The 72,089-nt window shown below is 42.9% G+C and overlaps 2 protein-coding genes across 3 annotated transcripts in view; one reads left to right on the forward strand and one right to left on the reverse strand.

The window, feature by feature from the left end:
• Positions 1-327: 327 nt before the first annotated feature.
• LOC127186962 (uncharacterized protein C6orf201 homolog) lies at positions 328-29,107 on the forward strand. The gene is made up of 4 exons (XM_051143230.1): positions 328-508; positions 7,791-7,989; positions 20,768-20,990; positions 29,069-29,107. The coding sequence occupies exons 1-4, from the start codon at positions 328-330 to the stop codon at positions 29,105-29,107; spliced, it is 642 nt and encodes a 213-aa protein (XP_050999187.1).
• A 37,083-nt stretch (positions 29,108-66,190) lies between these two features.
• Positions 66,191-72,089, reverse strand: part of Eci2 (enoyl-CoA delta isomerase 2) — a 16,223-nt gene continuing 10,324 nt past the window's right edge. For both annotated transcript variants that reach the window (XM_051169986.1, XM_051169995.1), the window contains exons 8-10: positions 68,554-68,643; positions 66,979-67,122; positions 66,191-66,375 (exon numbers count right to left, since the gene is read on the reverse strand). In XM_051169986.1, coding sequence (XP_051025943.1) covers positions 66,220-66,375; positions 66,979-67,122; positions 68,554-68,643 — 390 coding nt within the window. In that variant the 3' untranslated portion in view covers positions 66,191-66,219. The remainder of the gene's footprint in view (positions 66,376-66,978; positions 67,123-68,553; positions 68,644-72,089) is intronic.

Below are 72,089 nucleotides of genomic sequence, written 5' to 3' on the forward strand. Positions count from 1 at the left end.
AACTCGTTCTTTCTCCTCAGAACTCATTCATATCCAGACAGGAAATTGGGGGTTCTGGGGGGAAAATTCTCTGAATTATTTGGCTGGATACCTTCCATGGGAGGCTTTTCTCTACTTTGAAAGTGCAGACCAAGTCCTTGGGGTTCCAAGCCAACACCTGGGCCATTGTGACACTCAGAATGCAAAGCAGTCAGAGGCCAGAAAGCAGGTTCCACCATCTCCTTCTGGAGGTGGCAGCAAGCTGAGATGAAGAACAGTTTAGTTGCATGAGATGCTGCACATTTCATATGCTCTACTTGCTTTTCTCTGCAACCCAACCAGGCCGTCATGGGAACAGCCAACAACACTCCTTCAGACATACAACTCTTTGGTAAAGAGAAGTTAAGAAGTTACTCCCAGCTTGACATGTGTCACACATTTGACCTTCTCTCAAACCTTCACAAGTTGCTCCCAAATCATATGGTGGAAGTGCTTCATTCGTACAGAAGTGAAGAGGACAAAACCAAATGTATGTGGGTACAGGGAGAATGAGAGTGCTGTTTTTGCATGCTGGTATGAACCCTCTTCTGTATGTGAGTGCTAACTTCTTGACATTACAGGTGCCATCAGATGAGCTCCTTGCCACATGAAAGCTTGATAGGCCCGTGTTCTCAGAGTGAACCATGGAATTTGCCGATGGGTAGAGGTCATTGTCTCTTCATAGTCTCTCATGAGCCAAAATAACTTGCTATTTATCTCTAGGCAAAGCACATCTATGGAAAGATGAAAATGAGTCACACACTAATGTACTCAAGTTACAAATTAAGATGTATGCTTGATTTTGACTTTGGTGAGAGAACTTTCAAGTTAAGGACCAGATGAGAAACTCCATTCCTTTGTTCAACCTCTATTACCTTTTCCTTTTGCTAGGAAAAAAATTGGTTATTTTCTCTGAAAGTAATTTGAAATATTTTTTTTTACTGTTTAATTTTATTACTTTGTGAGTGAGTCTTGATAGGTTGTCTGGAATTTCTGGGCTCAAGCCATCCTCTGGCTTCAGCATCCTGTGTCCTGATCCACAGTCAGGTGCTGCTTCTCACAGCGAGTAATCTTTAGCTTTAGCAGTTTGGAGTGGCCTGATAGTTTAGAATTGGGTCAAGATGGATCGTTTGGGAATTTGATTTGTAGAACTTAACGGACCCCGACCTTGAATTAGTTGCAATTAACTGGTAGAGGACTGCTGCCTATACCCATAAACTTAGAAGACAAAAATAGAAGCTTCCATACTGATTAAAACAAAGGTAGGGGCTCATACATTGTCATTAAACTGTTGGGGCAAAATTGGTCACTTGTATTTAAGCTAATCTCTACTTCCTAATCCAGAGTGTAAATAAATCCATCTATCCAGGTTATATCACATATTGCATAAAGAACACACACACATTATAAGTAGCTTAATAAAATAATTGCGTGGACAAGTAATTCACAGGATGAGCTGCAGGTATCATAAAAATTAAATCAAGAAGTACTAGGCTACCACACAGGCTCAATTAAAAACTACCAGAGATGATGCGAAGCAGGTGAACTCACACCTACGCACTGTGAATAGCATGCTGCCTCAGGCATGTAGAGGGTGACTTGAGGGGTTTTATTAGGTTATGTTTGATAATTTAATAAAGCGTATGTTATTAGCTTAAGTAAACTGAACTTGAAAGAGAGAAGCAGTAAATAACTTTCTACTTTCTAACAGCTGTCCCTTTCTATCTCCCTATTTTTATCAATTCTTTGTGATCTCACACAATGTATTTTGACCATATTAACACACCCCACCCCGACCCCTGGCTCCCTCCAGACCCACTCCACCCCTGATTTAGCTTTTCCTCTTGATCCATTCGACTGACTTTCTTTTCCCAACTTTAGGTGGAATTACAGGCAGGTTGTTTAGCTTTGGGGGGTCGTATTGGTAATGTGATACCAATTCTAATATAAGCACCCTAAATTCACTCAGCACACTTAAGTTCTTTCCTCTCCCCTCTGCTCTGGTGTGATGAAACTTAGAAGGCAAGGGAAGGCATGGTAGTATGCTGAGTTTCTGTCTTCTCTGTCTCAGCTTTTCCCTCGTGGCTTCTGTTCCACTGACAAGAGTGTGGGAGTGAGGAAAGGAGGCCAAGGACTGAAAAACCTCTTCTCTCATGGTACAATGTCAGGCTGTGATGTGACATCCATATTCTCTGGCAGAATCTCAGCAAACTTTCTCTCCAGCCCCACTGTGGGAATCTTTTGAGAGCTCTCCTCTCCTCTCCTCTCCTCTCCTCTCCTCTCCTCTCCTCTCCTCTCCTCTCCTCTCCTCTTCTCTCCTCTTCTCTCCTCTCTTCTCCTCTTCTCTCCTCTCCTCTCCTTTCCTCTCCTCTCCCCTCCCCTCCCTTCCCTTCCTCTCCTCCTCTCCTCCTCTCCTCTCTCCTCCCCTCCCTTCCTTTCCTCTCCTCCCCTCCCCTCCTCTCTGCTCCCCTCTCCTCCCCTCCCCTCCTCTCCTTATCCTCTTGTCAATATTGTCCTTTCCCTATCCACCCAAAATACTACACACTGGGCTGGTTCATAAACAACAGAACTTTGTTTCTCCCATTCTAGAGCTCTTGAAGGTTTAAGATCAAAATAGAGCCAGTGTCTTTTGAGGACTTTCTGACTCACAGAGGGCAATCCCTTCCATCTTTTTCTGTACTCCCACGATGACAGAGGCAAAGGCTCTCACAGCTGTTTATGAGGGCACTCTTTATTTTTAAAGAGATTTATTTATTTTTCCCTTTATGCGTATGAGTGTTTCGCCTATGTGTATGTAAGTGTACTGTGTGTGTGTGTGATGAGTTACAGAGATTGGAAGAGGGCACTAGATCCCCAGGAATTAGAGTTAAAGATAGCTGTGAACTGCCTTGTGGGTGCTGGGAATTCAACCAGGGTGCTCTGCAAGAGCAGCAAGCACTTTTAACCGTTGAACCATCATTCTGGCACCAAGAAATGAATTTTAAAAGAAACACCTACTCAAATAACAGCATAACCCTTCCCAGCTTTTGTACAGAACTCTTCCATCCTATTGCAAGTCAGCTTGCCTTATCCTATACCAAATACCTCTTGAGAGTGTACTCAATATGGCTTAAACCCATTACTTTCTAGAGGGGTTAGTTAACCTCGTGGAAAATCTGAACCCTTGCTCCCTACACCTCCAGCAGTTTATATAACACAACTGGCTTCCAGAGTTGCCATCTTCGATCCATGCCTAGAGGCAGCTATGGTTCCTGTCATTCATCATGCATGCTCCCAAGTGTTAAGAGTTGAATTGTGTCCCTCTCCAAAGATATATTGAAGTGTCAACTCTAGCACCTCATATAGCAGCCGCATTGGATTTTGTGTACACAAGGGACCCTGGTGCCTACTAGACTTTCCTCAGATGTTTAGGCCATAGTACAAAACTTTACAAATTAGCTGCTTTGTCACTGTAGCAAAATACCTGGGAGATATAACTAAAAGAAGGGAGGATTATTTTGGCACGTGGTTTAGAGGATCACTGGATCCCATATGCTTGAGCAGAATATCATGACTATGGGAACAAGTGACATAAGAGAGCCCTTTCATAGCTGACCAGGAAAGCAGAAAGTACAAAGGAAGGTGGTGATGATGTGTCCCCCAAGGGCCTGCCCACAGTGAGATACTTCCTCTAGTTTGATTCCACTTCCTAAGTCTCTGGACTTAGGACCACCACTTGAGACCACGCATTCAAATTATCCACCTATGGAAGACTTTATATCCTCAGACCATAACACTGACACAACAGAAAAATCTTAAATATGCCTGCCCTTCACATTAGCAATTCTAATTCCATTTACCTTAGAGGTGCACCAACCGTTGTGTGGCGCGGGATTATTTATAATGGTGAGAATGTGAACAGCCCCTGCCATTCAGTAGCATAATGAGTAAATGACTAGTGGATGTCCCATTAAAAAGATAGTTGGCTTTCCATCACAGATAACCAGCAGATCCCTGAGATAAAGCAACTTTAAGGCTTATATGGCTTCAAGAGATTTTAGTTCACAGTTAGTTGGCTCCACTGTGTTTGGACCTGCGGTGAAGAAGAGCATCATGGTGAGAGTGTTTAATAGAGCAAGGCTGGTGACTGGGAAACAGAAACAGAAACAAATAGAAAAGGTGCCAGAATCTCAGTATCTCCGTCAAGAGCACTAATTCACTTCCCTTGTGCCCATCCCACAAGTCTCCTTTCCAAATAGCACCTCAGGCTAGGAAAGCAAGCCTCTAGTATGAGGTCTTTTGGAGGACATTTAAGATTCAGTCCATAAAAATAGGTTTAACATACAAATATCTAGAAGACACAATGTTTTAATGGACAAATTGCAAAAGGAGACACATAGTAAGATTCAATTTATACCCAAAGACAATTGTGCATTTCGACATACGAAGATGAGTGTGTATATATGAGAGGCATCAAATAGAGGCTAAGAGGAGGGACTGTAAACTTTTCGGAATTGCTTAACTTTATCCCAGTGGAAAACTTTTCATCTATTTTTGCTATGAAAACAGAACTTTAAATCTGAAGGCATAGTACATGATTGAGGTTGGAAGAGCAGGCTTTAATTTTGGAGAGATATTCTGCTTATTATATGGTACTGTATCCTCCCATGATGGATGCGGCTTGACACCGACACACTGGTGCCTCTTGTCCAGAAGCTGTCATGTGTAGCACTTAGGTGCTTTGTTTCAGAAGTGTCCGGATAGAGTACACTTCCCTGCAGGGGACGGTGGGGAATCCCATTTAAAGAAGTGGCACAGGCAGGAGGCACCGAGTTCGAATCTGGGCATGGTGTTGAGTTGCAGTAACCCAAGCCCTGAGGGAACAATCACCTCAGGGAAGATCCCTGAAACTCACTGGCAAGCCATCCTAGTTGAATCAGAGACTTCCTGCATTGGCTCAGTTCTGGTGAGGGCGGTTTGGTGCATCATAGAAACTATGCATAGGAGCAAGTGAGAAAGAACATCTCCGACCACAGCACAGAGTGGCAGGAAGAGACCAGGGTTCTACATTCTTCTTCAAGGGCACATCATCGACCTAAGGATCTGCCCTAGATCCCATTTCTTAAAGATACAGCACCTCCTAATAGCATCACCATAGGGACCAACTCTTTATTTACTGATGTTTAGGGGATGCTCATTCAAACCACTGTATGTAAGAAACCACTTTTATAAACAATTCACTTGAGGCAAAAGACCAACAACAACAAAACCAGGTGCAACCCAGTACCTGAACGCAGCAAATTCAACTAAGTGTAAAGCTCAACTTTGAAATTTTGGTATCCAAAACAGAGCTAACAATCAGGCAGTCTGTCTCCTGGGATAGGCAGATAGACAGGGGGAGGAAGATTAATGTCCCTTTCACTTAACATCTAGGATATCTGACCTGATTCCCTGATTCTGCTCCCTACCTTTCCTGGGAAGACAGGGAAGCCTTTCTATGGCAGGAACCAATTAGACCATGCTAGCCCAAATTAGCCAATTTTGAGGGAGGAAAGAAAATCACTGCAGCTTCAAACATATAAATCCTGGACCCCTGGGCAGACTCAGACACCAGTTCTGGTGTGTTCTTCAGTTCTGTGCCCCCCTCGGTGTGTGTGTGGGGGGGTGCAGGACAAAGGAGGATTGCTTCGTGGTCACTGAGATAATGACCACTGAGGGCAAAGTTAGTGGCAGATTCATCACAATTTATAGTTCTGTTATTGAGACAGTTTTGAAATAGATTTGAGACCCTTAGGGTAGACATATTCATTGTCTTATAACATTTAGTCAAATTGCCCAGCAAAGGTCCTTTTGAGAAAATTCTTGATATTTTAGGAGTCCCTTTACTTCCATATTATGAGAAGAACCATCAGTTGTTCATTCTGAAATGATGGGCATCTGAGCCAATTTATACCTAATGGTCCTACCCTGAACCTTCATGTGGTCCATCCAGCATTAAGTGGATGACAGATGTTTCACCTTCTAATACATCCAAATGGGTTATGGAGCTACTCAAGGAATGACCTGCAAACTTGCTTTTTGTTCTTAAACTGTTACCAATTGAAGAAGTCTTAGAACTATATGGTCTTACAATACAGGATATCTATGTCACAAGTAAGCACTAGGTAGTTCAGCTTGCTGGCTTTTCCTTCTACCTTCTCCCCTTTTCTTTCCTTCTTCCCTTCCTCTCAGCTCTCTTTGACCTGCTGTTCACTTCCTGTGGCGAGAGCACCTCACTGTAGGAAGGGTATTATTCCATTCTGATACTAATTTCATGTCTCATGGCAGAAAATGAATTTTGTTAGGGGCCAATTGGCTCAATGTGAACCAGTCAATGGCTATGATATGAATGCAGAATGCAACGAACACATCTGAAGATTGAGAATGATTTTGCAAAGCAGGATTAAGTGTGGCTTGGTAAGAGTGAATCTGGGAATGCAGAGTCCTGCCTTCGCCAGGTGCCGCCTGCCAAAAGTCTTTCTTCTGCCTGGATTTCAGCATGTCCATCCCACAGTCTGGAGGATGGGCTACTAGCTGTGGTGTGCAGAGCTCTGCTTCTAGTTCCTTTCTGGAGTGTCTTCTCAACTCTCAGAGTGACTTTGTAGATCCCTTTGTCCTATAAGAGTAGTAGCCTGGAAGGCAGCTTCACAGGGAGCCTGGACACCACTTTCTTACTCATTTGAGTCCAGAATGACAGGACAACCCCTGCCCCACATGAGCCATACAAAGCAGGTTTATTATTCACAGACAGGCAGTAAGGAACAGCAGAAGCCAGGATACATAAGGAACAGCAGAAGCCAGGATGCATGGAGAGCTGGTTCCCCAGGCCATGGAAGCTTCTCAGGACCATGGAGGTATTGACTGTGTGTGTCCTTCTGGCACCATGGCCAAGGGATTCTGGAAAGCAGCCCATTCTTGTTTTTACACCCTGGGGTCATTTGTGTTATAGAGATAGGGCATTGAACAACACCGTGTTTCTAACTAACTAGGAGGCTGGCCAAGAACCTGGGTTGTCTAAGGTTAGCGCAGAACCTGGCTTGTCTAGCCGGCTCGCCTTTACCTCAAAATAAAATCTGAGTACTCAGTAGTTTCCTTGAGAGCAAGTGAGAAGAGGAAAGGATCTGTGCTGGACCAAGGTCACCTGGAGAAATAACCAGCAGTTTCTACCTCCTCTGGAGCTGTTGTCTGGCCATTCCAGTTTTGCTGACAAGGTGTAAACCTCTGCAATTGATTCCCTCTCAAGGCAGTTCCCCGTGTCTGTCATTCTAACTGCCGCTACCACCCAGAGAGTTCAAACAGTAAAAGACAAAGGTCTAAATCTCGAGTCTCAATTACTGGGTCTCCAAATGCAGAATAGTTCTTAGGGAAAATAACAGGATGGTGGTGTTCCAAATTAGGAGCAAGATTAATAACAACAACACCACCACCAATAATAATAACAATAACTTACTATTAATTTACAAGCTGTAGTAAGGAACCAACAATATTTACAGTAGTTCTATCATACCTAATACAGGCATTTATAGCCAATGCATCTCTTAGACTAAGATGAAAGAAATATTGCTGGGATAAAGGGATGGCAAAGCTGAGAAGGAATTACTATATTGCAGAAAGCCAGCTGTGGGTGCACCTAGCACATGGGAGGCCCTGAGTTCCATCCTCAGCACCATGAGCATACACAAAGACATTTCAAATCTTGTTGTGCAGAGGTGGAAGTGAACACTGAATTCTGTTAATACTTATTCTACCACCAGGTGAGAATTCTGAATTCTCTGGCTTGGAAAAGATCTTAGCAAGACATCAGTTGCCAAAGGAGGTTAGTCTGACTCCAAAGCCAAGCAAAGTACCCTTGTGGAGAAGAAAAATCATCAACAATATAAGTGGCAACTGGAAGAAATATCATATGTGGAAGAAAAACACATATGAGCCTCCCATGTGCACCATCGTCATCAGGTAGGTTCCTGGATTTTTGTCCCTTGTTCATGTGAAAAGAAACACAGAATGATCACAAACAGAAATCCTTCACTCTCCTCCTTCCCCCAAAAGGATTTAATATGGTCTTTGTGAAACGTGGAGGACATAAAAACAACCATTGCTTTATATGAGAGCACACACAGCCTCTCAAGTCACTGAAGAAGCCCTCGGTGCAAGACAACTCCTGGAGATGGCAAGAGGGGTGTTGCAGAGTACTTGAGCCTGGATAACTCATAAAGAAAACAATTCCATTTAGGCTGATGGTTCCAGATATTAGAAAGTCCAAGATAAGGTCCTTACCTTTGGTAAGAGCCTGGCATTGCTTTAAAACATGGCAGAAGTTGGGAGACCAAGTAGGGACATGTGGCAGAGAGGGATAAAGCTAATGGGTAGCCTTTTTTTGTGACAACATCCTATTTGTGTGTGTGCATGTGTGTGTAGACCAGGGGCCAACGTCAGATGTCTTCCTCACTCACTATCTTATTTTTGAGATAAAGTCTCTCACAGACCTGTAACTCACTAAATCAGCTAGATTAGCTGGCCAGTGAGCCCATGGACCAGCCTGTCTCCACCTCCCCAGCACTGGGACTATAGGTGTTTGCCACAGCCAGATTGTATGTGGGTGCTGGGGATTAAACTTGAGTCTCTATTCTTTCACAGCAAACACTTTATTGATGGAGACATATTCCAACCTTTCTTATTAGGATGAGAGTTAACATAGTCCCACCAGATGGGCATTAATGCATCTTATTAAAGGTTCTACCATTATGGCATGTAGAATCAAGGTTCTAACTTAATGCCATTCTGGAGAACACAGTCAAGTCATAGCACATAGTAACAGTAGTCATAGGGTCAGACCCTACAGCTCACTGGCTTTTGACAAAAATTATTCCATTCTGTTATATAAATAAATGAGTAGTTCCCAAAGCTATGCCATGCTGAAAAACAGATTTTTTCCAAGCATCTAGAGTCACAGATGGTGTTACATTATCCTTGTTGGAGAACTTGGCAGGATGTCAGACCCCACTTTTTATAATATTGTAAATCCTTTCTGGAAACTGCATATACATTATAATTACTTGTAAACAGCATTTATTGGTTCAATATGTCAAATTTATGAGCTCTGGGGCTCATTTTTCTTTTCCCTTTTAAAGGGTGACAAAGGGGCCTTGAACAGATGATGGCTGAACCACACAGGGACTTTAGAATTTTAGATTCTCAGACGTTTGTATTTTAAAAATGCAGTAGTAACCAGAGACAGGGGCCTGGGAGTAGTCAGCAGAATTGATTCAGCTCTCCCTCTTCTGTAGACATTTGTAGTTGAACTTTGCATGATGCCAGTCCTAGAGAGGCAATGGGCATCACATCCACCTTTACCATACATATTGTGTTGTACTCTATGAGAATGAGTGATTGCTACCCCGACCTGAGCTTGCCACCTGATGGCTGGGCAGGTATTCAGGAAAGTATTTATGTTGGTTACTACAAATGGACTCAAGACAAATAAAACATAAGAGTGACAACATGTAGCCAAACAAGAGGCTCCCAGGTGTTTTTGCTTCTCCTTTTTAAGAGTTGTCCCTCAAAATGAGGCAGGATCCATAGGCATTCAGAGCTGCGAAAGCTCTGGGCAGAACCCTGGGTCCGGGAGAGTGTCTTCCAGGGATTCCACTGATCTAGCAGAGCCAGGACTAGAGTCACACCAGGTCAGGTTGTGATTATCATCTACTTGATTCCTCAGTGCTGATTCATCAAGGTCCCTGAGCTCATCTACACAAGGAAACCTCACTATCAGTCTACATGCAGGCTGTTAGCTAGTTGAGATACAGTCTTACTATGCTGTCCAGGCTGGCCTCAAGCTCTTGGCATTCCAAGTGAGGTTATAGGATACTGCAGTCAGGTTACATGATGATTAAATATACATGTCAGCTTGGCACGTCTGTGGTACCAGCTGTTTGTTTCAACACCTGTACAGGTATTGCTATGAAGTATCTCAGATGAGATTCACAATTAGATTAGTAGTCATTGAGTAAAAGAGATGGCTTTTGATGCCATGGTAGGCTTATCATTCAGTCAGTTTAAAACATTAATAGAAAAGGTAAAGACCCCATAAAGAGGTGGAACTCTAGCCTCAGATTAACCTTGTTTCTAGACTGTAAGGTGAACTCCCACTGGATTTTCCAATATGCTCACTAACACCACAAATGTACAACTTGTCAGCCCCAATAATCTCCCAAACAAGTTCCACAAGCGTGTGTGTGTGTGTGTGTGTGTGTGTGTGTGTGTGTGAGCATTCTGTCCTCATTTATGGTCATCTGATGTTAAACCCACAGACACATTCTGAAAAATCCCCTCGGTTACAGGCAATACATCTCATCATTGGGAAAAGACAACAGTTGGACAAACGTAGACTGTCAACCACGTAGACCATATGTGGTCTCTTGATGCAATTAAAGAGGTGGTAACAAATGAGTCAAAGTCAGCCTCCTACACACTCATGTTTTACACATAATATTCATAGTAACCATGTGCCCAGCACCGGATGAATGTGTGGAAGTTTGTTGATTATATACAATGGACTTTTTGTTGGGGTTATTTTTATAAAACTGTTTGCTTCTCTTAGCTTATATCTTAACCTGGCTCACATACAAATAATTGAGTCTATTTTATAATACAAGGCTTCACAACAACAATCTTGAACAGTTTAAGTCTGTTCTTAACCCTCTATGTCATTTTGTATTACTCCAAGAAAACATCCCAGTGATACTTGCACTTTCTAGCTTTCCTTAGCTCCAGCTCCTTCCTCCTGATTTTCCTTGGACCTTTCTGTCTCTGAATCCTCACTGATTCCTCCTCTTCCTCTCCTAACTCCTCCTCCCCTGGTTGGCAGGAAGTCCAGCCCTATCCTCTCCCCTGCTCATTGATTGGCTGTAGCTGCTTTATTGACATAACAGGGAAACAATTGGGGAACACAGTTTACAAAACACTTAGATAGGAAATCAGAATTTAAACTAAGCCATAACTTTATGCCTACAACTTTTACTCAGTCATAAAGACTGAAATAACGTTGTTTGCAGGAGAGTGGATGGAACTGGACATTATCATGCTAGGCAAAACAAGCACATGAATTTCATATTGTTTTGTTGCTGTGATAAAACATTCTGACCATAAGCAACTTGGGGAGGGAAGGGTTTGTTTGGCTTATATTTCCAAGTCATTATCAATCTCTGAGGAAGATTAAGGCAGAAATTCAAGGCAGGAATCTAGAGACAAAAATTATAGAGACACGTGGCTTACTATATTGCTGTCTTGTTTGCTCCCTCTCAGGCTCATGTTCAGCTACTATTCTTATATAGACTAGAACTATCTGTCTAAGGAATGATGTTGCCCACAGTGGTCTGTACCTTCCTACATCAGTTAATAAGACAATGACCACAGACACGCTACAAGCCAATCCGATCTAGGCAATTGAGGGTCTCTCTTTCCAGGTGACTCTTGGCATCAGATTGACAATAAAATTAACCAGCATATGTTTTTGTTTTATATGTGAAATTGTCCAGGAGGAGACACAAAAATAAAAAGGGGACTATAATGGGTATAAAAGAATCTAAGATAGGGAAATAAAAAGGGGAAATTAAGGAGATTAACTTTGCCAGGTGTGATGGTGCCATTTAGTCTCAGTACTTGGGAGACAGAGGCAGGTTAATCTATGAGTTTGAGGCCATCTTGGACTAAATAGCAACTTCCAGAGAATTCTGGAATAGTGGAATAGTGGAATCTTGTCACAAAAGAAAAACAAACAAACAAAAATGGTGAACATGATCAAAACGATTATATACTTATATGAAAATACTGCAAAGTAGTTAGTATATAAATGCCCTACCCAGAAAGAGGTGGGGAACACATTATTACAAGGCTCCTACTGGTGCTGCATAGCTTTCTCATAAGTAGAAGAACAATCTAGAATAGTGATAAAGTATATTATTGTAAATATATCATTGAGAGATATTATGTACTGCACATAATTTTATGTGCTATGAATCACAGGCTGTATAGTAGGGTTTGTTTGTTTGTTTGTTTGTTTGTTTTTTGACACCCACCTCAATACAAACTCATGGTGCATTGCATTACAACGTTAGAATGGCTATAATCTCACTAGGAACTTTTCAGTTCTGTTTTCATCCTACCATCACTGTACCCGTGGTCCATTATAGACTGTTATTAGGTAATCACTGTGTGTATCTATGTATAGGACCCAAGTACAGACAGATGAATGCCATTCTCTATTTCCATAGGGAGCCCTAAAACATTCTATAAGTTCAGAATTGTATAATTACATCTGTGATTAGGTGGAGTTGATTTTGTAGCCCAAGAAGAATGGTCTCACCATGGAAACTAACAGATTAAACAGAATTACCTGAATTGAGACTTGTTTAAATGGGGATGTCGGGACTTTGCTACCATGCTACCCTTCTCTCATTGGAAATAGCTGTGTTTGATGCTGGGATGGGGAGTAACTAAAGCCCTGGTAGACGGTTACAGGTGTTTGGGTCTGGGTCAGGTGTTCTGAGTTCTCGGCCTCTTATTCAGGATATTGAAATAAAGACTCACATAGATTTTTTTAAGCTGTAGAATGGGTCATAATACACTGCAGTAGAACAACAGGACACAAGATGAAGATAGTCAAAGGCCTCAGTTATTGTTTGGCAGTCTCTTCCTTAGGGCTCAAGACAAGGTGGAGTTTGGTTATTAAGGCCTGTCCTGTACAATTATGATTGATATATTGGGTCATATAGTCATTTTTCTACCTATTGTATACATCCCTTCCTATAATGCATCTTATTTTAATTATATGCATACCCAATTACACATCGGCATTGGATAATAAGTGGATTCTCTCTATAAATTCTCTTGAGGATATAGTTTTGCTTTGCTGCATATGCAACCAAAACAAATTCAGTCTGGGCCAGCCTATCCATCCTTTGTAACTAAATACACTGGGGATATATATGAATAGAAACTATCTAAGTTTAATTATTGTTAAAGGAGGTGAAACCTATTCTATTGTTTAGAGAAAAGCCTACATGTAGCCTGATGTGGGTAAGGGTCCAAGGTTGCTAGATGCATTGTTCAGAGAGGGTGTGTGTGTTCACAGTATGTGCAGCAAAGGAGCTGGGCTGCCAAATACATTAGTAGAAGAAGGGGTTTGGGCTGGGGAAATGGCTCAGTGGCTAAGAAAATGCTCTTGTGCAGGACCCAGCTTCAGTTCCTAAGAACTCACATGTTACAATCATCTAGAACTCCAGTTCCAGGGCATCCAATGCCTTCTTCTGACATCCCAAGCACACATGGGGAAAACACTCATAATCATAAAATAAAATAAATATGTCTTCAAAAAGGAGGAGGATGAAGAAGAGTTGTGCATAATCCAACCCAGGTAGAACCCCGGGTTATTAAACTATTCCTTTTGCTTGCCTGCACACCCAGTCACACCATGCCTGCTGGAGCTTCAAATCTGAGTTGACAACTTGAGTGTCATCTCAGGAGTGGGGCCCAGGTCCTGCCATTTTCAGAATGATCTCTTGGTAAGGGAGAATTTGTAGCCAGGAATGACAGCTATTGAACCCTTCTAAGTCGTGAGGTAAGACGCTGAAGCCATCTTCTTAGGATAAGTAGAATTTGCCATTTTCAGTGTTCCAAGAACAATCACATACCTTTACGAAGATGCCAGCTGCTGAAATGCAGAGAACGCAAGTCCTGAAAAAAATACCTTTCTGCTCTCAAAGTCACTGCTGAGAATAAAAGAGCACTAGAAGGCAGGGGGTGGGGGAGTAATTCAAGAAGAAAACCTAGAGCTGGAGCCTAGACCCTGAGAAAATGAACTTACAGCCAGAAGTTTCTGGGGAAAGGAAAAACACATGAGAGAAAAATAGTCTCTATACTCAGAGGAAGAGTAACAAGCTAACAGGAAGAGACCTGATAGGCTGTGACCTTATAGTGGGGGACAAGGTTCCCTTCTGTCACAGACCTAGGGGAGGGGAATAGGATGAAAGAGGGAGGGGGAATGGGAAGACACTAGTGAGGGGATAACAAATAAGATGTAATCTGAATAAATTACTTAAATGAAAAAAGAAAAAAAAATAATCTCCAAATATCAGATCTCAAGAAATGCAACTTAAATTGTGGAGTAGAAGCTATAAAACAATCTATGTCAGCAGACAGGAAAATGGTCCACATTTTGGTTTTTGTGAACAATGTCACAATACACACAGGATTAGAAAATAGAAACCAGATATGTAGAGATAACTGATTTCATTTCTTTTGGATAAATACCCATGAGTGAGATCACTGGATCATATAATTCCCTGGGAATTACCCAGGGATATTTTTATGTTTTAATTTCTAATCTTTATCCCTTTCAACCTTTACTTTATTATAAAAATTAATATTTTTCTCATTCTGAGGTGAAAAAGAAATTAATATAATATTCACTGTATGTTTTTGTAGTTCCAGAAAGTTCTGTACTGTTGTTGTCTGCATAATTGCTAATCATGACTCAATGCTGACTTTGTCTAATGCTCTCCCTCTGTTGAGTTAGTCATGATTCCCACTTTTCTTGTTCTGATTTTGTAAAGATATTTTAATTACAGTAAAATATGTAAAGCTTTAAACTTGTCTTTAAAGCATGCCTTTGAGTGTACATTTTAGTGGCATCGAGTACATTCTCAGCAATATCCAGTCAGCGATGCTGATCATCCCTTGAGTCACCCCAAACCGAAGTTCTATAATAATGATACTCTGGTTCCATATACTTATGGCATTTGGCCATCATTTTTTTTCAACCTATGAATTTGCCCATTCAACATGTCTCAAGTAAGAAGAATTATTTTTACCTTTCGGGTTTGGCTATTTCACTTCATCTTGTAACATGAGTCAGAATTTCCTTCCATTTCAATGACAATAATATTCCATTCTATGTAACTATATTTTAGCCACCATTCCTCCTGTGTTCCATGCACATGTATATCTTTAATGTTGGGGGTTACAGGCACAAGTGATCATGCCTAGCTTTTATGTGGGTGCCAGGACTTGAATGGGCTTGCACAGCAAGAGCTCATGAGTGAGCTCTCCATCACTTTATGTTTTTCTTTTCTTTTCTTTTCTTTTCTTTCTTTCTTTCTTTCTTTCTTTCTTTCTTTCTTTCTTTCTTTCTTTCTTTCTTTCTTTCTTGTGTCCTGGACACACTCTGTAGACCAAACTGGCCTACGAGCTCACAGAGATCCACTTGCCTCTGCCTTCCTGAGTGTTGGGATTACAGGCACGCCATTCTCAATGTGACTTTTTGACTGATTTTATTTGTTGCAAATGCTTGGTTTCCAAAGCTCTTATGGTACTCTTCCACTCAGTCTATGTTTATTTGAAATTTATAGTAAAATAGGAACCTATAACTTCTTGTTCATTTTGTTGTACACACACACACACACACACACACACACACACACACACACATTTATTAGTGTACAAAATAAGGTTTCCCTAACCCTTTCGCATTCTATGTCATTGCACTTTACCTTGCTCTTCATATTAACTTCTATTCCTCTATTTTCTACATTCTCTGACTCATTAGGCATCCCAGGCTGGTCTTCAAATATGGGACCCTCCTGCCTTTCCTTCTTGAATGCTGGGATTACCGGCATGTGCCCCAGTGCCAGGCTTCATTTTTTTCCCTCTATCACTTACAGTGGCCAGTGAGTACCTCCAGTCAACTTTTTTCCCCCAGAATTTTCCACTTGGCTTTATTTTAAATTTTAAAATTGAAATTTCATATGTAGTCAGGTGTGATTTTCCTGGCTTTCTGGAACAGCTAGAAGATCTGCTTTGGTCTGTGTGACAATTCCAACCTCTCGATAATCTTGGGATTGACATACTTGGTCAGATTTCACGGCTTCCTGTGCCAAATGACTTTGGACCATGTCCGGGACATTTTGACTATACCATTGCGCAAGCCTCTGGATCTTGATACACTCATTTGGAAGATTGTTTTAGCAAGTAACACAACCTGGTTTGATTCAGACAGCAAGCTCATTCTTTACTTCCTGTGATTAGTAATGACAATCCCACGTTGATTTTCCAAGCCTTTGCTACATTTGTTTGCATCTGTCCTGCTCATGAACCTGAGACTGGAGGGTTCAAGCACAGAATTAAGGAGAGTTCTTTCTTAAAGAAGAAGGAGGAAGAAGAGGAAGAGGAGCAGGAGGAGGAAGAGGAAGAGGAAGAAGAAAGAAAGAAAGAAAGAAAGAAAGAAAGAAAGAAAGAAAGAAAGAAAGAAAGAGAAAGAAAGAAGCAACACCCAGGCACGGTGGCACAGGCCTGTAATCCCACCACTTGAGGAAGCAGAGGCAGGTGGTTCTCTGAATTGGAGGCCTGCCTGTCCTACAAAGCAAGCCCAGTTCAGCCAAGGCTGCACCGAGAAATCCTGTCTCAAACAAAACAAAAACCCTCAAAAGATTCATTTTTAAAAATGTGTATGGATGTTTAGCCTGCATAAATATCTGTGTACCACATGGGTGACTGTAAAGCTGAAGTTCTAATGGGTGTGAGCTGCCATGTGTTTGCTAGGAGTTAACCTGGGTCCTCTGGAAGAGCAGCCAGTGCTCTTAATCACTGAGCCATCTCTCCAGCCCCTCATGGTTCCTTTCTAATTTAAAGATTCTCACATAGTGTCTTTTCATATTTTGTAGAGAGATCTTTGGCTGTAGTGAATAGGAGGATTGGACAGTAGTTGGTTTCTGGGGTGCGGTGGTAATGGACTCTGCTGGGCTTTTTAATGGAATGTTTGGCATTTCATAGGCATTTTACCCTAGAAAAGCTCCCCTTTCTCTTTAGGATCTCAACCTGTGAAAACAGCAATATCAAACTCATATTTTATCTCATTTATCATCATTTATTTCATTTTATCTCATTTTCAAGGGATAAAACATGATGGGCAGCAGGCACTAGTAATTCATCCCCAAACATTGATGGTTACTGTTTGCATTTCCACAAAACTGGCTAATATATAGTATATTAATATATATTTAATTATAATGGTATTATAGTAATTATAATAATATAGTATATAAAACCGACTTTTATAAAAATTGGACTAAGTTTATTGAGATAAAAATTTAAGGCAGAAAAACTTAGAGGTTTTAATATGTTAGGTACTTGGAAGCTAATTGCTGAATGAACAAAATGAATGATATTTAAAATTTTGTTAAATCTTTTTGACATAATATAATGACATCATTTTCCTATAGGCCCTATTTTTTATTATCTATTTAAATTGGGTTTCTTATGTGTCTTCCTCCCTTCTCCACTCCTTATCCCTTCTAACTCTCCAACACAGGGCAGGAGAGAAGGAAGGTAAGTGTGGCGAGGGAGGAGCGTCGTCTTTAGCTACTTCCTGCTGGTTAGAGTTGTCAGGTTCCTTGGGGACAGTCCAATTTTTGGTTCAGGATATCTCCAACTTCTTCTTCTCAAAATGCAACAACAGCAGCCAAGAGCCGGGGGTAGGGGGGGGGGGACAGCAGCCTTCTTTCTCAGAGCGCCGCCCCCTGGCATTTATTCCTTCTCCAGAGTCCTCAGAATTAAACTATCTGCAGCTAGCAAAGATCCCCTTTCAGAGCCCTCATGGGGCAAATAATTTTCTGCTGTGGAAATTCTGAATCAGTCCTATACCTCACACCAGGGACTAAAGCAAAAATGTGTTTATAACTGTGCTTTTGAAGACATCAAAACTTCTGCTACCTTTCCCTCTTCCCTTTTCCTCTGTAAGACACCCCCTTGAATCCCCTACTCTCTTTTATGTGTTTGTTTGTGTGTGTGTGTGTGTTATGTAGGAGTCTCTGTGACCACCACAGCCAGCAGTGTAACAATCTAGGGAGGTAAGAAGACAGCTCAACATGACTGGGTAGCAGGTGTTGGTTCAAACTTAAGGAATCTGATACCAGGTAGTTTATTTTAGACATATTAAACATAACAAAATATGTAAAAATAAGTTTCATGGTGATAATTAACACAATCTTATGGGCACAACAATGCTCAAAGCATGAATATGGGGTACATAGCTAAACAGAGAATTCTCAACAGAAGAATCTCTAATGGCGAGAAGCACTTAAAGAAATGTTCAATGTCCTTAGTCATCAGTGAAATGCAAATCCAAACAATTCTGAGATTCCAACCTACACCTGTCAGAATGGCTAAGATCAAAGAGTCAACTGACAGCACATGCTGGTGAGAATGTGAGCAAAGAGGACAGTCCTCCATTGCTGGTGAGAGTGCAAATTTGTACAACCACTGTGTAAATGAATGTGGCACTTTCTCAGAAAATTGGGACTAGATCTACCTCAAGACCCAGCTATACCAGTCCTGGGCATATACCCAAAAGATGCTCCACCACACAGCAAGGACACTTGCTCCACTATGTTTATAGCAGCTTTATTCATAATAGCTAGAAACAGGAACAACCTAAATGTCCTTCAACCAAAGAATGGATAAAGAAAACGTGGTCCATTTCCACAGTGGACTATTACTTAGCTATTAAAAACAAAGATATCAAGCAACTTGCAAGCAAATAGATGGAACTAGAAAATATCATCCTGAGTGAGGTAACCCAAACACAGAAAGACACACATGGTATATATTCATAGGCAGATATTAGGCATGAAGTACAGGATAACTATGCTACAGCCCACGGACCCAAAGAAGCCAAGGAGGGCCCAAGGGAGGATGCTTGATTCTAACTCAGAAGGGGAAATAAAATAGGCATCTGAAGTCAATGGAGGGAGGGAACTGTGTATGAGAGGGGGTGGGGAGGGTAATGGGGGTGGGGATCATGTGTGGGGAGAGCAGAGGTGGTAGGGTAGGGGAAGAGAGAGCAGAAATTGGTGAAGGCATCTCTGGGACAGGGGAAGCTCCTGGGAGTCTAAGGGGATGACCCTAGCTGAGACTCGTAGTAGTGGGGACATGGAGCCTGAAGTGCCCACCTCCTATAGCCAGGTGGGGCTCCCAGTGGAGGGATGGGGACACCAACCTACCCATAACACCTTTGACCCAAAATTTGTCTTGCCTATAAGAAGTGTAGGGATAAAGATGGAGCAGAGATTAAAGGAATGGCAAACCAATGGCTGGCCCAACTTGAGACCCACCCCATAGGGGAGAGCCAACCCCTGACACGATTAATGATACTCCGCTATGCTTGAAGACAGGACTTGAGCATAATTGTCTTCTGAGAGGCTTCATCCAGCAGCCGATGGAAACAAATGCAGAGACTCAGACTCAAACAATAGGCTGAGCTCTGGGAGTTTTGTGGAAGAGTGGGAGGAAAGATAGAAGGAGCCAGAGGGGTCAAGCACACCACAAGAAGACCTGAAGAGTAAACTAACCTGGGCCCAGAGGGCCTCACAGAGACTGAACCATCAATCAAAGAGTATGTCTGGACTGGTCCTAGACCCCCTACACATATGTAGCAGATGTACAGCTTGGTCATCATATGGGTCCCCTAATGATGGAAGTACGGCCTGTCTCTGACTCTGTGGCCTGCCTTTGGATCCCTCTCCCCTAGTTGGGCTGCCTTGTCTGGCCTCAGTGGGAGAGGATGTGCTTAGTCCTGCTGCAACTTGAGATGCCAAGATGGATTGGTACCCCTTGGGGGCCTCCTCTTTTCTGAGAGAAAGGAGAGAAGGGAATGGGTGGAGGGAGGGTGGGATGGTGGGACTGGGAGGAGTCGGGGGGTGTGGAGGAGTGTGCTAGGATCAGGTTGTAAAGTGATTGATTAAATAAATGAATAAATGAAAATAAGAGGGGGGTCTGGGGAGGATCTAGTGTGGCCTAGGCCACACAAATAGTTCAAGAGTTACCCGGCATTAAAGTCCCAGGCAGAAAACACATACATGTCTCCCTTTGAAGAGACAATCCTGTTTAACATTCCTAGTTCCCCTCGGGCTTACCTGTGAGCAAAAGGGCTTACATGCCTCCTACAGTGATATTTACCTGTTCCTAAATACCTAAATACAATCTCTGTCCATTCAACATTACCTTCTGCACATGTTTTCAGGGCTGACTATTTGGTATTAGATAAGGAACTGGTGTGCTCTTCCTTGGGGAAGACTCTCTCCCTCTCAGATTTCCTTAGTTGCCTGTAGTTCTCTGTCTAGGATTGAGACCTCCTAGGCTTTCCCCTTCGTGTTAGCATGTTACGTCTGGGTTGTTGTCCCTTCCTTGTTCAGTTGCTTAGGTAGCCATGTTGGTGAGACTTCATGGCTTCTGACATTTCTAGGAGGGACAATCTCACAGCAAATTCCCTGTTCCTTTGGCTTGTACAACCTTCTACCCTCTCTTTCCCAGTGACCCTTGAGTCATAGGTGAATGGCTTGTGCTGTAGATGCGTATCAGCTGGGACTGTGCTCCTCAGCACTGCATTTTTATCAGTTGAAGTTTTCTGTAATGGTCTCCACTAGACACAGTATACCACTTGCCAATTTTGTAGGCTTCAACTTTAAAGGCCTTGTCAAGTTAGCAGTTGGGCAGCGTGGAGGTGCCTCACAAAACAACACTAAAGAACAAGGAACGCAAAGCAGATGAGGAACGTCACTTTTTCAATGAAATGACCTACTGCCTTCTTCTCGCCTCTTGAGTACATTGTGCAGGGGTGTGTTGGGGGAGGGGTGACAATGAATATTCTTATTTGTTTTCCTCCCATTTTCTGCTTTGCCAGGTGGGCAAAAAAGAACATGGGACCCACGGCAGACCTCAAGTCGGTGATCCAAAGACTGTCAGAGTTTGGACCAATTACCTCAGTCACTCCGTGTGGACGACAAAGTGCTATTGTGGTGTTCAAAGATATGACCTCAGCTTGCAAGGCTGTGAATGCTTTTCACCGCATCTCAGTAGGCACAATGTTGCAGTGCTCATGGAAGCAGCGATTCATGTCAAAAACTGTAAGACTTTCTACTGCCAAAATCCTAATGGAGTTTTAAAATAATTTTTAATTTTTTTAAAATTATAATTACATAATTCCCCCTCCCTTTCTCTCTCCAACCCCTGCACTGCTTCCCATCTCTCTCAATTGATGAGCTCATTATTCTCACACACAACACACACACATATGTATATTATATATTATATATGTATATATTATATGTATGTATATGTCATATATTATATATTTATTAAATATAATGTGTGCATACACTATGTTTTATACATTTGTTATATATTATATAATGTTGGTGTATATTATGTAATATGTGTGCTGTATATTATATACTTATAATGTATATATGCATTATAATGTGTGTATATGCTATATATTATATATTTGTTATGTGCATATAATGTATGCATGTTATATATGTGTAAATGTGTATATGTTATATATAATGTATGTGTGTATAAATGCATAAATACAACCTGCTCAGTCTGTATAATGTTATTCAGATGTGTATATGCTATCAGGGCGTGACCACTCAATACTGGATAACCAACTGGGGAGGGAAGACCATTTCTCCCACTGAACATTTTGCAGGTATCTATAGTTCTGTCTAGGGTTGAGGCTCTGTAAGCATTCCCCCTTTCATTGTAGCATGTCTATTGGTGTTCATGGGTGTGGCTTCTGTCACATCTCTAGGAGACATAGTCTCATGGCAGCCTTTCACTGCCTCTGCCTTTTACAATTTTTGCCCATCCCCTCTTCTGTAATTGTCCCTGACCTTTAGATAGAGGAATTGTTTTGTGGATTTGTCATATCAGCAATAGGGGTTTACCTATTTGGTACCACATGACATCTCGTTCTCTGTATTTTGGCCAGCTGTGGTTTTCTGTGATGGTGTCTGTCTGTTGCAAAGAGATGAGGTGTGAGAGCTACACGCAAGGGTGTGTCTGTATAAGGGTGTAAGGGTAAATATTTAGAATGTACCGAGGAGTTACACTGGCTAGTGAGGTGGTTGTAGGTTCACCTCCAAGATCCAAGACTACACTAGCCCTGGGTACATGGCTAAGTTTCCGGTACCAGTCACGCCTTTTTCTCTTGTTGAGTGAGGCCTAAGTCCAATTAGAGAGCTGTTGATTACTGTCAAAGTTTGGGTACAACTATTTCCTAGTATTACAATGCCATGCTAGTCATTGTTATGATTCATAGGCTTCCCTCCCTCCCTCCCTCCCTCCCTCCCCCCTCCCTCCCTCCCTCCCTCCATCCCTCCCTCTAACTTTCAGATCAGGATATAAGCTCTTAGCTACAGCTGCAATGTTATACCTATCTATCTGCTGTCATGCTCACCACTATGATGGTCATGGACTCACCCTCCGAATCTGTAGGCAGACCCCAATTAAATGTTTTCTTTTATAAATTGCCTTGGTTATGGTATCTATCCACAGCAATAGAACAGTAACTAAGACGGGCTGTTTCCATATCCTAGCCATTGTGAATAGAGCAGCAAAGAAAATGGCTGAGTATCTGTGGAATAGGGTATCGAGCCCTGTGGGTAAATGCTGAGTCCTATGGTAGATTTATTTTTAGCCTTCTGAAGGTTCTCCACACTGATTTCCAGACTGTTTGAAATAGTTTTGTGAGGTCCCATTTATCAATTGTTAGCCTCAATTCCTGGGCAAATAGGGTCTTATTCAGAAAGCACTTTCCTGTATCATGTATCTCACTACCTCTGTTTTCTTGCAGAAGTTTCAATGTTTCAGGGTCAACATTTAGGTCTTTGGTCCATTTGAAGTTAGTTAAGGTAATAAGAATAGGTATAATTTTGTTCATATACAACTGGACATCCAGTTTTTTAAAGCTCCATTTGTTGAAGATGCTGTCTCTTCTCCAGTGTATACTTACGGTATCTTTGTCAATTATTAGATGTACTTATGTTTGATTTTGTTCCATTGACTTAGATGGACTTTTTTGGTGCCAGTGCCATATTGATTTTTTTCCTTTGGCTTTGTGGTATATTTTGAGGCTTGAAATGATCATTTCTACAGCAGTCCTCTTTTTGCTCAGGCTCATTTTGGATATACTGGGGTCTTTTGTGGATCCACGTGAGTTTTTTTAATAGTTTTCCTATTTCTATGAAGAATTAAATAGGGATTTTGACCAGACAGCATTGAATCTATAAATTGCTTTTGGTAGAATAGTCATTTTTACAATCTTCCCATTTTCTAGTGTTTTTCTCTATCTTCTCGTTCAGAGATGTAAAGTTTTCATTACATCCTGTGATAGGTTAATCCTAGCTATCCCACATACATTCTTACGGCTTATTTTATGAAAGTTTTTATTTGTCATAACTGAGGCATTCTCATCAGAGCTTCTGTGTTAGTCATGAAAAAGGCACAGAGAACTGTGTATCATTCAAGCATCAAAACCAGAACTTGCAGCGGACCCTTCCTCTGAGAAGTCTAGCTGCCATGGTGGTCTTCACAGTTTTGCCTTTCTGGACATGAAGTTCATGAGTGCATTCGTGCATTCCTCTGACGTCAGCCTTTCCTGGATTATGGTGCACTCCTCAGCATTAACAGCATATAGCTTTTGTTTCTCGTTCTTTCTCATTAACTCTTTGGAAATTCTCATCGCCTGATAAAAGAAAACCAGCAATAATGTTAAAAGTTATTCAAACAGGAGTGATGTTATGCTATTTTTTTTTGAGTCAGGTTATCACAATGTGACCTTGGCTGGTCTGGAACACACTATGTAGACCAGGCTGGCCCCAAACCATAGAAATCCACCTTCTTCTGACTGTTAAGTGTTGGGATTACAGGTGTGCATGGCTATGCCTGGCTAATCCTACTTTTTACATTGTTTATTTGTGTGCATGGGTGTTTTGTCTGCTTATATGGCTATGTCCCATGTGCATGCAGTGGTCAGATGAGAGTACTGGATCCCCTAGGGCTGGAGGTACAGCTGATGCACCACTATGTGGGTGCTGGAAATTGAACCCCGGTTCTCTGGAATAGCAGCCAGTCCTCTTGGCTGCTGAAACATCTCTCCAGCCCTTGAGATCTACTTTACTTATTGACTGCTCTGCTTTAATGGAGTGATCCAATTAAATCTTTCTAAGACATGTGCAATGCGGTAACAGTGCTTCCCAAGCCTGAGTGTGTAGAGATCACTACCATGAGTGTGAGGCAGGCTTGTTACTGTACAGTTCTAAACTGCCCCATATGGATACGAAAGCTTCTAGTTCCAGGACCATACACTCAACAGCAAGAGCATAAGAGCAATTGGCTGCTGGCTGCCACCTTCACTAAGGGAAGTGCTACAGAGAGAGGATCTTCCAAATACAGTCACCCTCCTCACCTCCCACCTGAATTCAAAAGTAAAAGAGCTGGGTGTCTACTGGTGTCCTCCTGGGGTCACATCCATGAGGGACCTTCCCTTTGCCTTTGTAGCATGGAAATGAAATGCCCATCTGGTAAGTTCTTTTAAAAAAAAAATCACAATTCCCAACATTATACTAAGTTTTAATACAAAATCTAGCTGTGGTTAAGGCCAAACTAGAGACAAACATGCCTTGTCGTCTTAGGATGTGTCTTCTAAGGCACATTTTCCCCTCAGGAAATGGTGTTCATGGTCCCCACAAGTAAAATCCAAATACTAACGTTTGGCGGGAGCTTCACATATGCTTTCAGCCTGGTCCAGACTTCTTCCTGAAAAGTGCTTTCAGGGAAAACTTCAGTGACAAGGCCTTGAGCCCAGGCCTCTCTTGCTGTGAGCTTCTTCCCAAAGAGAAGCATCTCAGTTGCCTGCAATGCAAAGCAAGACATGACCCTAGCTTAATAAAGCAAGGCCTCAGTTGACTTCAGAACAGCCTTCTTTCAGGAGACACAGACAGACTCATGGCTCTTGAGGTTGCTTTCTTTCACAGGAACGAGGAAGCTGATGGCCTCACTGGGCAAGAGTCTGCCAACAGCTGAGACCAGAACTGTTTCTGCCTCTTGAGGGGCTGGAAGGACAGCTGCTTCTGTGAGGGTCTGCACTGAAGTGGCAAGAATGGGAACTCTGGGGCAGGAATGACCTGAACCCTAATAAACACTGTAAATAATAAGTGGGGGGGCCAGGGCAGGAAAGTTGTATTCATAGGGTCAGCCTTTTGAGGCATTCGAAATTCCATCCCTTTACTTGTTGTCCTAGTGACTGAGCTCTGAACATCTGCCTCACCTGTGTAGGTACTCAAATTACTTCTGCATGAATGAACAGACATGGGGATGGCTTATATTGCAGTTCTATAAAAACCAAGAACGATGAGCAAATGTTCTTTCTACAGTTGCATTTTGTCTTCCAAAAACATGAACAAATTCTAAGTGCTTTAAGTTTGAAGAGCTGGTTTTGTTCAACTTTTCAAAGCTAAACTGATTAATAACAGTCTCATACACACACACACACACACACACACACACACACACACACACACACACACACACACATACACACACATGGAAGGCATTTAGAACAAAAAATCTAAGTCACCAAGCAGCCTCCCTACCATACTGAGAGATAGTGACCAATGCCTGCTCAGCCCTTCCCTCTATCCCCATCTCCAGTCATGTCTTAGTGTTCTTGGAGTCACTTCATGGAAGACAGACAACTGGATCTGCACAAATACAGAGCTAGATCTGAGCAGCCAGTGGGAGTCTCAAAAACACAACAGAACAGCTTGTCAAAGACAGCTGTGACTGGGAGTCACAGTGACTATGGTCAAGGGGCTGTTAGGAGCTGGTAACTGAGAGCCAGGCATCGTGGCACACACCTGTAATCCCAGCACTCGGGAGGCAGAGGCATGGGGATCACTGTGAGTTCAAGGCCAGCCTGGTGCTGGTACTCACATGGCCCAAAGGGAAGATGTCACCAAGTCATCTCAGTGGATTTTGCTCATCATGCCTGAACTGATCACATCTGTCATCAACCGTGGACTGCTCACTCCTCGAGAGGCTTTCTAGTCCTAGGCCTTCAACTGATGTCACACAGCTGTGGAGGACAAGGTCCTGTGCTGCCACCAGTGTTCCAGCTCTAGCCACTAGCCATCAGATGCTGTCCCTGCATGAGGGACTGCAGAGAGAATGTCCCGACCTTTCCCTTATGTCCTCCCTTTGCCTGGATCCTCCATGTTGCAGAACCCATTCTCATCCTCGCAGCTTTGCCCAAGGGAGAGGAGAGAGTACAGGATTGCCTTGGCAACAGAGACGACACACTACAATTTAGGTTTTTTTCTAACTTACCTTTGCTGGGCCCATCATCTTTGGAAACGTGTAAGAGGAGCAACCTTCTGGGCTCTGGCCGAGGTGGCTGAATGGAGTATGAAATGTTGCCTAGATGGGACAGGGAAGAAATTAATTTCTGAGTTATTATTTTATTTTAACTTTATATTGTGTGTGTGTGTGTGTGTGTGTGTGTGTGTGTGTGTGTGCGTGTGTGTGTAGTCTAGAATCTTACCACCATTCTTACCTTAGCCTCTCAAGGGCTAGAACCATAGATATGTTTTACTACGTCCATCTCACTATAGTGTTTTGTTTTGTTTTCCCTTCATTTTATTTTTATTTTATATGCATGCTGTTTTTGCCTCCATGTACTGCACATATATGCAGTGTGCACCACATATATGCAGTGAGCCCAGAAGAAGGGATCATATACCCTGTGACTGGAATTACATATGGTTGCAAGGCATCATGTGAATGCTCAGAGTCAAACCCAGATCCTCTAGAAGAGCTGCCAATGCTCTTATGTGTGTAGTTCACTGTCATAAATGAATGAAGATATTTAAATTAATATTGTTACTCTTTATATACAAAATTTACGTATAGTGTGTTACAAATGGATTTGTACAAAAACTATCTAGCCATCACCAAGTCCATATGCACTACCGTGAAGATCCCCTCTGTGAACAATCCTTTCTACCATCTATATTATCACTCCCAGCTCTTTATCCCTGCCATTTTGTCCTTTTCTAGAACATTACATTCATGGAATCCTATATACAATAGGCCTTTGTATCTTGCTCCTGTCAGGTTTGGGAGGCACCCATGCACTACTGCTTACTGGTAGCCTCTTGTTGCTGCTGCTTTGTTATTGTGTCACCATTTTCTGATCTACACACAGTTTCCAGTGTTGTGGCTATTATCAGTAGGTTCAGTCAAGAACCATAGACTTGTTTGATATAAAACATACAATTACCACTTGTCAGTAATACATCAATGATGCTGAAAAACAAATCTGTTTCTGATTAAGTCAAAGAAGTAGTTGTGAAGATTTGTGTGCCCATGTCTGGTTGAATGTACACTTTGCATTCTGGTGGGTAGCTAACTACCTCTGAGTGGAATCATGGGTTATGAGCAAAGTGTATGTTTATCTAAAGAAGGTGCTGACCTCCTCCCCAGCACTGTGCCATGGACATCCCACATTGAGGCAGGAGAGCCCTACGAGCTCCATGTCCTTTTTCAGCTTCACGAGAAGTCCTTGTAGCCTAAGCCACATCACTATGTGCATAGTGGTGCCTCATGTTTTCAGTTTATGTGTCCTTTATAACTAATGATGTTAAGAATCTCTCTGTATTCTTAAGAGCCATGGGTAGAGCATCTTTGCTGAAGAAAAGGCTAACATGTTTCCCACTGTTTTTAAAGCTAAATTATTCGCCTTTTTATTTTCAAATTTGTAAGAATTCCTTATAGACACAGGTCACAAATAGGTATCATGAAAAGAATTTTTACGTGTCTGTGCCTTATCTTTCCTTTTAAATTAAAACATTTCTGAGTCGGGCGTGTTGGCAGAACACACTTTTGATCCCAGCACTCGGGAGGAAAAGGCGGTTGGATCTCTGTGAGTTTGAGGCCTGCCTCTTCTACAGAGTGAGTTCCAGGACAGCCAGGGCTACACAGAGAAACCCTGTCTTGAAAAACAACAAGCATAACAAAACAAAACAAAACAAAACAAAAACCACAAACCACCCACCAGCCAACCAACTGAAACAAATAATCACAACAAAAATTTTTGAATAAAGGGGCTTGTTGTGTAGCACAAGCTCGCCTGGAGTTTAGTTCTCTTGCTTCTGCCTCCAGAGGCATGCTGGGATTATACTCAGACCCAGATGGCCTTTTTTTCTGTATGGGGAGAGGCAGAGGTGAAAGAAGACCAACTCATGTCCTTCTGTCCTCTCTACTTCCTTCCTAAGTACTAGGATTGTTCCCACGTATCACTATAGCCAGCATCTACATCCATTTCAAATTTATTATATTTATTTATTTAGTATGTGCATACTCGTGTGTGTGTGTGTGTGTGTGTGTGTGTGTGTGTGTGTGTGTGTGTGTGAAGGTCAGAGGGTAGAGTTGGTTCTCTCCTTCCATCATTTGGGTCCCAGGCTTTGGACTTGGGCTGTCACACTCGGTGATAAATGCCTTTGCTTTACTTGCTCCTTAGAGAGGCAGGTTATTTTCAATGGTTTAAAGAGCCATTATGTTTTGTTTCTTGTGTGCCATTTCTCTTCTCTTCCAATTCTTACACTAGGTTCTTGATGTGTTGCTTTATAGACATATTTTTAAAATATTTTAGAATGACCAGCTTTTGTTGACTTGAGTTAAAAAAAAAATATAAAAAATGTTTTCTTAACCTTCCATTTGTCTTGATTTTGCCCCAGAGGTCTGCTGTCTGGCTTCAGATCCCACAGCCAGGTTCAATAGTAGTGATTTAGATGATAAGCATGTTCACTTTTTTCTATATTTAAGAAAACATTTTTGTGAGTCAAGGTCTTACTCTACAGCCCAGATAGGCTGGCTTCAAACTCATGACAATCTTCCTGCCTCAGGTTTCCAAGTGCTGGGATTACAGGTATAAATCAACACACACATATGTTTTTATGTTTTTGATGAATAAGAAACATCTTTGAATAAGAATCGCTGATATAAATAGCCATACTCTTAGATTTAATTTCTAATAGACAGTACTTATTTTAATGCATATTTGTAAGAATGGATAATATATGCAATGTATAAATAGAAACATAAAATACTCTCATTAATGTTACTTTTCTTTTCACCCCAGAAATCTTGGTCAAGAAAATGTACTTCAAGAACAAAATAAGAAAACTAAGAAAAGCCATAGCTAAGGAGCCATAAACAGGTACACACACCTGACAATGAGCAGCTGTTACAACGCTTATTTCCAGAGACAGAATGGTGGATGCAATTAAGGGCTGAGGCTTAGCAACAAGCTGGTTAAAGGCCTTGGGACAGTTCCTTGTCTCCCTGTGGCAGCTTTCTCTATCTGTAAAACTAGTGTGACGTCATAGACCTGCTGTGTGTACTGTGTAAAATGTGCATGTGTGTAATGTGTATTAACAGAGAATCTAACACAGTGAGCATGCAAACATCCATTTGAACAAATTTAAAACTCATATAGAAAAGGTGCATTTATTTGCTGGCAGAGAAGCTACAAACATTTGTAGGCACAAAACCAAATATAGTATTTGTTTACGAAGTCAATAAAAACTGAGGAAATCTCTTCTGTGGTGAAGTAAGAAATACTAACACCTCCTAAGGAGAAGGCACCAGAAGATCCTGAAGGCTACTGGGCTGTAATCCTGGAGCCAGTGTTCTAGGTTCAAGTGCTAAAACAACTGTCATCACATCTGGGTTTACAATAACAAAACCCAGAAAGAGCCTAGGAGTTGAGCAGTCAGGGACTGGTGAGATTTGCTAAGTATAGAAACCAAATGCTAGCACTTGAGTTTGAGTGATTTTTCCCCCCAAATACTAAATTCCACAATGTGTATTTAAGGTTAAACAGCATGTTATTATGAGATACCTAGTTAACCTGGTTAGTGGAACCAGTTACTCACATTGTCACACCCTAGCCAGAGGCAGCCATGATGTATCTATTCATTTGGCAAACTTCCTGGATATAGTCCATACTGTTGACTAGAACCCTCACACTGTATATTCGACGCTTTGGTCCTAGCTGTCTACTACACCTCCTCAGCCACATCACCCATACAATGAAATGGTTCCTTTCTTGTTTCCTCCCTCCATCTTCCCTCCATTCCTTTCTTTCTCTGATGTGGCTGGGGATCCAAGCAGAGCCTTGCATTAGGTAAATGTTCCACTATTGATCAAAATCCTACTCTCAATTTTTAAAACGTAAGCCATATTTTATTTTGCCTATGTTCAAAATATTTTACTTTGGGCCACCAAAGAGAAACACTGTGGTAAGAGTAAACATTGAAATATTAAACACCATGGTGAACAAGAGTCTGAACTGTGTTGAAGCCTCAGGATAGCTGGGACCTTTAGTTTTCTAATATGCAATGGAGGGAGAGTAGTGAGTGGCCACGGTCCCTTCTCATTCCAGAAGCCTAAATACTAGGCTTTGTGAACTAGGAAAAGAGGATCAAGCAAACCACACAGAGGTTAGTCCCTCTCCCGCAAACTTTCAATCATCTCCTGAGCACCTGTCAGTAATATGGAAACTGAAAATTGAACAACTATGTACTCTGATTAAAACACAGAACCATCAGAATCGGGGCGATGTTCACAATACTGGTGTTTAGAAAAACTAATAACAATGAAGGAAAAACATAAACTGCCAAATTAGACTACATCTTTAAGAACTAACTGAATCACTTCTTCCTACCTCGGTCATGGCTTGCTCTCTGTTGCTGGGATAAGACACCGACCAAAAGCACCTTGGGGAGGAAAGCGTTACTTGGGTTACAGGTCCCAGGCCACCACTGAGGGATTACAGGTCCCAGGCCACCACTGAGGGAAGCCAAGGCAGGAACCATGGAGGAGCAGTGTTCACTGGCTTGCTTCCACAGCTTGCTCAGCCTGCTTGCTGATACAACCCAGGGCCACCTGCCCAGTGGTGGTATGGCCCACAGTGGGCTGCGCCATCTCACACCAACCAGTAATCAAGGCCCACAGAACAATCTGGTGGAAGCAACTGAGTTCCCCTCTTTTCAGGTAACTCTAGTTTGTATCAATTTGACAAAAAGTACCCAGCATATCCATGAACTCCTATGACATGTTTAATCCCAGCCACTGGAAAGGAGACTCACAAGAGCTCACTGATTAGCTGGGAGGAGACTTACCCTGTCCGACGCATAGACAGCATCAAATAGTCCTAGGATGGTGACGGTGATTCCTACCGCGGGGCCATTGACTACTGCAACCAGAGGCTTGGGAAAGTCTATAAAACAGTTTACAAATTCCCTACGGAAATGGAAATAGGAAAGCATGAAATATTTCAAAGTAGCACTACCTAACTATAGAAAGGATTCTACAAATTAAAGCTGACACTACCCTAATGGATCACTTTCCTAGACTAAGCCAAGATTCTTTTATAGGGGCCTAATGATTGCTACAAGCTGAGCCTGATTCACACTGTTTTCTGGGCAGTGAGCCAGCTGTGACCTGGAAGCTCAAATTGGGTGACTGAATGCATGACCCCTTATTACAGCACAGGGGACTGAAAGACTCAGCAGAACTGGGAAGTTGAAGCATCCAACCTCCTTCAACACCTTCCAAGACTACTTCCTGTGTACAGCCGGCATTTGCAGACACTCTGGAGATGGGAACCAAGGCAAGGCGGCTAGCAAGACTAGCCATGTAGGCAAACTCTGTATTTGAGAATGGGTCTCAATAAATAAGTGGCAATCAAAGATGATTTTGATGTCTACCTAGGACTCTACACCCATACACATCATATTTATACCCAAAGACACCTGGGTCTACACACATGCAAGACAGGTATTCGTACAGTTACACCATAAACACATATGGGAACATGGGAAAAGAGAATGAACCCCTTGGTATCAGACAAATGTCCCTCTTACCTCAGTTCCATAGCACACTTTTTAGCTAGGTCCTGTATTTCACCATCGGCATTAATCAAGTTACTTAGGTCATTCCCGCTGCTGTAGTAGTCACCAGATCCTGTCAACAGTACAGTCAACAGAGCCATGAGTCCTTCGTGTACCAACTCATTCTAGAGCTGCTGTGTATCTGCTGTTGTGCAGGGCTCTAGGCCAGGCACTAGGAGAACACTGGTGAGTCTCACGCACACACTAGTGGCCGTTAAAGAACATAAGTAAATAGCAGTGGTGTGACGACAATATGACAGATGGAACAGGGCCGGTCGATCAGGGGTGTCTAAGGAGGATCTCACTCAGGAAAGGGCAGTTGGACTGAGATCTAAAGGACAGGCAAGGCTGTCAGAGGGGGAACAGTGCAAACGGGGTTCTGTGACTGAGGTCTGCACAGTCATGTGACAGACTGAAAGAAGAGGCCCCAGGCCTGAAGCTGAGGAAGAACAGGGTGCAGGGGAGCTGGATGGTGTGGGTGTTTCTAGATCACAACAAGATCCATTGTCTCTATTCTAAGAGCCACTGGAGGTGTGTGTTTATTATAGTTTGCCTACAGTGAAATGGCTACTTTTTAGTGAGTTTTACTTTGAGAGAGGATCTCAGGTAGCCCAGCCTGTCCTCAGACTCCCCATGTAGCTGAGAATGACCCTGAGCCTTCACCAGTATTTAAGTTCTGTGTCACCATTCTCGTGTTGGGGATCCAATCCAGGGCTTCTTGCCTCATAGGCAAGCACTCTATCTCAGCCTACTTCCTAGCACCCTTCCATAGTGTTGATCACTGTAAAACCTGGAGTGATCCCAGGCCCAAACAAGACATAGTGGCTCTCCCGTATCCATAGGGGATGCAGTCCAAGATGGTCCATAAATCTCTGAATCATGGGGTGTACCAGGTTCTACAGTACGTGTTGTGTTTTTTTCCTTTCCAGTTGGTCCTCTGGATTTTCAGGTTTTACATCTATGGATTCCACCAACAGAAAATATTTAAGGACAAATATAAAGTCATCTGTACTGAATATTTGCAGACTTTTTTTCCTAGTGACTGATCATTTCTAAACAATGTAATGAGTACTGACAAGGCTTTGTAAGACACTCAGAGTGAACTTAAGTGTATGGAATATGTGGGTCTTCTATGCAAATACCACATGGTTTACAGTAGGAACACGAATGGGAAAAGTTTTATAATGATGAGACTCATGGAACTAATTCCCAGAGGATCCTGGGGGAGACTGTATGTGACAAAGTTCAGTTTACAGGTTAGGTAAGATATTTACAATAACAAACTTTAAAAATAACAATATACTATATAAGAGTTACTTAAAACATACTTTTTTCTAGAAACTTATTCTACTTATTTCTAGAGCAAGAGTCATGACACATAACTGTAATTTTGGGAGACGAAGCCACAGAAAGGAGCATTCAGTTAAGAAGGGCTACAGGACAGACACGTCAGAATGTTCGAGATGCTGTTTCTAGCCCTGCCATTCCAGCTGCCCCAGTGAAGTCACTTTCAGACTCCATCAACAGAGTAGAATTTCTGATCAATACTGCAGAACTCACATGAGTTGTACCAAATAACATGTACTCTTATTTTATCGGTTTTGCTGAACCATTTTTAAAGACTCTTCTATGTGTTATGTGGATCAAGTTTTGGTTTCACTGTTGAGTGGAATCTATGAATAGACAAAGAATGTCTAGTCATGCATTTTTGGACAGCTGAGTTGTTTTCTTTCCTGACTCTTGTAACAGACACAATTAAGCTTTACTTACTGGGACATACAATTTGTCATAGATAACTATCAAAGAGTAGTTATCCTAGGTCCATGATATTATGGTATGTTAATAAATTAGACCATTACACACTGGGGAAAAAACCTTCCAGAATTATCATTCAGTTCCTTGTATATTAAGAGACTCCCTAAAAAGAGAGAGACTTCCTAAAGTAAAAATTGAATAAGTCTGAGCAAGTGTCTTACCTGTCATAACAGTTATGACTGAATTATCCGTGCTGGCATTTTTAAGTGCAAGAATAATTTCCTGATACATCTATGTGGACAGAAAGATAGGGAAAAGACAATAACAATAAGATCCATTATCTACTGGGCTGAGCCAGCATATGAATCTGAAAGACTTCTCTCATCACAGTGCTAAACAGTCTATAGGAAATTGTATCAATTAAAAAATAAATAAAATAAAATAAAAAAGAAAAAGAGGCTGCCTGAGAGGATTTCTGATCCATTCCTCTGACAACTCCTGGGTAAACATGATGTACAGGTGCTGTGGCAGAAGCACCAAATAACCAATTTGTTCCAAAAGTGATCAAGAGAGACACAGTCCTTAAGCTTTGTGGCTGGACAGTTACTATGCTCCAACAGGGATGGGCTGAGGGAAGGGCAGGAGCAGCACACAGCTTGTTTAGAGCTGCTGAGGAAGGTGGCTGAGAAAATGGTCCCTGGAACAGCATCCCAGCTGTGGCTTCAAGGAAGGGTAAGTATCCTGGGCAGCTGGGAACTGACAACTAATGCCAGAGGCTGGATTCCTGAGACACTGTGCTGGGGAACAAGGGTACTGTCCTCTGGACATTTCTAAAAATCTTGCTGTGCTTTTAGTACATTTTCAAAATCTGTATAGAGTTGCTTTAATAAGATTCAATGTGGGAAAGAGTGATGTGGAGGGCAGGAGTTTATAAAGACGCTGAAAAAGTAAAAGCCCATGAATAATGTTATTTGTTATATGAATAATGATGTCACTGTTTAGGCAGGGAATGGGAAATAACTCCCAGGAATTACAGTAAAGGAGACACGGAAGCCAAGGTGACTGGCTAGAACCAGGGCCTGCTTCCCAGCCATAGGAACTTACCAGGTTATTTCTTTACCCGCAGAACTATTCTGTTAAATAATGGTGAAAAGGCCCTTGCAAAAATACATAAGCCTCTGTGCAACTGCTGCTGGTTCTTGCACGCTGCAGTGTGTAGCTGTAAGCACCCTGCTTGCACACAAATGTCTAGGGCAAACAGACCTGGAGGTCTCAGAACTAAGTGCCTTATCAATGTTGAAGGCACATGAGCAACTTTACAAGCTTCTTTTTTTTTTTTTAAAGATTTATTTATATTACATATACAGTGTTCTGCCTGCATGTACACCTGCACACCAGAAGAAGGAACCAGATCTTATGATAGATGGTTATGAGCCACCATGTGGTTGCTGGGAATTGAACTCGGGACCTCTAGAAGAGCAGACGGTGCTCTTAACCACTGAGCCATCTCTTTACCCGCTTCTTAAGGTTTCACATTAGCACGCTGCTGCACACTGCAGGTGGCAGCCTTTATCCCCAGGTCACCTCCAAGCATCTGAGAAACTCCTTGTAATATCAAGAGGAGGAGCTCAAATGATTAACTTATTACCAGTGTAGTTCAAGGGGAAATTCAAAATCGCCTCATGAAGCAGTTTATTCAAATGGGACTATTACTACTCTTTCTCTCCTCTCCTCTCCTCCCCTCCTCCACTTACCCTCTTCTCTTACAAAATTTTCTCCTCTCCCCCTTTCCCCTTCTTGTACAAAATTAGGGTCCACAAGCATAGAAAAGCTCAGAAGGCAGTGACGTGAAGATACTTTGGGGAGGTTTATGCTCCCCTTAGGGGGGTCTCTGTACATCTCCCATCCACACTCATTCGCCAAGACTGACTTAACTGACTTGTGCTTCCATTCATAGCAAAGCTTCATTGCCTTCTGGATATGTAGACCTACCGGAAACTCACAAGTTCTAAACAATGCCCAAGTCTGAGGAAGGAAGCCAAACGCTCTAACGTTCTTCCACAAAAATAGAAACAATGCTAAAACCCTACAGTTGCATCAGTGAAAGAAACAGAAGAGGAGAGAAATGTGCCCACGCCCTGGGCAGGAGCATCACCTCGAAGGTTATGGCGTTCTTTTTGGTGGGCCGATTGAACATGATCTTCGTGATGCCATCTTCAGAGGTTACCACGATGTTCTTAAACTCCTGGACTTTCTCATCGGCTCCACTCTTTCCCTGGCTAGAGGCTTCAGATGAGGGACTCAAACTGGATACTAGATCCACATAGTTCTGCCTGGCAGTTTCCTGAGGAGTAGATGACAAACACCTTCTGCAATTTGAGAATCAGACTATGCAATGAAGAACAGAGGCTTTGACTCACTAAAGATACATCATGACTTCAGCGGCAGTGGGAGAGGTGACCCGTATGTGCCATTCCAGCTATTGAGAGGCTGAGGCAAGATTGTGAGTTACAAGGCCATTCTTGGCAACAATAATGAGAAAATGAACTTCAAAAACCTCTAAAGGCTCCATTGATTCATTCACTGAGAAACCAAGCCTACTGTCCTCTAGTCAATAACATTAAATAAATTTACCTTCCGTGGATCCCATTTGTCTTTATTGACAAAGTCAAGCATACCCGGCTTAGGCATAGTGCAGGAGCCTTCTGTGGCCTATGAAGAGAACAAGGGGGATTAATATGCACTATGCAAGAAGAGGAAGCCTTTGAGAGAGTGGCTCTGGAAATCTAAGAGTTCAATAATTTTGAATTCGTGGTTACAGCTTTCACAGGAAGTGAAAATGCGGAGTCAGTTTTAAAAAGTCAAGAAACATTTGGAAGTCCACACCATATCCTAAAAACCCATCTATGGGGACAGAACCAGAAATTTAGTGGTAATCTCTGACTAACTGCTCAGCAGGGCTGTAGCTGCTGCAGGCAGGGATGGGGTACAGTTCCTAAACCTTGGGAAGTTCATCTGAGAGCCATGCCCAAAAGAAAAGTAATTTTGTTTGAGGGTGGGTGGAGCGAGTACCCTGAAATGAAGAAAATACCCAACTCAGCTACTTTGCAGAAGTGATTTTTTAAACAATTTGACATTTTTGGCTTGTGTTTATTTGCTTTGTTTTTGTCAAGATAGAGTTTCTCTGTGTAGCCCTGGATGCCCTGGAAGTCCTCATAGACCAGGGTGAACTTAAACTCACATAGATCCACCTGGCTTTGCCTCCTGAGGGCCGAGATTAAAGGCCTTGCTACCACTGTCCTGGCTTACATTTCATGATAGATTTAGTTAACAGAGACCAGAGGAGACCTTGAAAATCACAGGTGGTGGAGGCTCTGACTGCACCCAAATCCCTCCTTCCCCCTCCCTCCTCCACTTCCCCTCCCCCAGAACAGCCGTCCAGTCCCTCGTTCTAACGGCTTTCACTTCTGACATGAACTGCAAGGCTTGAGAGGGCTGGGGGAGCATGTTCTCCATGTCACCTGATTTCAACAGGTTCATGGCAGCCCGGCCAGCAGTGGTATTTATGGGTACAGTTCCTTCCAGGGAAAGGACACAAAGTAAATAAGCCCAGGGCAAAAGCTCATAGCATGGAGTTCAAAGGAGAAGGCAGTGTGCCACTTCTACTGTCCTCTCCCCAAGAGTCAGGAAAGGGAGTGCCCTGGATTGATGGGGACGGGGACGTGATAGCATGCACAGAGTCTTGCCAACAAGACGCTCTTTATGGGTTCAGTGTCCAGTTTTGCCAGTACTCGAACATAAAGGCAAACCTGCCTAGCCGACGGCCACCCCGTACCCGAAATTTACTGTTAGACTCTCCCAGCAAACAAAGCTATGTGCCAAGCACGACAGGTCATGAGGTTAGAGAACACCTCCGAGCAGCTGAGGGCAACGCCTTTTTGAAAGGGTAAAGGTCCTTGACTGTACACACACATGATAAATAGATATTCCTGCCAATCATCTAGTAGAAGATTAAATGATAGCATGGGAGTAAGTGGAGCAGATAAACCATGACTCCTTTACCATTGCAACTTAAAAGCTTTCTCAATATTATTATAGCAGTTTCCAAACATTCACCAAAAAAAAAAAAAAAAAAAAAAAAAAAAAAAAAAAGTGAGGCAGAATAGGCCATTAATGCAATTGAACATCCACTAAAATTTCTAAGAGGTACTTCACTTATTTTCTTTCTTTTGTGCTTATTGCAAGGAATCTAAAACATCTCACACACCCACCACTTTTTTTGAGCCTTGAATACTTACTATGCATTTCTCAAAGGGCCAACATTTTATTATGTAGCCAGTGGCACTGTTAATAATAACCACGACTCCATGGTTAACTCCATGCTAAAGCTCAGCTCATATTCAAATTACCCCAGTTGTCCCAGAATATCTTTTCTGTAAATTTATTAAGCAAGGACCAAACATCTGACTGTGATCTATAGCACCTCTTTATTTAGGAGAGTTACTTGGGGCTACCCTGTGCTTTACAGTATTTTAAGGTCTAACCCTAATATAAAGCCTGCATGCATGCACCCCAAAGTGGGTCAGCCATGTAACTCAAACATTCAAGCTGCATATTAAAAGGACTCAGAATATTTTAAAGATATTTTATCTTTATGTATGTGAGTGTTTTGTCTGTATAGTATGTGTATGTATGTATGCATGCATGCATGCATGTATGTATGTGTGTATACCAGGGGCATGCCTTTTGAACACAAAGGTCTGGAACTGGGGTTAGAGACTGCTATCTGTGGGTATGTGGGTGCTGAGAACTAGAGCTGTACCCTCTTTGAGGAGCAGCAAGTGTTCTTGGCTGTCCGGCCATCTCTCCAGCCCACTCAAAATGTTTTCAGCGATGTCAGACCTCACGCCATTACCTGCTTGGACAGTGCATGGAGTTTCAGCTTCACTTCGTTCCCCGGGTCCTCCCTCAAGAGCTTCACTTGGCTCATGGCATTTTCAAAGTCCTGCTGACTGGCTCTCATGGTTGGTCTGCTCAGGTGCACCTGAGCCACTGGAAACCTAAAGCCCTGCAGGAGACTGCAAACGGTGGTTCTATTTGTTTCTAGCCCTTCCTTTCTGCAGCAGGGTTGCGGATTGGTCTGAAAACCAACAGAGCAAAATGCCATGCTTATTTATATTTTCTCTCTGCTGTGCCAACAAACTAGCCTCAAATGATTCCTGAATAAAATCTGTCTACAGATTTTTTTTCTCCAAGAAAAAGGAAAATCTAAATTTTACTTGAATTAAACAAGGGTCATATTTTAAGGAGAAAAGAAAAAACGTTTAAAAATGTCCTGGAAAGGTTCATGTGAGCAACTTCACACAGGCTATGGTACGAATTTATTCAAATGAAGTGCGGTTTTTGCCTTTGAGGCCACTTCTTTCAACATGGCAAAACACTAGCTGGCGATAACGGATTATGCATCTGTTGCTCTCAGTTAGCTAGGTATGGGTGTTTGGACAAAACGTGACCTAAGAAGTTCCGCCCCGGGGCTGCAGGCCTGGGTGTTGCGGGGACCAGAGCTCGCAGCTGGTCCAGGCTTGCCAGGCTGCCTAAGCAAGTCCATCCTTACCCTTCCGGACTCAGTGGACATTCGAGGTCACTGTTTATCGAGTGCTCTTCCTGCGAAACCGCCAAAGGAATAACTTGCTGTCCTGCTAGCCAGACCAGATGACAAGAGCGAGCGGCTCCGCAGGTGGGAGGAAGACAAACCCCGCTGGCGTCTTTGGGCCCCACAGACGAGCCTGCAAGCTTACCTCGGACACCAGCACCGCGCCACTTCTGGTCAAGGAAGCTAAAAGCAGGGGTGAGGACAGACTGAGCCCCGACGCTTAAGAAGGGGTGGAATCGGTGGGAGGAACTGGGCATGGGCGGATCCAGATCTGAGTCCTGTGTGGGTGGAACCAAGGACTCCAGGATCAGGAGAAACCCCAGCCGGTACGTGAGGCATAGGTGGAACTGGGGGCGTGGTCTAAGTTGGGCACTGGCTCGTTTCCGGGATGGGCACTTGACAGAGTGAAGATGCAGGGCTGAAGGAGCTGGAGGCGAGGCGCTTGGACGAGGCGCTTTGGGCAGGAAAGGAGTGCAGCGACCGGGCTCTGGGAACTCGGTTCAGAGAACAGGGCTGAGGGGGGTGAAGGTGTGTGTGGGAGGATTGGATGCAGAAGGCAGGGACCGGCTTTAGCAGAGGGTGCTGGACTTGCCCACAGGGTGCTGGAGGCAGGGGGCAGTGGATTCATTGAGGGGGCACTGCGTGGAATATGAGGGCTCTAGGGTGGTTCAGTGCTGGAGGAGAGCTGCGGGGTGACACTTGGCTCTGCTGCCAGAAAAGCACTTGCAGTCTGAGGAATGATTCTGACATTGCTCGATCAGAAGTGAAAGCCAGACTCCGAAAGAAGCCGGAATCCCCTCTGTCTCGCCGCTCTGCCCTGCTGGCTCCCCTCCATGAGTGTGCTGTTCTTTCACAACTTCTTGGCTTCATTCCTCCTCTCCCCCGCAGCAACTTCCCATCTGTGTTCAGCCGGTCTTCAGGGCTCACTGTTTCCACACTGCTGTTGCTTGGCCAGCACTGCCTGGGGTTGGTCCAATTCCCACCTCCTCAGTCCATTTTCTCCCTGCTCCCTGACTGATCTCCCTATGTTGTAAACCTGACTACCATGATCTGGACTGTTCCCCCAGAGTTCATGTTTGGAAAACATCTCCCCACTCCTGTGTTGGTGGCATTTGGAGCAAAGGTAAAGCCTTTGAGCAAAGATGAAGGTTAGGTATTAACATGCAGCCCCAAGGCCCTGGCCCATCGTCGCCAGAACCTTCCCCGCTCCTGGATGCTGAGCTGGAATCTGTTGCCTGTAATTCATCCAGTCAGTAGCTTTTGGTGGTAGAAACACAAAATGGACCAGGATGCTGACCTGACTCGCAACCTTCTCTTGATTCCTGCTCTGTCGCTGGAGTTTGTGTGGGTCCCCTTTGCCTAATAAGTAAAACAAGCTTCTTATTGCAACATGTAAGGCCTTTGAGATTTGGCCTCACGCTTGCGCTTTCCACTTCATTCATTCACCCACTCATTTATTCATCGTGTTAGTTTCCTTAAAGACAGGTCTCACTACATATCTCAGCCTGGTTTCAAGATGTGGCGAACCTCCTGCCTCTGCCTCTTTGGCTCTGGTTTGCACCGTTGTTTTCAGCTCTTTGTTTTTTAAATTTAAAGACATTTGTTTTGAGGCAAAATCTCACAAGAAATGCCTCACTTGAACCCTCCTGTCTCAGCCGTTTAAGTGCCTGTTCTTTCTGCGTCTCTGCCCCCCAGGCTTTCTCAGTCCAGACACTGCCTTATGTGGGAAATCTCTGAAATCGTAGATTGGAACCCCTTGTGGCATACAACCCAGCACTTGGGAGGTGGAGGAAGGGGGATCAGAATTTCAAAGTCATCCTCAGCTAAAAACGAGCTAAAGATGGACCCCCCCCCCCCCCCCCCCCCCGCCATTGCTTCTGTTCTCCTCCTGTGATCCTCCTCTCCAGGGCTGGTCTATTTCTTAGGACAGAGGTCACTGAGTTTATTTCAGACTGGCAATTTGTTCAGACCCTGCCTGCCCTGGATTAAACAGCAGTTCTCATCTCTGGACACCCTGCTTGACAGGAAACCCTGTAGAGGTTTGTTGTGTGTAAGAGAACTGTGGAAGGTTTCTGTCCAGCTTGTGTGTTTCCACGCGTGATGACAGCTCCGGGGTCAGTTGCCGCCTTTTCCAGAAGGTGTTAGTCTGAGTGGCTCTATGCTTACAGGACTTTCTTTTACAGCGAGTCACAGCTCAATCAAAGGAATTGGACTTTTGCCAGGTTCCTATAATGAAAGCACCAGGGAAAGTGGTACCAAGGAAACTGTGGTGTTCACCTGCATTTGCGGGAGACAGGGGCTGTTATGACTCTATTAGCCAAAAAAAATTCTTTGCACTCTTCTTTCTAGTGTTACCTGCTTCCATTTCATGACACTGCTTGAGATGAATTAAGCCTGTGCAACTGGAACAGAGCAGGCTAGAGTTAGGCTTCTAGCTCTTTCCTACCTTCCTCCATTTTTTCACTCCTCTTTTTGCTGTTGTTTTGAGACAAGGCCTGTTGCATCTCAGGCTTATTTCAAGTTCTCTTTTTAGCTGAGGATAACTTTGAACTTCTGGTCCCCCTTCCTCTACCTCCCAAGTGCTGAAATGTATTCAAGAAAAGGTTCCAAGGCCGGGCGTGGTGGTGCATGCCTTTAATCCTAGCACTTGCACTCGGGAGGCAGAGGTAGGTGGATCTCTGTGAGTTCGAGGCCAGCCTGGTTTACAAAGTGAGTCCAGGACAACCAAGGCTACACAGAGAAACCCTGCTTTGAAAAAACAAAACAAAACAAAACAAAACAAAACAACAACAACAAAAGAGGTTCCAGTCTAGGGTTTCCTGCTCCACAGGCAGGCAATCTACAAGTCAAATTGCATCCCAAGATACCCCTCCCACTCTTTTTCTTATTAAGTAGTGCAGGATGACCAGAAAGTCATCATCCTGCCTTGGCTTCACCAGAGCTACAATTGCAGCTGTATACTAGGCCAAACTAACTCTCCTTTCCTCCCCTCCCTTCCCCTCCCCTCCTTTCCCCTCCCCTCCCCTCCCTTCCCATCCCCTCCCCTCCCCTCCCCTCCCTGCCTCAGGCCACCAGGAATATATCTATTTCCTTCCGATACCGTCTGTCTCCCTGGAGTTCAGGACAGCAGCCTGCAACCCAGAGCCTGAAACTCCAGCAACACAGTTCCTAAACATTCTTTACAGAATGCACTTGCTTCCCCCCCGCCCCCCCCCCCGTAGTTACGCTATGCTTTCCGGTCTCATGGCACAGCTCACATGCATGCTAAAAGATGCTAAGGATAGCAGCCTGAATATTACCCACTTCTGAGATCTTCTGTTATTCCAAATGTTTCTAATTTAAAGAAGAAAGACATTTCGGAAATAAACACTTGCTTCATTTGCTCACTTCTGCCTAAATTCCTCACAGATGCTTGGTTTACTCACCCAGGGTTCCTTTGCTCACCCTTGTATGTAGTGCATGAGTACTAGCCCAGTTTATGCCCAAGCCTTCAACTACCGTCTTATAGCAAAGAAGTAGCCTTCAGATATCACTCTCTGGAAAGAAAAAATCACAAGCAGTAGTCATTACTATATAAGAAATAGCTAGGTATTTTCTTATCATCTAATCGTATTTTTTCTTGCATTTGCCCAAAGTTTAATCTACAATCTCCTCCAAAGTATAACCAAAATGATAGTATTTGCTACACTGTAGTCAGCCTAGGAGAGGGACAAGGACAGCCATATATGTTAAGCGCAGTGTAATATAATTTCCTTTATTTAGGGCTAAGGAGGATGTTATGAAAGGCACCACGGGTGGTAAAGATAAGTGTGATCTCCAGTTATAAGCAAGGGTGGCATAGCCCTTGACCCTCTTCCTAACCCAGAAAAAGCTAAGTTAAAATTTCACCTATAGCCAAGCATGAGGCTGCATGATGGCAATTCTAGCAGTCAGGAGGCTGATGGAGGAAGATTTAAAGTTTGGGGCTAGCTGTATTATGTAGTAATTTCTAAGCTAGCCTAGGCTACATAGTAATATTCGCCCAGCCTCAAAATTTTTATTTACAGATCACCGGATGAAGTTTTAAGATTACAAAAAGGCTTTTCCTCTTTCTCCCTCCCCCGGCCCCCTCTGTAGTTTGGTAGAGGCATGATAATTCCTCACTACTCATTAGTTTTGCATTTTTCTACTTTCTGAATGTTTCTACTGTGTAACATTTATTCTAACATGTAATTCCCCCAAAAATCATAGTCACAGGGCATTAACGGTCATTTAAAAGTGCTCAAGAAATTTGACTCATAGGAAGTGTATGTTTACCTTGAAGTCTATCAGAGTAAGTGTAAGGAGAGGCTCAAAGGAAACGGCCCTGTTTCCCCCGAGGAAGAGTGTTTCAATACAGTAGTGACTCATGGAATTGGCTTGAGGACCTCTTGAAACACCTGAAATCCACAGAAACTCAAACCCTTTCTATAGAGTGGCATAGTATTTCCCAAAATGTAGATATATCTTCCACTATACTTTAAAGCTGTAATTCCATTGTAATTAATACAATGTAAATGCTGTATTAATAGTTCTCATAGTATTGATTTTTATTTGTATAAATTCATTTCATGAGATTATTATTTATTCATTTTGAATTTTTTTTTGTTTTTTATTTGTTTGTGTGTTTTGAAGTCCAGGTTTTACTATGTAAGCCCTGGCTGTCCTGGAACTCACTCTGTAGACTAGGCTGGCCTTAAACTCACAGAGATCTGCTTGCCTCGATATCCCAAGTGCTGGGATTAAAAGTGTGTGCCATTATGTCCAGCTATTGTTTTTTGTTTGTTTGTTGGGAGGATTCTATTTTAAGTACTACATTTCTTCTTTTCCTTTCCTTCCTCCAAAGCCTCTCATCTACCCCTCCCTGCTCTCCTTCAAATTCATGGCCTCTTTTTTTTATTGATTATTATTGTATGTATATATGTATTTGTATAGACATCCATATTCTTAAATATAACCTGTTGAGTCCATATAATGTTACTTGCATACATGTTTTCAGGACTGAATTCTTGTCACTGGACAACTGTTTGGTGTGCTCATTCCTGAGGAGGGAGAGTCACTTCTCCCACTCCCAGCCTTACTCGGTTGCATCTCATTCCTTGTGTAGGGTAGAGGCCTCATGGGCTTCTTCTCGTACAGTTTGACATGTTCGTTAACGTCTTCCCCATTCAGCTAACATCTGGGTGGTCATGTTAGAGAGGCTTTCTAATTATAGCTTCTCATGTTTCTAGGAGACCCAATTCACAGCAAAGTCCCTGATCCTCTGGTCTTACAGTCTTTCTGCCCGCTACTGCTCAGCGTTGCCTAAGTTAGTATGGGAGTGTTGTGTAGATGTGTAGATGTGTCCACTGGGACTGGGCTCCACGACTCTGCTTATTGATTGGTTGTTTCTGTAGTGGTCTCCACCTGTTGCAAAGACTATACTAGCCCTCAGGGAGGGGCACTCAGGTCAGCTCCAGCTCAGAAGCCTCTGTGTCAGTTACTGAAGTGCGTGGTATCCTCAGCAATAGGGACTTACCCTCTACCTCCAGTGTGTGTGTGTGTGTTTAAAATGGTTAATTCGGAAGGCCGTCTCACCATGGGAAGTGATCAAGGGGGCCAGAGTCCATGTCAGAAGTAGTCCATACTCCCTCTCCCCCATGTTGTGGGACCCACAAGGAGAGTGAGCTGCCTATCTACTCCATCCGAGCAGAGGGTCTAGGTCCACATCATACGTGGTTGGCGCATCAGGCTCTGTATTGTAATGTGGTTATCCTGTATTATGTGGCTAAAATCCATTTATGAGTGAGTATGTACCATGCGTGCCTTTTTGGGTCTGGGTTACCTCACTCAGGATGATCTTTTCTAGTTCCCTCCCCTCCACCTGCCCACTTCTTACCAGACCAGTGTGTGATTTTGATAGCCTTTTTAAGAAAAGAAAAAAAATTAGGTAGCCATAGCTATGGCTAGTTATTTCTGTGTCCTCTGATTGGTTCCATTGGTGTATAGGTCTGTTTTTAGGCCAGCACCAGGCTATTTTTGTTACTGAAATGCTGTGGCATGATGAGGTTACATAATGGGCTAACAAAGCAATGTTCTTTATGGTTAGGATCACTTTGGCTATTCATGGCCCTGTGTTTCCAAATAAATTCTTGTGTGTGTGTATGTGTGTGTATGTATGTGTGTGTGTGTGTATGTGTGTGTGTGTATGTGTGTGTGTGTGTCTGTGTGCTTCTCTAGGTCATTGAAGATTGACATGGGAATTTTGATGGTAACTTCATTGAATTTGTAAATTACTTTTGCCAGTGTAGCTGTTCTCATGATATTAATTCTGCCAATCCAGAAGCATGGACGGTCCATCCGTCATCTGTCTTCTTTGGTTTCCTTTCTCAAAATCTTAAAGATTTGGTTGTAGAAGTTATCTCATTTCCTTGGTTAGGTTTATTTCTAGCTACTTTTCTGGTTAGCTTTATTGTCAACCTGAGACAACCTAGAGTTGGCTGGGAAGAAGGAACTTCGATTGAAAAACTTGCCTTGACCAGAATGGTCTGAGTCTGTATAGTCTTTGACAGACTGTCTTGATTGATGGTTGATGTGGGCGGGCTAAGCCCACTTTGGGGGATACTGTCCTTAGGCAAGTGGATCTTATCTGATAAGAAAGCTAACTCTGAGCATGAGACAAAGAGCAAGGCAGTGAGCAGCATTCCTCCATGGTTTCTGCTTGAGTTCCTGCCCGGCGTTCCCTCAGTGGTGGGCTGTGATTGGGAAATGTAAGCTGAAGCAAACCCTTTCCACTTCTAAATAGCTTTGGGTAAGATGTTCATCACAGAAAAAGTAAAGGAAATTAGAACAGCACTTTACATTTTTTTTGAGGTATTTCAAATGGAATGCTTTCCTGAAGTCCATTCTGTCAGCTCATTATTGGTATGAGAAGGTTGATCATTGCTACGTGTGGATTTTGTATCCTGCAGTTTGACTGCAACTTCTTCTAATGATACCCCTTCCATTTTCATTTCATTAATCTGTCTCTTTCTCTCTTTTGCAATTAGTCTGACTAAAGATTTGCCAATCTTGTTAATTGCTCTGAGTTTCTTTCTGAGGACATTTTCTTTTGGCCTCAACTTTCTTAACAGTTTGTCTTTGGTGGGTTTGTTGCTGCCTGCTAGGGCCTGGGGAGATCTCAGGGAGAGGTACAGAGATCCCTGTCCAGTACTTCTATGGTTTTATTGGCACAGAAAGAATTCAGAGGGGAGACAGTGCAAGAATTTGGAGAAAGTTTTTATTACACAGCTAATATACTCAAGGGGTGAGTGTGGGTGTTCTCAGAGTGAGTCACACACACCAGATTTAGGCAGCTCGTCTATCAGCAAATTTTAATAGAATATTGATGGTTAGGGTGGAGTGGGGAGAGGGGACATTCCGAAACGGGAGAAAGTGTGTTCCATACTGTTGGGATAGAATTTATTCCCCCCCCCCTTCCATCCTTATTTAGGGTTTTTGGATGCATCAAGACACCAGATGAATGATGAGAAGAGCCAACACTATTGGCATGTCATTAGAATGAGGCAAAGGACAGCTAACTGTCATGTCAGAGGCCATGTGGGTTTCATTTGGTTCTGGTGAAGTGTCGTCATCCTGGGCAGGGACCTGCAGGAAGGCAGCTCTGCTCTTTGTTTTCCTTCATCTGGGCACTCCACACCACATACACAATACTAGAGGGTATTTCCACTACGTGCAGAATTCGGAGTTGGCCTTTCTTTTCTTTCAGCACTTGAAGACTTGTTTGCATTCCTGGCATGAGTTTGGATGAGTCCCCAGTGTGGTCTACTGTCTAATATCTGAGCTGTCACTCCCTGAACACATCCTCTGGCTGAAGTCTTTTCTGAGGTTTGTTTGTTTGTTTGTTGGCTTGTTTGTTTGTGTAAATTCTAAGACCTTTCTGTTCCAGCCAGAACCTATGTTGCCCACGCTGGCTGATGTGTGTAAGTACAATTTCCTTTGAGTTTATCTTGCTTAGGGTTTGCTGAACATCTTGAATTTGTGAACTTATGTATCTTTTGTCAGCTTTGAGATGCGTTCAGTCACCCTATCTTTAAATAGTTTGTCTGTCCCAGTGCCCCCCCTTTTGTCTTATAAGTACAATGATGATGAGACCCCCACCCCCAGTTCCTTATGCCTGGTCACCTAATTTTAAAATCATTTTGATGTCTGTTTAGCAGATTAACTACTTTCTACGGACCTATTTTCAAGTTTACGGACACCCTTTCCCCCCCTCCATTTGCTGTGGTACCTGCATTGTGCCTATTTAAATTTGAGATATTCTCATTTCTAATTCTCAATTTTCCTTTTTGCTCTTAAGAAAACAATTTATCAGTAGGGTGGTGGTTGTTGTATGCCTTTAGTCTTAGCAATTGGGAGGCAGAGGCAGGAGGTTCTCTGAGTTCAAGGCCATCCTGGTCTATGGAGTGAGTTCCAGGACAGCCTGGGATACACAGAGAAATCCTATCTATAAAGACAAACAAAACAAATGAACCCACAAAGAAAGCAGTTTCTCAGCCAACTTCATTGGGATGTCTTTCCAGCTCAACATGCCCGATGACATCGTATGAAGGAAGATGACAATGGCTGCTTCGTGTTGTCTAATCCTATCTGTTTGATTTGTGCCTCGTAGGTTTGGTCTCTTGTACTTGACTCCGCAGGCTTTCTCGCCTGCATCAGGACTCTCTTTCCTGCACTGCCCAAGCCTTCTCAGGCCAGGTCTGGACTCTATAGTGTCAGAGAAGACACATGACTCAAGTCCCCAGCTGAATCATGAATCTTCCCCAAACAGTATCGTCTTCAGTTGTGAGGAATGACTTGAATTATGTTAAGATAGTGGATTCCGTGATAGGAAATTCACAGATCCCATCCAGTTAATGTTATACCTTATTACTAATTGTTCTCTTAGATAATACCTTTATTTTTAATCCTAAGCATCTGTAGAGTTCTGTGGGGGAGAAAATTAGCACAGATTTCTCATCTTTCAAGATTTTTTTTTTCATCTTTCAAGATTTTTAAGTCCAATTATTACTGAAGATAGTCTTCAAATTTCCAATGACATGCCTTACCAAGATGTCACAATTACACAGGCCAGATGCAAATAATGCATTGCAGGGTTGTTATCAACCATAGGTCAATAGGACAAATAATTCATTAACATGCTTCATCTGCTTCATAGAGGTGTTAGCACTCTCAAGGCCGACGTAATGATAAAAGTTCATTCATGCTTCAGTCATGCCTCCCAAGTGTTTATTGATTATCAGTTGTCTGTCAGATAACAGCAAAGGACACTGGAGTAAAGTTGAGGCTTTGATGAGTTGGCTGTGGACTTCAGGTCTCTGCTCCTTTTGCTGTAGAGAGTGCGGACACTAACTTTTCTTCAGGATCAGTTGCGGGAAGTCACACAATGAGGCTATCATGTTGTGGGTCCACCTCTTTTTTTATGCAACAACACTAGCAAGCATCTTATGATGCAGAAATTCAGTAAGCTAATCTCAGCATCATCAGTGAGCCACAATTGTCTGCAAGTATTGTATATGATTACTTTGGGGATACAGAACATTGTTCTTGTTATTTTACTAGCATGAAGTTAAAGTGTGGCATCTGAATAGCTTTATCAAGGCCTCAGGTCTTAAACTCATGACCATGGTGATTTTTTCTGATGATTATTATCATGAGTGAACAGAGTCAACAACAAGAATTACTATGAAAACATGAGGTGTTTCTATGAGGCAATTTTGTCAAAACTCAAATCACCCATTTTAATGCTAACAAGATAGTCTATATAAAATTGAATGTAGGTAAATGAGTATAATATTGCATTTGTGTTCTTAGAAAACAGAACTGATAGAAAGAACATACACTATACAGAGGATTCATTTGCTTGGTGGACACAATGTACACTGGGCAGTCCACGATGGTTGCACACATGTTGGAGGTGCTAAGAGCCCAGTAGCTAGCTTCTCAGGCCTTGGGTACTTCAGAAGTTCTATCTATCTAGTGATGAAGGCCAGGAGGGTTCCTGTGGAGTGGCTCCTCTTCAGTCCTCAGTGGAAGACCCAAGGTGCTGGGTTCTACTCCAAGTGGAAGTATTCGCATCAGGCTCGGCTGGGAGCAGCCACCTGGGCTCCCATGGGAAGGCAATGCCCACTTTCTGTTATGTTGGTATGCAGGCAGTTCAGCTGGCCTGCCCTCAGGTGCCTTTAGGGTCCCGACAAAGTCCTGGTGCCACCTGCATCCTATGTCACCAACTTCATCTTATACCATCACCTGTGTCAGGTGTGCTACCTGGCACTCTCTCTCTCTCTTTCACTATTCCAGTTTCTCTTTCCCACTGTCTCTCCCCTCTCCCCGCTCTTGCCCTCCCCCTCATGACTCACTCAGGCCCTAACTCTCCTCCTTTCCCTTTCCCCTCAAATAAATCTCTTTGTACCAGATCTATTGTGTGGCATCTATATTTTTATATATTATAACACTCTGGAGGTGGGTCATCCTCCTGTCAGATAATCCTTCCTGGAAATACTGGCCAAAAGGAATATGTGCCTCATAGTGGATTCTATAATTTACCATTAATATCCTTGTTGATTGATCTTGATTGTTAACAGGATCAGATTAACAGAATCAAGATTAATCAATGGGAATATTAACGGTAAATTTAAGGTATTTAAGAGATGTGATAGAAAAGCTCTCATGAAATAAGCTTCAGTCTAAGATCATCTGATATTCCTTGGTGGAGATGTTTTAAGGAAAGCATGGCATTTATGAACAATGAGTATTGAGTGTGTGTGTGTGTGTGTGTGTGTGTGTGTGTGTGTGAGAGAGAGAGAGAGAGAGAGAGAGAGAGATAAAACATGCTTGACAGAAAGGCTACCCTTCTAACCATTTTAAGTGTATAGCTTAATAATATTAGGAGCCTTCACAGTGGTTCATACTTTGTCCCCAGGACCCACTCTGTCCCCATGAACCTGTGACTTCCATTTCTTCCTAAACACGCCCCCCCCCACACACACGTACAATCATTCTCTGTCTGTCTATATGAATTTGGTGATCCAAGATTCTGCTTTTAGGTGTCTCTGTGCTGTCTAGTCTTATGTCAACTTGACACAAGTTAGAGACATTTTATAAGAGGGAACCTCTGTTGAGAACATGCCCCATCAGATTGGCCTCACGTGGGAAAGCCTGTGGTGCATTTTTTTTTTTTTTTGAGTGGTGATGTGGGAAGGACCAGCTCACTGTGGGTGGTGCCACCTCTTGAGGGCTGATCCTGGGTAGTATAAGAAAAGCTAAGCAAGCTCTGAGGAGCAAGCCAGTGAGCAGCAAGCAGTCTTCCATGGCCTCTGCATCAGCGCCTGCCTCCAAGTTCGTTCACGTTCCTTCACTTACTCCCCGGGATGTTAGACTGCAATCTCTGAGAAAGTCGCACAGCAAATTAGGTTTTTGTTTTTTTTTTTTTTTTTCCTAAGCTATTCCCTCCACATATCTGACGAGTCTCATTTTTAGAAGATGAGCTACATGTTTTTCTGCTAGTTTTCTGGAATGTGCTTCTCTTGGTTCCTAAATTAAGTGAGCTGGCGTTTTATTCTCTATTAGAAAATAGGCCTAAAAGTCACAGCCTTTCATCAGGTTAAGGAAGTTATAACAGCAAACACAATGGGCTCCAGGATAGAATGGGAGAAAGAGCAATCCTTTCTTTGGGGGCTGTGTCACTCTGCTGAGGGTACACAGTAGAAAACACTTCACGCTGGGGTGACAGGCCCTCAGTTCCAGGAAGGTCAGTCATGGACAGCAGCAGAGGACAGCCTTGGGACAGGGTAGAGCAGTCAGGGAAGTCTATGTGTGAGAGCTCTTTGGGCCAGTTTCTTACCTCAACTACTATGACTTTCCATCTCTTTTCAAATTTGGTCAGTGTTCTTGTTTGTTAAGACAAGGAAAGCTGCCAGTGTTAGGTCTTAGGATGTCCCTATGAGCTCAAGATGGACTATTGAAGGATTTCTGACCGTTTGATAAAAGTTAGCATTCCTCAAGAACTTGTGAACTGATTTTCTGGCCCTTAAGGAGTCATTTTCCTTGGCTCTCCTTGACATATACCCGTGGCAGCTGTCAGCTTATCAAAGCCAATGCTGGCCTCCAGACTTCTTTAGTATCACAGATACTTGTTGTATATTTCAAAGTTCATTCTGGCCCTTCAGCCTTCCCCCAGCTACCCATCCTCCTAATAATCCGCATAATGTGCCTATCCTCCACTCTCTACCTCTTGCTATCGTCTTGCTTGCTTGCTATACTCTATTGTCTATCTGTTGCTATCTTGGTGTTTCCATTATTCTCTCCTCCTCCCCTTACCCAGCCCTGGCCATGCACCACCTGTTTCTCTTTCTCTGTGCCTCTGGATATTTTTTATCTCTTATTAACAATAGAAATCTTTCCCCTGCCAGGTATGGTGGCTCGCATCTTTCATTCCAACAGTTGGAGGCAAAGGTGGATCTCTGTGAGTTCAAGGCTAGCCTGGTCTAAATTGTGAATTCCAGTCGGTACTATGTATGTAGAGAGACCTTGTATCAAGAAACAAAAGCCAAAACAAAACAAAAAAACTTCCTCATAATAATGAAGTGGTCAGGTGAGCAGTTTCTTTTTTTGTGCTCCTTCGAATGCATGATGCTTTCCTGCTTTCTCTCTTTCCTATCTTCAGGCCATGTCCAGTTTGTATCTCTTTTTCTTTGCTCTGTACTCTTCTAGATTACTCTGTGTATTTTCTCTCTTTTATTCACAAAAAAATCCTACCACGTAATAATGGAGTGGTCATGTGGGTAGTTTCTTACTGCATTCCCCTCCCATAGAGCCATATGTTCCACACAGCTGTAATACAAACCATTGGGAGACAGAGGAAGAAGGATAGAGTTCAAGGTCAGCTTCAGCCCTACAACAAATTTGAAGCCAGTTGCTACATGAGACTTCCTAAAACAAAACAAAACAAAACAAAACAAAACAAAACAAAAAAACAAAAAAAAACCTCACAACCAAAAGAAACTACCAAACAAAGCCAGCTGAAATCTCCTCATATTCCTCCTCGTCCTGTCTATCCTCAAAAAGATCTAAGCCACACAGTACATTCTCACAGGAGAGTCACAGAAGGTGACCTAGCTAGGTACATGCAGCCCACATACGTGGTTGAGCTGGCTGGATCTTAGCCACCATCATTTGTTCCTTTGGGTTGTTCCCTTAGGGAATTGGCTCAGCTTGCACAACTGTAATTTCTTCTTATGCTGTGGTCCCAAGAGCGTGGAACACAGTGAGACTGAATAAAAGTGAGTTAATCACTGTGCTCTTCCTGGCTCAGGGACTGACCTGCCAAATGAGATAATGAAGAAAGGACAGACTCACAGACACATGTGAGAAAAGCTGGAATTAGATGGGCAGTCCTCACATGGAATGTGCTCACTCTGAGGGAGGGCACCACCACCAACTCAGGGTGTTTATTTTACACAACTCAGTGAAGGAGGCAGAATCATTGTTTATAGCTGAATGAGGAGAAGGTGCTTATGGGGGCACAGCTAAAGAAAGAGGCAGATTTAGGAACCTCAGTAGGAGGTCTCTGTAGGGGAGCAGCCTCAGGCTTCAGTCACCCAGAAATCTCCGCAGCTATTGGTTGATTTTTTGTAAACATTGGGTACTGAAGAACCAGTCGGCCTCCATCTTAGGCTTTACAGCCGTCTTTATAGTAAAGACCAACTAGGTCCACTCTTGTTTATAGTTAAACCTGTTTCTCAAGGACTGTGCTATGCCCTACCTATAACCTTAACTACTAATGGTTCTGTACTGTCTGCTCCAGGAATGGCAATTGTGTCTTTGTTTCAAAAAATCTCTTTATAACCATCTATGTTTCAAGTTATATGACCTGGTTATGACATCCTGTGGTTATGACTACCTTGTTATGACTTCCTGTGGTTATGCCCACCCTGCAGCCAATGTCTTTGTTTCAGGAGGCCATTAGAACTAACATGCATCCTTATGTTGTGTTCCTGTAACCTGCCTGCTTTGCCCACCAATTCTTCATTTGGAAACCTTTAACCCCTGAGCTATAAAAGCCTTGCCTTCTTCACATCCAACACTGACCTTGTAAGCCGCCCCTACCCCCCCCCCCCAACCTTAGGAGGAGGCAGCCTGTGTGCAAAGCTTACTTTAATTAATTGAGCCATGATGATTTGGGCCTGTGATCTTTCTCCTCCTATCCTTAGGATTAACAGTACTAGTATCAGAGTAAGTCTTTGCCAGTCCACTAAACTTGACCCGAGGAAGCTTTGCCATTCCCATGTGTCTGAGGCATCAGGGACCTTGATATGGTTGTGCCCATATCAACAACACATTCACTCAGGGCTTCCTCCCTCATCACAGTTAATAAAGCAAAAATGATTGTAATTTGGTTCAGCACATCATGAGGAAATCTTCTGAAAGCATCAAAGCCCATGGGTGTATCAAGAATGGAAGTGGAAGGGTGTTTGCTCTCTCTAGAAGAAATTCTGTTTTCTTCTTTATAATATAAAGAGCACACATTGTACCCAGTATTGCAGGATAACCCTGCAGTGTGACTTACTGGTCCTCCTTAACAATTCTTAGACCAAAGAATTCTAAAGTTACCTGTGCCTGGCAGTAAAATGTGCTCTACCACACATCCCAAAGAAGGAGCTTAGCTTCTCCTCTGGTAGGTAATTTACTACATTCAAAGCACACTTAGAAAAAAAGTATTTTGAAAGAGAAATACCATAAGGTAAACTATAAGATGACCTGTGTCCTCTTGCCCCCTTTTTCTGTCTCTGATGCTAGGTACTGAAAGGCAATATATTCCATCCTAGCTTGATGGCAGGTTGTGGTCCTCCTCTTCAGGGAAGTGTTCCTAATACACCGAACCTGCAGTTTAGCGAGGAACACATAAGGGTTGGGATGAGGAAAGGAACACCTTCCTAGGCAGCCAGATCAGGTGAACCAACTCTGCAACCGTGGCATGACAGGTGTCATAGCCAGATCACCCTCCCAGTCAAAAGATTCCTTCTTAAGGTAATGTCAGCCAGACATTTTAACCTCTACATTTGGGAGGTAGAGAAGGGAAGACTGCACGCAGGTTCCAGGGCAGCTTGAACTATAGAGAGGGACCTTGTCTCAAAAGAAGTAAATAGAAAATATACCAAAAGCTAGCAGTGGCCAACCTCTTCTGGAAAAGGTGCATGAGTGTAACGCAGATGGTTCTCCTTACAGCAAGGCCTGAGGAGATGGGTACCCACATGGCAAGGACTAGCCATGCAGAATCCACTGGCTTTTCCTGGGGGGGGGGGGCGGGGATGCTTGGTTCACTTTTGCCTTGCATTTGCATTTTTGGCTTTGCTATTGGAAGCTTTTGCTTTAGCTTTGTGACAGACATTTCCCCAGAATCAGAAAAAGAAGCTTAGATTTCTTGTTCATCCTTGATTACCTCTGAGGATCATGCGGATGGAACAGATGACTACTCTCTTAATAATGATGATGAGCTTGAGTCAAGAGAAGGGCCTTGTCTGGGCACATCTGTTAACATCTGGATGTTCTCTTCCAATGGGAACTTGAATCTAACAATAATTTGCCCAACAACCTGCTCCAACAAAAGCTAGATGGTTATCAAAAAGTCTTCCTGGATTTTTGGTTCCAAGATTGAATAGGAACATTCAGAGGTGGGCCAAGCAAGGATGAGGAACTGACTCAAGTTACCAACTTGTCAAGAGTCCTGGGCATTAGAGGAATTAGATCTCCCAATTAGGATGTGGGGAGATGATACATGCCACTAATTAAATAAAAATTTCCTGGGTGTGTAATCTATTACCTCTCTATTCTGGAACCTCAATTGCTGCCCATCACAGCCACTTATCTACCAGAGTGCTAGGTTAGATATTAACTGCTTGCTGATGCCGTTTCCTTCTTTTTCATGTAGCTCATGGGCTTGCAGAAAAACATGGAGATTGAGGAAGAGAAGGAAGGGAAAAAGGACAACGTGTACATTATTGTTAAATATAGGAAGTCCCTAAAAGGAACTGAACATGGAAAAATAAGACAATGAACATAAAGCATTTTCAGCTATGAAAAAAAAAAATAGATGTATAAAAAAAGATGACCTGAGTTGTCTTGGTCCAGCTCTTCTCTCATGCATATTCCACACATCCTCCTTCGTGTTTTGAACCTCCTTGCTAGGGCTGGACTCTGGCAAAAAGCCATGGGTATTTTTAATGTAGTGGGAGATAACTTTCTTTGTTGTGGATTTTTTTTTACATTATGAATTATCACACAGTGGCTTCTTAAACTTTATTAATTTTCAGAAGTCAGAATCCATGTTTTTTGTTTCTTTTGTATTGTTTTTTTTTTTTTTAACTCCTATTAAGCACTAATTGCTTATTTTAAACAAATTAAATGTTACAAGCAGTCTGGCTGTTTTTCTCTGGCTGCTTTCAAGAAATACCATTTACCTTTACTCTTCAATAATTTTGTGATGCTGTATCCAGATATACTTTTGTTTGCATTTATCCTGTTTGGAGTTTATTCACCTTTAAAAAAAATCTGTAATCTTTTGTCAAACTGGAGAAATTTGTGGCAATATTACTATTATTCAGAGATTGGTCCTGTTATTAAATCTACGTGTTTGTGCATGCTAAGCACTTGCTCTGACACTGAACTTAATGCCCATCCAGGAACGATGCCCTTTCTTTATCATATGCTCTGAGGTATCTATCCAGTGAGCTATTTGTTTTTGTTTTGTCTTTCGTATTAGTTATTATATTAGTTTTCTAAAGGTTCTGTTTTGTTCTCATTTTTACCTTTTATTTCTAGAATTTTTTTCTATTTTAACCTTTGTTTTAAAGGTGTTCAAGATTGCTCACTCAAAGAAATTCAAAGCTTTGGAATCTCTACATTCAAGTCCTTGCGTTACTGGTGACTGATGACTGTCTCTTTCCATGGGCCAAGCCAGGTGGGTGGAGGCTCATGCCTTCAATCCCAGCACTCAAGAGCCAGAGACAGGTGGAGCTCTGAGTTTGAAACCAGCCTGGTCTACAGAGAGAGTTCTAAGACAGCTAGGGCTACATAGAGAAATACTGTATTGAAACACACACACACACACACACACACACACACACACACACACACACACAGCACAGACACATACACATACAGACATATATGCTGAGTATCTTTGGATACTTTGGAGAATGTTGACCATCATGCATTTTATCGGTCTTGGTAGGCAGGTACCTATTTATGTCCAAGGCCCGAATGTCAATCCCTTTCCAGACTTTCAACACTGCCAGTGTTTGTCCCATGTATTTACCCTCCTGGAACAGCAGGCAACCTGAGTGCTGGGGAAATACCTGTCATCTGAGCTCTACAAGTCTTTGGAAGGCTCATCATGGCCAGATCTGCCCATAGTTAGTCAACGGGTAACTTTCCAGCTTCCCCTGATGCAGATATATGGGGGATCTAGGGGACAGAAGAAGGGGAAGAATCTCCTCACCTGGGATCTGCTTGTCTTTTCCCCTGACTGGGAGTCCAGGAACTTCAACACAACTGGGTAAGCTAAAGCTGTCTATAATGTGTGCTTTCCTAATGATGCCTCAAACAAAGATGTTAAAAATATCAAAGGAAATCGGCTTACTCAGGGCCAGAATGTCTGTGGCCAGAGTGTTGTCATACCAACTTTCTTCTCTGATTCCTGAATCTACACAATGTACTTCATGTGACAACCTTTATATCATTTACAAAAGAAAATTCTTTATGGTAAAGAAGAAGTAAACGAGCTCACATGTTTTTAATTGATCTTTTAAACTTCACTGAAATTTAAAGTTTCTCTCATTCTGAAGTCTTGCAGGTAACTAAGGAAGCCACAGGATGACATGCAGCCTTGGGAAGACACCTAAGCATGGCTCGTTCAGGGAGTCCCCTCTCCTGCTTCAGGACTGTGCACTGTCCTTTCCCGGTGTGACGTCCTGTCTAAATAGTTAATCCACTAACTTTGTCTCACTCTGGCTTAACCTGAAACTCTTTTCCATGGCACACTCAAGGATCAGGATCTGGCTACCTGGAAGGGATGTCCCTAAGAGGCTAGGGAACTCTTCAGTGAGAGGTGGCTATGTCTTCTTAATGTCACTGTCTTTTTTTCACATCCTCCTAGTACTTTTGATTGGTGGAAAGTCCTTTTTCTGCTTGTCCAGCCAGTAGCCCCTACTCTCATGCCTGCATTGCTTCAGTGAGAAACAGAGGAGAAGAAGAGAAGCAGACTGCCACTTTCCCTGGGCTACAGGTCAGCATGGTCCCCGCTGCTTGACAGAGCCCTCTGGACTTGCCCTTTGCTCATCCTTCTGTGTCTCAGCTTTTCTGTCCAGTGCAAACCAGTCCCGTGCTTCTGCAGATTGGCTCACATTGTAACACAGCTCTGTGTGCCTCCTGCCACCCTTCCTTTGAGCTCACTGGTACCTTATATCTTATTTATCAGCCTCAGGGCCCCTTGGCATCTGTGTGAGCCCTTTGTCCTGCTTCTTCAGAGCCTTCTTTAAGGCTGAGACTTCTTTAATTCTTTGTAGTCATTATGTAGCCTGTACATATACACATTACTGTATAGGTGTGATTGTGAAATGAGGGTTAATATTAGTAAATAAATTCACAATAAAAGAACCAATGTTTGCCAAAGGCCATCTGTCACGGGAAAGTGGGACAACTGTGCAAACTGCAGCCCACAACACCCACATACAGCTTGTGAATTTATTGTTATTTTTTAAAGTGACATTGTTGAAAGATATAAATGAGACTGTTTGGGGGCACAGCATAGTCCTGTCAAGGTCTCAGGAAAAACACCCATTGTTCCATTTCATGCAGTCATTCAGCCATGCTTAGGAAACCCGAAAAGGGCAAGGGGTTAATCATCATATGATGAAACTCCACGTGGTTGTTGCAATTGAGAGAAGGAGTCCCACTGGGCCCTGCTCAACATGCTTCTGTTAAACACTGGGCCCTTATATTTCAACATTAGACACCTGGGCAACAGCATGTATTGCCTCACTTAACTTGGGATAGAATTGTTGCTCTTGGGACAAATGTCACAGCCATAATGACAGATTTTTCAGGAGTGGGCAACAAAAGGTCTACCTGAGAAAAATTTCTGTTCAAAGAGAAAAATAAAATAAACTTTCCACTTTAGGAAGCGAAGAAAGAGCCCATCAGTGATCACAGCAGGTTCCACCCTAGCTCTGTAAGCTCCTTTCTCTGCCCACCAACTGATCTTTGGGTTGACCCTTCTTGCTGCATCTTCTAGGGGACACAAAGATACACATGGTCCCTTGGGACATTATCTGAGGCATTTTGAAAGGTGAAAACCATCTGGCTGTCTTCAGATGATTTTGGTAAAAGTTAAAGTGAGTATGTATGCGTGTATGTGTGTATGTGTGTGTGAAATTAGTTTTTATAGCTAATGCATGGACTATTTAAAATACATAGGGTGGTGTGTGTAGGTTCTGTGCAAACACTGTTCCATTTCTATAACGGATTTGAGTGAGCACATTTGTTATCCATGCGGGCTCCTGCATCACTTCCCTACGGATTTCTACAGACAACTGTAGTGGCTTTTCGTATGACTTCTTGAGGAACAAGTTAAAAGTTGGGGACAAGGAGCTTGTTATATCTAGGAGCCTGAGTAGAAAGAAGTGAAACCTAATTAATTCCTGAGGGGCAGAGACACTGGTGCTGTGAGAACACACAGGAGCCCACCAGCCTTCAAGCTACCCTTCCTGAACACAAAGAAAAGGTTGCTTTGGAGGGACAACTACCCTTGGGGTCTGACAATCTTCCCTGTTCCTCTGATATCTGTCCTCATAATTCCTGCCCATGTAGTCATTTAACAGGGGGCTGTAAAATCAGATCCACTACTCATGGTTCTTAATTTTTGACAGTAATACCTGGTATGGTGCTTTGATGTATCTGAAGAGGAAAAGCCCCACACTTACTAGTCAAACACTGTAATTTGTGTGTCTCCCTTCCCCAAACCCTTCCAAGTCAAAGTCAGAAGTCACCTAGTCCTTCTACTGCCACCTAGTGACAACAGCCGGTAACTACATATTTAGAGGAAATTTAACCACATTTCAAAAGCTTGCAATTTTCTTCTAATGCTCTATTTCTTCTAAAATTAAAAACCACTTGATGACATATTATGTAGGACTCTGAGGGTTTTGAATACCTATCTACCCATTTTACCATATCTATCTATCTATAGACTCATATCTATCTGTTACACCTAGGATGTATATTTTTTATGATAAAAATAGACTAGTAATTGACATGACCGTGATTTGATCAACTAACAAATAACTTGTATAACTTACTTATCCTAAACAGCCTGCAATAGCACTTTCAAATAACTGGAGGTAAACCTTGTACTCTACTTGAGTTGTGTGGGTACAACACCTCAGATTAGAATACACACACACACACACACACACACACACACACACACAGTGTGTGAAGAATAATCTTAAATTCTATACCATACCAATGTATCAAGATTAAACTTATTTTGCATCAGTATACAAAATTCTATAACAATGAATTAAAAATAACCTTGTGAGTAACAGTTAAGGCTTTAAGTCTAGAAGTAGACTCAATAATCTACTTTTTGTCCTGTCATTCATATATATTTCTACATTCCCCCTTCTATCCTTTCAACCCCTATCTCCAAACCTAAGAAAGAAAGGCAAAGGAAAAAGGAGACATCCCTGAGCCCAACCTCATTTTTGTTGGCATTTAAAGATGTTTTTTTTTTTTATTTTAAAGATTCATTGACAATAAGACAGGTTAACTCCTGGCAACACCCAGCCTACCTCAAAGAAGATGATGAGCATCGAAGAACCTCCTTATGGAAATGGCTTCAAATATAGCAAACAAGCCACTAGGCAAAATGTCCTCATTTCTACCACAGCAGAATTCTGCCTTTAAAAAGGGCAAGCTTGGATGCAGGCAGAATCGACAGCCAAACTCGGTCAAGACAGGATAAGCAAGTCGTCAATAGTTCCTGCCTCACAAATATCTGTCAGATATTCAGGGCCAGAGGCTGAAGATGATGCTCCAACATTATAGAGAGTTGTGGGTGACAGTTTAAGCTGCAAACTGTCTCTGTCATCTTTTTTTCCACTTTGGAAGCTGCTAACCTGTACTTGCTGTTTACTCAGGTAATTAATTGTATTTCTTCTCAAGTCTCAGATGGAATTGAAGACCAGATAGTTTAGTTTTATAATTAAGCTTAGTTGTTTAGGGGTTAAGATGTTTTTAGGTCTAGATAGATGTTTTAAGTTGATAGAGATGAGATATGATAGGTATTGATTTAAATTCAGAATTTTAGACTCACCAAGATAGGAAAGATGTTTTATTCAAGGTTTCCAAATACAAATAGCCAAAACACTATGAATGTAACATTAATATAATTCCTGTTTGTTTTGTGGTTCTTCTTGCTGTATGTAGTTTATTTTATATATGTGTAATAATATAAATGTATATGTAAAAATATTTTTAAAACCACTTAATTCTGCAAAACTTTAAAAGATCCATTCTGCAAGGAATAGATCTTCACTTTCAAAACCCTAAAGACTGTATGATAAGAGAAAGGGGAGGAATACAGGGAAGGTTTGGAGGGGGAAGGTGGTGATCGAAGGGGAGGGCAGAGGAGGGATTAACAGCGTTAAAGATGTTTGAGAAAGCTATATGGACAATTGCAGTATTTGTCTTGGCTCTTGAGGAGCAAAACCGATAACTGTATCATTCATATCAATGAATGAACTTACTAGAGTGGCTTACAGGTTGCAGTACAACTATTTCAACAATGGCTGCCTCCTGTTGGAAAGTCTAAGAATCCAATTGCTGTTAGGTCCAGGAGACTGGACATCTCAGATCGTCTTCAGTATACACTGGGATCCTGATGAAGTAGGGTCCAACACTAGTGAAGGGATGAACTTGTCAGGACGAGGGAACAGACAGGCAAAGAGCAAGAGCTCCCTTCTCCCATGTCATTTTAATAGGCTGCCACCAAAAGGTGTGTGTCAGCTTTATGGTGGGTCTTGAATGATGAGCTTGAATGATCGATCCAATCAAGAAAAATCCCTTATAGTTAGAACCAGCCACTGCGGTTTGGGGGAATTCCCCATAAGTCAAGTTGAAAAACAATATCTACTGTATTTTGTGTGTATGTGTGTTTTAGTTAGAGTTATGCTTCATGAACTTTTCCATTTATGCTTCATAAAGTTTCCCAAATTTTCTACTTGGCTTTATTTTTAGTTGGCTGAAATTTCACGTGTAGTCAAGTGTGATTTTCCTGGGTCTCTGGAACAGCCAAACAATCTGCTTTGGTCTGTGTGGCAATTTCAACCTCTCAGTTATCCTGGGATTGACATACCTTGTCCTTAGCATTGACAATGTTCAGATTTTGACAGCTTTCTATGACAAATGTTTTCGGACCATATCTGGGAGACATGTGACTATAGCATTGCCTGGCCCCTGGGTCTTGTTACAATCATTTGGAGGATTAGTTTAGCTAGGAACCAACCTGGTTTGATTCAGATAATAAGGTTATTTTTGATTTCCTGTGAGTGGGAGTGACAATCCCACTTTGATTTTTGTTTTTACGCCTTTGCTATTTTGTTTGCATCTGTTCTGTTCGTGAACCTGAGACTGGAGTGTTCAAGCACAGAGTTAAGGAGAGCTCTTTCTTTTAAAAGAAGATTGTGTGTGTGTATGTGTGTGTGTGTGTGTGTGTGTGTGTGTTTAGCCTACACTAATGTTTGTGCACCGAATGTGTATGTGCACCTGCTTGGACTTGAAGCTATAGATGGCTCAGAGCTGCTGGGAAATGAACCTCCATCTTCTGGAGGAGCAGCCAGTGCTTTTCCATAGAGACAACTTTCAGTTTGGAACATTCTTTCTTTCTGAGCTTCGGAATTTTCTTCTGACTCTCACCAGAGACTCCTTCATCTGGACAGAGAGATCTCTTTTGGTTGTTATTTGTTTTCTTCGGCTTATGTTTAGCTGGTCACATCATAGCCACCACAGTGCCCACCAGAATAGAGTTCTGCCTTTGAGGCAAGTGTCTCTTACTCAAGAGAGGTGCCAGCCATGTTACATTTCCCAGCTAGGAAAAGCGGCTTCTCCACATCCGGGTGCTGTCCTGGCTGGTCTTGTTTGTCCACTTGACACAAGCTAGAGTCATCAGAGTGGAAGGAGCCTCAGGTGAGGAAATGCCTCTATGAGATCCAGCTGTAAGGCATTTTCTCAATTAGTGAGCAATGGGGGAGGGCCCTGCACCGGGTGAGTGGTGCTATCCCTGGGCGGATGGTCCTGGCTTCTGTAAGAAGGCAGGCTGAGCAAACCATCAAGAGTTAGCCAGTTAGCAGCACCCCTCCATGGCCTCAGCATTAGCTCCTGCCTCCAGGTTCCTGCCCTGCTTCAGTTCCTGTCCTGACTTTCTCCAGCGATGGACTATGATCTGAAAGGGTAAGACAAATAAACCCCTTCCTCCCCAAGTTGCTTTTTGGCCATGGTGTTTTCATTGCAGCAATAGTAACCCTAACTAAAACAGGTACTTTTTCATGATCCACTTTTTAAGAATTAGTTAATTTTTTTTTTTAAATGGGTGTGTGTTTGGTTGGAGTCCCTGGCTTGCTTCCCTCCCTGACATGGTCCCATAAATTCCATTTCTTTCCCTCTCCAACCCTACTCACTCAGAAAGCCTCCTAACCGGGGGGGGGGGGCACCAAAAGGTCCCACATTTTTGACAGCTGTCCTAATCCCCCTCTCTTGAATTTGCCAGCCACCCCTGCCAGCTGTTCTAACCCCTGAATTTGCCAGCCACCCCAAGCCCTGCCCTTGATAGCCATACCTCGACACAAGCCCAGTGTCTTTTTCCTTTGCCTGCAACCTATTAAAAAAAAAAAAAACCTGCCATGGTCAGTCTGCGCCTTTCTTAGGTCTTGTTCTCTGAGGCTAGTGAAGTCAGCAAGGAGCCTGTTCCCAAATGTTACCCTATAGGCAGCACTGCCTCTATATTAGGTGGTTTCATGGGTGGGGCGGGGCATATAAGACATCCTGCCAGCAATCCCATGGCTCTCTTCTCTCTCTTCTTCAATCCCTGTCTCTCTCCCCCCACTATTACCCTCTCTCTCCCCTCCATCCCCTCCCCCATCTCTCTCCATCGTAGTACAAAAGATCTGTTTCGTGTCCTCTATATTTTTATATATTATAACGCCAAACAAACCTGCCTTTTAAAAATTTTAATTTGGCTTATTTCATCCGCAGAGATAACCTATCAGTGTATACCATATGGCTTCCTGGTGCCCATAGGGCAAAAAGGGGTACATTTGATGTCTTGAAACTATTACTACAGACCGGTTGTGAGCCACTGTGGGTGCTGGGAATTGAGCCTGAGTCCTTTGGAAGAGCAGCCTCTTAATCACTGAGCTATCTCTCCAGCCCCTCATGATCCACTCCTAATTTAAAGATTCTCATATAGTTTCTTTCCGTATTTTGTACAGATTGGCTGTAGCAAATGTTAGAAATCAGGCATTCCCCTAGCCTGCCCTTAGGGACTCAGTTCCAAGAGCTACATAATCACTAGTTGACAACCCTTTAAAAATTCCCGCCGTCCCAGCTCACTCTCTTCTTTCTGCCTGCTGGTCTACCTGCCTGTCTCTCTCATAGTTCCACCCTAAGATGGCCTGCTGGTCTACCTGCCTGTCTCTCTCATAGTTCCACTCTAAGATGGCCTGCTGGTCTACCTGCCTGTCTCTCTCATAGTTCCACTCTAAGATGGCCTGCTGGTCTACCTGCCTGTCTCTCTCATAGTTCCACTCTAAGATGGCCTGCTGGTCTACCTGCCTGTCTCTCTCATAGTTCCACTCTAAGATGGCCTGCTGGTCTACTTGTCTGTCTCTCTCATAGTTCCACTCTAAGATGGCCATTTGCTCCTCAGGCCTCAATAAATCTCTTGCATGAGATTTGTTGAGTGGAATGATCCTTGCATACCTTAGTCTGGTTTTTTATTGAATGTTTGGCATTTCATAGGCATGTCACTCTAGAAAAGCTCCACTCTCTCTTAGGATCTCAACCCGTGAAAACAGAGCTATCAGCCTCATCTTTATTCTCTGGCATCATTTTCAAGGTATAAAACATGGCAGGCAGCAGGCACCAGTAACTCATCCATAAACATTAATGGTTATTTCCATTCGAATTTCCATAAAACTGAACCCTGTTAGCTATCAGGAAACTCATTGTTGAAACAAGGAAAAAAGTAGCAATATTTTAATAAGCAAAATAGTCTATGCAGATTTTGTGGGCCTCAACTGCCTCATCAAAGGCCTTGATGTTACAGAGTCTTAGCAGAATTGTATTTGGCAGAAATCTGGAGTGATGGCACCTAAGCTTTGAAGCAGTCTTCTGTCAGTGATTGTTATTGGAGATTTTATGGGGTCATTCCTTAGTAGGTTTCTCAGAGACTTTGCATATCTTAGTCCTGAGACAGGCCTGGCAAACCAGGAAGTCTCCAGTGGCTGAGAACTGCTTAGGTGATGGGTCTTTCAAGATAGTTCCTAGGCCAGATAAGAACTTTTGGTATGCGAAAACTGACTAGCTAAAGGTGCTTTTTGTGTAACAATTAAAGAGAGCTTCTAGGAAGCTGTCTGGGTCCAGTCCTTGAGAGGCTGCCCCCTACTGCTGAGAAGCCTGAATTCACCCTGGAGTGGTTCTCTTTCCTTGATAATCATCCAGCCTGACACACTTACACACACACCTTGCAGATGGCTTCGATGGCATTGGTCAAAATGGAAGGTCAGAAGGATAGCTAGGCAGCTTGCAAGAGTGTCACAAAACACCACACTGAAGAATGAGGAACACTATTGTCCCAGTGAAATAACCCATTGTCCCTTTCTTGTCTTGAGTAAATTTTGTTAGTATATGTTGTGGAAGAGGGTGGTGGCTTTAATAAAAATAGACCCCATAGGCTCACAGATTTAAATGCCAGGTCACCAGGAAGCAGCACTATTAAAAAGTGTGGCCTTGCTGGAGTAGGTGTGGCCTTGCTGGAGTAGGTGTGGCCTTGCTGAAGTAGGTGTGGCCTTGCTGGAGTAGGTGTGGCCTTGCTGGAGTAGGTGTGGCCTTGCTGGCCGAAGTCTATCACCGGAGGAGGGCCTGGAAGATTCATGTCTTCTTCTCCTTCTGCTGCCTGCTGATGCAGATGTAGACCTCCCAGCTACCTCTCTAGCACCATATCTTCCCGCACACGGTCACGCTTCCCACCATAATGGACTAAACTACCAGACTGTGAGCAAGCGCCAATTAAACTCTGTCCTTTGTAAGAGTTGCTGTGGTCATGATGTCTCTTCACAGCAAAGGAACAGTAACAAAGACAAGTGGCAACGAAGACTGTTTTGTTCCTTTGCCAGATAGTTGGAAAGAAAAATGCAACTGGCAGATACCTCAAGTTGATGATCCAAAGACTGTTGGTGTTTGGCCCAATTTGCTTAGTCACCACCTGTGGATGATAAACTGCTACTGGGATGTAGTGTCAGAGATGTGATCTCTGCACGTAAGGCTGTGAACATTTTTCAAAACAGGTCCCAAGGACACTGTTCATGGCGGCATCCATTCATGTTTAGGGATGTAAGACTTTCTATTGCCAAGGACCTACATAAATTCTTAAGGCGTGATTTATGAACGCTTTTATTTGTTAGTGCTGTGAAGGATTCTCACCATAATTGCTGTTAATCAAGAAAAAGGCACAAAGAAGTGTGTATTGTTCAAGAACCCGAAACTGGAACTCTCAGGCCATCCTCCCTCTGAGAAGTCTAGCCGCCGTGGTAGGCTTCACAGCTTTGCTTTTCTTGACACAAAGCTCATGATTGCATTGATGCATTCTTCTGATAGCCATCTTGCTTTGAGGACAGTACACTCCTCCGCATTAACTTCATGGAGCTTTCCTTTGTCATGTTTTCTGATTAGCTCTTTGGAAATTCTCATGGCCTGGTGTAACAAGACCAACAATACGTTATTCCAACAGGAATAGGATTAGTCTATTCTTGCCCTCCACTGTCAAGAATGGATCCTGTTAGATTTCACTAAGACCTGTGAAATACAACACACCTTTAATGTACACAGAGATGGCCCTAGTAAGCATAGGAGACAGGTCTGTTATTGTACATTCTAAACAGCCCCATATGGATGCAAAAGCTACCACAAGAATGGAAGAGCAATCAGTTGCCAGCTGCCACCTTCACTAACGGAAGTGCTATAGAGAGAGGATCTTCCAAATACAGTCGCCCTCCTCACCTCCCACCTGAATTCAAAAGTAAAAGAGCTGGTGTCTGCTGGTGTCCTCCTGGGGTCACACCCATGAGTGGACCTTCCTTTTGCCTTTGTAGCATGGAAATGAAATGCCCATCTGGTAAGTTGTTAAAAAAAAAAAATCACAATTCCCAACATTATAGTAAGTTTTAACACAAAGTCTAGATGTGCTTAAAGGCAACTTAAGACATGTCTTGTCTTCTTAGGATGTGTCTTTTAAGGCATATTTCCCCCTTGGGAAATGGTGTTCATGGTCCCCATAAGTAAAATTCAAATACTAACGTTTGGCGGGAGCTTCGCATATGCTTTCAGCCTGGTCCAGACTTCTTCCTCAAAATTTCTTTCAGGGAAAACCTCAGTGACAAGGCCTTGAGCCCAGGCCTCTCTTGCTGTGAGCATCTTCCCAAAGAGAAGCATCTCAGTTGCCTGCAATGCAAAGCAAGACATGACCCTAGCTTAATAAAGTGAGGCCTCAGTTGACTTCAGAACAGCCCTCTTTCAGGAGACACAGACAGACTCATGGCTCTTGAGGTTGCTTTCTTTCACAGGAACGGGGAAGCTGATGGCCTCACTGGGCAAGAGTCTGCCAACAGCTGAGACCAGAACTGTTTCTGCCTCTTGAGGGGCTGGAAGGACAGCTGCTTCTGTGAGGGTCTGCACTGAAGTGGCAAGAATGGGAACTCTGGGGCAGGAATGACCTGAACCCTAATAAACACTGTAAATAATAAGTGGGGGGGGGGCAGGGCAGGAAAGTTGTATTCATAGGGTCAGCCTTTTGAGGCATTCGAAATCCCATCCCTTTACTTGTTGTCCTAGTGACTGAGCTCTGAACATCTGCCTCACCTGTGTAGGTACTCAAATTACTTCTGCATGAATGAACAGACATGGGGATGGCTTATATTGCAGTTCTATAAAAACCAAGAACGATGAGCAAATGTTCTTTCTACAGTTGCATTTTGTCTTCCAAAAACATGAACAAATTCTAAGTGCTTTAAGTTTGAAGAGCTGGTTTTGTTCAACTTTTCAAAGCTAAACTGATTAATAACAGTCTCATACACACACACACACACACACACACACACACACACACATACACACACACATGGAAGGCATTTAGAACAAAAAATCTAAGTCACCAAGCAGCCTCCCTACCATACTGAGAGATAGTGACCAATGCCTGCTCAGCCCTTCCCTCTATCCCCATCTCCAGTCATGTCTTAGTGTTCTTGGAGTCACTTCATGGAAGACAGACAACTGGATCTGCACAAATACAGAGCTAGATCTGAGCAGCCAGTGGGAGTCTCAAAAACACAACAGAACAGCTTGTCAAAGACAGCTGTGACTGGGAGTCACAGTGACTATGGTCATGGGGCTGTTAGGAGCTGGTAACTGAGAGCCAGGCATCGTGGCACACACCTGTAATCCCAGCACTCGGGAGGCAGAGGCATGGGGATCACTGTGAGTTCAAGGCCAGCCTGGTGCTGGCACTCACATGGCCCAAAGGGAAGATGTCACCAAGTCATCTCAGTGGATGTGGCTTATCACGCCTGAACTGATCATATCTGGAGAGGCTTTCCAATCCTAGGCCTTCAACTGATGTCACATAACTGTGGAGGACAAGGTCCTGTGCTGCCACCAGTGTTCCAGCTCTAGCCACCAGCCATCAGATGCTGTCCATGCATGAGGAACTGCAGAGAGCATGTCCCGACCTTTCCCTTATATCCTCCCTTTGCCTGGATCTTCCATGTTGCAGAACCCATTATCATCCTCGAAGCTTTGCCCAAGGGAGAGGAGAGAGTACAGGATTGCCTTGGCAACAGAGACGACACACTACAATTTAGGCTCCTTCTAACTTACCTTTGCTGGGCCCATCATCTTTGGAAACGTGTAAGAGGAGCATGCTTCTGGGCTCTGCCCGAGGTGGCTGAATGGAGTATGAAATGTTGCCTAGACGGGATAGGGAAGTAAAGAGTTTAAAATTACTATTTGATTTTAAACTCATACTTTGCACGTTTGTGTTTGAAACAGTCTTGCTATGCAGCCCAGAGTGTCCCAGAACTTAATGCTTTCATGGCTTACTCTGTTGAAAGCCGGGGTTACAGGGATTAGAGGGATTACAGGCATGTACCACTATGGTCAACTCAGTCTTCTTAATTGTTGAGTGTAGGGCTTTCATCTCTGCACCGGCATCAAAGTCCTTGCTGCCCCAGAGAATAGAGTCCAGAGTTGGAGAGAGCCCAGAGCCATTGCAGGGGCAGCACTGAGCTGTGTCACCAAGCCAAAGGGAAAGCCATGGTGCCCTGCCCGATCAAAGTGGCTGCTGAGGCAGGTGGCTCTCGGAAGAAAGAGCACCTCAAGCTGACACTGGGGCAGAGATAGTAGTGTGCCCCAAGCCATGGTAGCCCATTCACAAGCTGCAGTGGCCCACCCTGCAAGCTGTGGTGGCCTGCATCCAGGCACTGGGTCCTGTCCCAAGCTGTGGGAGCTCACTGCCCCCCACCCCCCGAAAGAGCTACATCTAGCCCTTGAGTAGTGGGCCACTAAAATTTCAAGTAGTTTGCTGCCAGTCCCCCTTCCCACCTCAGAGCAGTCAGCCCCTCCTTCCCACCTGCCCTGGGGTTGTGGAGACAGGAGACAAAATGGAGGCTCTGTCAGCACTTCAGCAGGTGCCGTCCATGGTTGACTGTTTCTGCCTCAGCAGACAGCTCTGGAAACTGACACCTTTCCTGGCTCAGAAAGCCTACGGCCTATGCAGGAGCTGCTTATGATTACGACAACCTTTCTTGATTCAGCCTTCACAGTGGATTCTGTAAATTTTGAACACTTTGTAAACTTTAAAAACCCTCAAGACAGAAAAATAGCCAGACCTCTGCCTGAGGAACTCCAGCAGTCCAGCTCTTCCCTCTGCCATTTCCAGCCCCTTAGTAGGACTCATCCCAGGTTATGCTAATTTGGGATGAGAAGTCTGGACAAAAACCCACCAATCCTTGAATAGAAAAACTGGCCAATCCCTGAGCAGGAGAATCAACAAATCCTTAAACAGGAAGGCCCACAAATCCCTGCACTTCCCCCAGCTTGGGAGTTGAAATCCCACCAATCCACAATCTGGAAATCCCTGCCCCAGAAAGCTCCACCTTCCAAGAAACCCTATACAAAGGCTGTGTCTGCTCATGTGTCTGCTCATGTGTCTGCTCAGTTCCCTGCTGTCTCCTCCTGGGGACAGAGGCACGCAAGCCTGGATTTGTCCCTCTCTCTCATTATTGTTCTTCTGACTGTGTTGATGTGTCATCATCTGTTGACCTATATACAAGTTAGTGCCTTTCCCAATGTTCCCTCGGTTGTGTCTACTCTCAGTAGGGTGAGTCACAACCATGGACTTGCTTGATATAATAATACTGTTCCCATTTGACAACAATACCACAATGAAGCAAAAGAAAACAAAATCCAAAAACAAACCAACCAACCAAACAAACAAAAAAACCCCACCACAAAACAAAACAAAAAACAAACCCAAGCAAACAAAATACAAAATCCCTTTCAGATTTCTTGTATCAGAAAAGTAGTTGTGAATAAGCTACTTTCACACTGAGGTAGGAGAGCCCCACCAGGTCCATCTCCTTATTCAGTTCCACTAGAAGTCCTTGTAACCTAAATCACATCATTCTGTGCACATAGTGGTGTCTCATGTTTTCAGTTTATGTGTCCTTTAAGACTAATGACATTGAGAATCTCTTCATATACTTAAGGGCCATGTGTAGAGCATCTCTTTGCTGATGTAATTGCTAACATGTTTCCCACTATTTTTAAAGTTAAAGTATTTGCCTTCTTAATTTTGAATTGTAAGATTCCTTATAGACGCAAGTTATAAGTAAGTATTATGCAAATAATTTTTACCGATCTGTGGCTTATTTTCTTTTTTAAAATTAAAAAAATTATATTTTTTTACCTATACATTTATATTATTACATATAAGTAAACTACATACAGCAGGAAGAACCATGAAACAATCAGGAATTATATAAATCTTACATTCATAGTGCCTTGGCTATGTGTATTTGGCAAACTTAAAGAAAACATCTTTCCTATCTTGGTGAGTCTAAAATTCTGAATGAAAATCAACATCTATCATATCTCATTTCTATTAACTTAAAACATCTACCTAGACTTGAAAACATCTTAACCCCTAAACAACTAAGCTAAAGTGTGAAACTAAACTATTTAGTCTTCAACTCCATCAGAGACTTGAGAAGGAATAAAACTTAATTATCTGAGTGAACCAGAAGTGCAGGTTAGCAGCTTCCAAAATGAAAAAACGACAGAGACATATTACTGCCTGAACAGTCACCCAAAACTCTCTATAATGTTGGAGCATCACCTTCAGCCTTCTGGCTCAATATATCTGACAGACATATTTGTGAGGCAGGGATTATCTTTCCTTTTAAATAAAAATGTTTTTGAGCTGGGCATGGTGGCATATGCCTTTAATCCCAGCACTCAGGAGGCAGAGGCATGCCAACCTCTGTGAGTATAAGCCCAGCCTGGTTTACAGAGTGAGCTCCAGAACAGCTAGAGCTAAACACAGAGAAGCATTGCCTTGAAAAACCAACCAACCAACCAAAACCAACAAAACTAAACCAAACAACAACAAAAACTAATCCACCAAACAAACAAACAAACAACAAAACTGTGTTGGATAAGAGATCTTGCTGTGTAGCACAGGCTAGCCTCAAACTTAGTTCTCTTGTCTCCGCCTCCCAGAAAAGTGCTGGGACTACAGAAATAAGATACCATACCCAGCTGGCCTTTTGAATGTGGGGGGAGGAAGGCTGTGGGAAAGGATCTCATGTAGACCAGGCTGGCCTTCAACTTGCTTTGTGGCCAAAGATGACCTTGAATGTTTGATGGTCTAGTCCCTCTTCTTCTCATATATAGGACTATACCTATATATGATTACACCCAGTCTCTCTTTACATTACAAAACTTTAATTCGCATCATTCATTCATTCATTCATTCATTCATTCATTCATTCATGTGGGCATCCATGTATGAGGGTCAGAGGTCAATTTGTTGGTGTTGTCTTTCTCCTTCTACCATGTGTATACCAGGGATTAGATGTAGGTTTTCGTGCTGCCACGTTTTATGTCAACTTGATACAAGCTAGAATTATTCAAGTAGATAGAGCTGTACTTGAGAAAGTACTGTCATAAGGTTGACCTGTAGGCAAGTCTGTAGGGTAGTATATTGATTAATGATGGATGTAAGAGTGGTGCAACCTCTTGGCTGGTGATCCTGGGTGGTATAAGAAAGCTTGATGGGCGAGCCATGAGAAGCAAGGCAGTAAGTAGTACTCCTCCATGGGCTCTGCATCAGTTCCTGCTTCCAGGTGCCTGCC

The sequence above is a fragment of the Acomys russatus genome, chromosome 3 (genome assembly GCF_903995435.1).
Source record: "Acomys russatus chromosome 3, mAcoRus1.1, whole genome shotgun sequence".
In the NCBI taxonomy this organism is placed as follows: Eukaryota; Metazoa; Chordata; class Mammalia; order Rodentia; family Muridae; genus Acomys; species Acomys russatus.

Bases quoted from the DNA above. Each gene is read 5' to 3' on its own strand.
- LOC127186962 (XM_051143230.1), top strand. From the start codon at position 328: ATGGGAACAGCCAACAACACTCCTTCAGACATACAACTCTTTGGTAAA. The intron at 509-7,790 runs GTATGTGGGTAC...TTCTACCACCAG, and splicing joins TGAAGAGGACAAAACCAAAT to GTGAGAATTCTGAATTCTCT. The intron at 20,991-29,068 runs GTAAGACTTTCT...TTTTCACCCCAG, and splicing joins AGCGATTCATGTCAAAAACT to AAATCTTGGTCAAGAAAATG.